A 71,527-nucleotide genomic window follows, 5' to 3' on the forward strand; every position below is an offset into this window, starting at 1 on the left:
AGAAAACTCCCCTGGCCATAAACCAGCGAGATCTGAGCAGTTCTCCCTGCAATGGACTCTTTCAAAGGAATCATGTTTCCGAGGGGATCTTTCCTTAATTCAGTTCTGTCCATTCTTAATAGCTCAGCCCCATCACAGCATTAGCACAAACCTTCTCTGATTTGAATGTGTCACGTCCACGCAGGGATCAGCGTGATTATCCGGCCTGGGGTCCTGCATAATGATCATCTCCTGTAGAAGTTTCCTCTGTTAAGTCCAGTATTCATGGCTGAGCTGTAACTGCCTGCAGAGAGAAATAAAATCGTGCTTTAAAGACATACAAATGACCTAATACAGCCCCTAGCAAGGTATTCCAGTACCTAAGCATTAAAAACATGTGCCTTATTTCTCCAAAACGCTGCTTATGTAATGTTTGACCGCATTAGGTAGAGACCATGATCAAAGCACAAATGAGCTTTACACCGCTACATGGTGTTCTGACTTGGCCTACAGAAGTTTCTTCATAAGAATATCAATTTTTCACTGAATCTCCTGTATCAGCATTCCTAGAATTGGCTTAGCTTTACATTTCTCTCCCAACCCCTTGCTATAAATAGCCGAGTCTCATATATCATTTAAGGAGAATAAAACATTACTCCTTGCATTCATTTATTTGATTTTACTGCCTTGCTTGTATGTTAATCAAACCCATAAAGTGCTGAGGTGCATAGGTGCCAAGTAAAAGTCAATATTTTACCGTGAACCTCATTTATCTACATTAGCCTGAAACAAGGTAGATCTGTAAATTTGGACATTATTGAATTTAATGACGAAGATCAATTACAACATCTCTGACATGACAGGGATTTGTCAGATGGGGAGGAAAATCATCACTTCTTCCTCAGGAAGCTTATAAATGCTGGCTGGTTGGGCCTGTCCATCTCTTCCAGTGGACTGATGTACATGAATGCTTAAATAATAACAGTTGTATTTGAAATACAGACCCGGCATTTAAAAGGAGTTTAAAACATGGCTAAGCTACAGCGAGCCCTCTGAGGGATTGCTTGGCAGGATTGGCTGAAGTACAATAAATTAAGAAGAAAAAAAAAAAAAAAAAAAAAAAAACAAGTCACTTCAAGGGAGAGATCCACAATTTGGCTGCAAACTGAAAGCAATTCTGAACTTGGACTGTGACTTTTCTGGTACACAAATACAAACCACAACCATTTTAGAGGCACTCTGATAGTACAGATTGTAAATTATAAAGCTCCCCAGAACCACAAGTGCTGCTTTTCTGAAGGACACTTGGGAACACATGGACAATAACCTCCTCTGATGGAAAGTGCTGTACGTCACTGAAGTAAATGTCTAGAGACTTGTAACACCTCCTACCCATCCTTCAGCCTTGTGTCCTTTCTCCAGCACTGGGTAGGAAGCACTACTTTTCAGGTTGCTAATGCACCATCCCCTTGGTGAGCTGGATTGGAGGTTGTGTACCTCAAAGGAAGAAGGATTTGTATTTTTCAGTGTTTTCTTAGACTTCCATCCAACAGCGGATGGGTACCATCAGAGCCTTTGATCTTACCAGAAAATGAGCTCAGCACATCTCAGGATTGGCCCTGTATCTCAATGTGTTTTCACCCTGATGGTCAGCTAAATTCTAACACAGTCATTCTCCCACTCCCCCTCCTCGAAGGAAGAAGGGAGAAAACATGATGGAAAAGGGCTCAAGGGTTGAGATGAGGACAGGAAGATCACTCACCAATTATTGAGACTTCGTCTCAGTCTTCACTAGTGATCAGGCTTCCCATATCTCTTGAGTCCCCAAACCTCTAAGTAGGGTCTGGGAGATCAGAGTCCCTCCCACTGTAAGCGAAGAGCAACTTCAAGACCTCCTGATGCAACTTAACAACTACAGATCTATGGGCCCTGGTGCCATGTATCCCAAGGCCCTGAGGGAATTGGCTGATGGAGTTGCCAAGCCTCTCTCCATCATATTTGAAAAATCATGGCAGTCAGATGAAGTCCCTGGTGATTGGAAGAAGGGAAACATCACTCCCATTTCAAAAAGGGTAGAAAGGAGGACCCAGGAAACTACAGACCAGTGAGCCTCACCTCTGTGCCTGAGAAGATCATGGAAAAAATCCTCCTGGAGGCAATGTTAAGACACATGCAGGACAAGGAGGTGATCTGAGACAGCCAGCATGGCTTCACCAAGGACAAATCATGCCTGACCAATCTGGTGGCCTTCTGTGATGGAGCGATTGCAACAGTCAACAAGGGAAGACCTTGTCATCTACTTGGACTTCTGTCAGGCCTTAGACATGGTCCCACATGACATCCTAATCTCTAAATTGGAAAGAAATGGATTTAAAGGGTGGACCATCTGGTGGATAAGGAATTGGCTCCTTTTGATCCCTTTACTCATTTCAGTACCTAAAGGGGTCTTATAAAATGATGGAGAAGAACTCTTCACTCAGGTAGATGATAGGATGAGGGGGAATTGTCTTAAACTAAAAGAGGATAGATTTAGATTGACATTAGGAAGAAATTCTTCACGGTGAGGGTGGTGAGGCACTGGCACAGGTTGCCCAGAGAAGCTGTGGATGCCCCATCCCTGGAGGTGTTCAAGGCCAGGCTGGATGGGGCCTTGGCCAACATGATCTAGTGGGTGGCATCTCTGTCTGTGGCATGGGAGCTGGAGTCAGATGATCTTTAAGGTCCCTTCCAACCCAAGTCATTCTATGATTCTATGATTCTATACAGTATTTTATCTGTTTAAAACTAATCCAATTTATTTTGCCCAAAACAGCTTTGGGAACACTTAGCAAGTAAACTGAAGAAGCAGAAACCTTTAACAGGTGGAGTGATGAACATCTTAGTCTGCGAAGAAGACACAAACCTGTGGAGTCAGCACAGCTGAACCTTGAAAAGTATGTTTGGACAATACCTTTGGTTGTTACCCGTCCAATAAATCCAGAGAATGTGACTTGCTTAACTGTGACTGAATTCAAATTTCTTCCTCAAACAGCTGCATGCTACTTTATTTTTATTCATGTATACAGGAAGGAGGCCATGCAATTTTAGATGAAATAGAAATAAACTGAGGCTAATAACTTCAGTAAAGTCAGACATAGCCACCTGAAGTGTTTAAGAAACACCCATGCTTGGAGAGCCCAGACGGTAAAGGTCTGAAATGAGGTTGTATAACTTAGAGGATTTTTTATAAACAAATAGAGATGCCTTAAAAAATAATAATCATTATACAGTGATTACAAAAAAGGATATTGTTGTGAAGCTGATTTTAAATTCTAATTGCAGATGAGGAGTTAAGAACTGGGATAACCCTCCAGAAAAGGGTGGCTTGCTTGTAACCCAAGGAGGGTGGCACAGGAATGACACAAATATCTCTGTGCCTGTGTGTGTAGCAAAGAGGGGGGCTCAAAGCTTCTTGGGATTAGTTGCAGAAAAGTGGCTGCAGCTTTGGTAACATTCTGCAAGGGTCTAGCACTGCAGTTTATCTGCTGCATTACCAGTTTTGATCTTGAGGGTATAGTTCACTGGTTGCCAGTTAATTACATCTCATTAATACATTTATGAACTTCTTCATCCCAGTTGTGGCTCAAACTGTTTAAACTGAGCAGTTTTACCCTGAGACAACAAGAGCCAGTCTCAACTTTTGTCATGAACAGCTGGTACTCAGTAGGCCAAATCGTGGTATTTTATCACCATCTGCTGGAGACAAAATGTCATTCACTTAAAAATGGCAATTTAATCTCAGCCTTATAACTTTTGACTTCGTGGACAAAATGTTCCATACCTGTCCATAAAGATTCAAAGATCTTAAAGGTAGCACAGACTAGTGTGGCCTCCACGGTACACAGGTCCCAAAAAGTCTTGTAAGGAACAGCCAGAAATTACAAGAGCTCCTATATTTTCCTGCAATTAATCCCTTTATCGTTGCTAAATCTTCCACCGATGTGTAGTTGAGTGCTGTCACATATCACTGTCATGGCAAAGGCTTCAAGGGCGTTGACAGGTGAAATAAAATTTGCAGTACAGACACTGGTTTCCTAGCACTGGAAAAAAGAAAATAAAAATAAATAAAAACATCATGCAAGGGCAGGAAGCCAGACAGTTTTTCACCACTATCAGAGAAGTGATCCTTTCTCTCACTTGCTCAGAGGGTCTTAAAATTGTTTCTTAAACCTGACAAAATACAGAACCCTTTCCAATGAATGACTAGAAAATAAATGTTATTCTCCTTCTCCTTTCTGCCCCTTGCTGCAACCTAATGTCCTTACAGCTTCCCTCCAGTCTCATCATAACTTCTTTCTCTTTCTTGTACCTCCTATCACACCTAAACAGCAGCACTGAGAGCTCAAGAAATGCCTGGACTTATCCTGCTTAACTTTCACCATACGTGTGGCTTCTCAATTGGAAGGCAGTACTATCAATGCGTCTTCTGTAGTTACTGGCAGCAAAGATGGCCTTGTACAGGACAATTTCTGTCTTAAAGGTGCCACTAGATCCAGAAAGATGGGAAAGAAACTATTCTTTTAATTCAGACACTTCGGGTTGTTGATTTAGGTGGGAAGGCCTCATACTCCCTTGGTTTGATGCTCAACATAGAGGCAACCCCTGGGGAAATTCTGCAGCCCCCCATGAGATCTGTTCAGGGGGGATGCAGCCTGCAGGGGACAGAGCCAGGACACTCTCTAAATTTCTCCTGAGTAAGTACAAACTGGGATTTGTCAAACACTTCACAAACAGATAGAAGGGAGCTTATTTTCACATCATTATTTCTGGCCCAAGGCTACCAAATTGCAAGTCTGTCTTTTTCAACACGTGGGAATTAGGGAGTTTTTAGAGTGCCACCAGTCATACCTCTAACTGCATTTGCTGCCTCTGGATTTTGATTGCATTGCACTGCTATTTTAATGGTCCCAAAAGAGCACAGCTAGTTTGCAGTTAAATTGGGCACTTTGTCTCTCTTTTTCCAGTCTCCAACTAAATATCCAACCTCTGTAGATATATCTGGTAATTCTTTCCTGATCACTACCCCTGTCAAAAAAATGCTCACTGGCTCCAAAAGGGCTAAGATTAGTATCACTTCACCAAGGGCACCAAGAAAGTAGCAACACAACTACTGCGGGCCATTCCCCAGCAGAAGGACAATTAAAATCTCTTTCTGGAATGACCTTAGAGTCACTGACCCCAAACCACTCAACATGGTGTTTCTGCGTGCTCCATTTAGTTTTGTTCCTCCTCCATGCTATGAGGCAGCCACTTCTTCTCCATTACATAACCACATCCCACCCACCACATATTTTCATGACCCCAAATGCCCTCAGCCCTATTACCTGCTGGCACCTGGGTGTCTCCACACAATCTCATTCAATCTCTCAAGAAGCAGAGCTCTGAGATATCTCAGCTACGTAGAAGAATCAATTCTGGAAACGTCCCAGGCCTGTCAAGTCAGGGGAAGAGGTCAAGGGCCCACTTTTCAGTATCATCTGATCTCACAGGGATGACAAAAAGAGCTTAGGTGTAGTGTAGCAGAAGGGGAAAAAATATTTGTCCCTGCAAAAAGAGATGCAAAGGTCTAGTGACAAGAGCAAAGAACTGGAATAACTGCAAAATGAATAACTCTGTAGGCTAGGATTCCTCGGGATCGAGAAGATGTTTTTACAGTCATGACTAATTTGAAGACACTGAGCCCATGGTACACAGAAATTACTCTTTATTCTGGAAAATGGTTCCTGCCCACAGCTCTTGCTCACCAACTCACTGCAACCCCATTCCAAAACCTGTAGATGCTGCAGGTCTGTGTGGTCAGAGGGATGTGCTTTGACACACCAGGCACCATCGTATGGGTCAATCAGGACCCAACGTGCCCAGGGTTTCTCTGCGCTGAAGTGTTGTTTCTTACATTGAGCTGCTATCTTAATACTGGCTGGAAAATACTTATTGCACGTGCTTGCTCTATACGATCTCATTTTGCCTCAACATCACAGGCTGAAGAGGAAATCAAATTGTTGCACAGAAAGTGCAACAAGTTTTAGGCAAGTACTGCAGAATTAAGTTTAAATTTAAAAAGAAAGTAAACTCCTGCCTCAGCAAGAGCACACGAGAGTCCTGCTGAGCTCAGGCCTGCAAGATGGGGCTGCCCTGTGCCTTTTAGACATGGTGTAATCTCAGAGGTCTGCAGTAAATTGGCAATGTGAGATGAGCTCTTGCCTAATTAGCAGATTTCTTCTTGTGCCTCAGTGACTGCACACCAGAGCTTGGCCACCCTCCACTAATTTGCAGCATCTCAAGCTTTAAAACACTTTCTTACATTCCAGATCAGCAGGGCCAGCTGGAGGAGCACCTGCCAAATGGAAGAATTCACTTGCAAAAGTTCACATCCAAAATGAGGCCTGGGACTGAGGCAGTTCTGCACCAGTGCCTCAACACCTCTCACACCTGGGCTTCTTGCTGAATCCAAGAGGTGAATCAGGCAGAAATATTTATTCCATTTTGCCCATAGAAATAACAGGGGGCTAGCACCAGGACTTTTAATAGATCTTGTGTTTGTAATTCCCATGCATAAACACGTCGCAAGGCACCCGTTGGTCACTCCATCTGGCAGCAGGCACCAAGGCTTTTTGATATTTCACATTTTTTATGTTTCTTGCATTTGAATGGCAACACAACCCTTTGCTAACAACCCTGCTGCTGCACAGAAGCTGTCTACCAGTGCTAAGCCTGGCTGCAGGAAGGACCCCAACATTTCCTTGAGGGTTGGGTCTAATCACAGATTTCCGAGACCAGAACAGCACACTGGCACAACAAAAAGGAGGAAGTTTTGTAGATACATAAATACTAAACCAGGTGTGATTAAGAATGACTTACAACAGAAATGCTAAAACAATTATGAGATTGACTTACAGCAGGAATACTAGAACAGGTATGATTCAGATTGAGGCATGAATGAGAATATCTGCATTAACACCAGAAGAAACCATAGAACAAGATTTAAAAGAACGGCTTCTACACAAAATGCAGAACATTTTTCCCAGTCAAACTAAAGAATGATTTGTTTCCATCCAGCCCAGACAAGCCTGTGCTCTGATGCCTGGGAGAGGGCAAGCAACAAAGCTTAAGAGCTTCTCTGGATGAAGAACGTGTTGCAGTTTAATAATTACTGCATTAATTTGGGAGAGAAGTGCCCCCATAATTGAAGTGCCCTGTGTCCTGATGTGTCCCTTCTCACCCCTCCAAAGCTTACACTCTGTTCATTCAATATTTAATTTCCTGTCAAGAGAATGTGGATATCAATCCAAAACTTGAAATATATTTTATTTAAACACAATTATCATGATAATCCTAAAGAAAATATGCCTAGACAAAAAATTAATTGTCAGTCAACAGTGATAAATAGTAATAAGGCATATTAGTGATCATATTAGTACAGCTTTACAAATTCAAAGAATGAGCTAATTTCCTTGCTAGGAAAAATATAAGAGGTGACAAGCAAGATCTAGGAGTGTATCTAGTGTCTGATGATATTCTTCACTTCAGTCTTGTTCATATCACATTTATGTAGCTTGCAATACCTATAGCATCTTGCTCTTGTCCTGTGGGCAAATCTTCTCCAGAGCACTGAAGAATGAAGACAGGTGTTGAGTGTTAGGTATTGGGAGAAAGGCAGAGAATTACCACATGCTAATTTCAACCCATACATTCTTGGTTCTGCTTAGGATGACGTGTCAGTGGTCTCTGTCACACAGTACAGGCCCCTCGTGTCCAAGCTAATGGTAAGGTAGAATTCATAGAATCACAGCATGGTTTGGGTTGGAAGGGACCTTAAAGCCCATCCAATTCCAACGCTTGATGAGTGTTTCTCAAGCATTTCTCAAGCATTTCTCAACACTTATCGAAACAGAGATTCACGTTAAGGCTGTAACCTATACAGGATAAAAGATGTGTATGCCTTAATCAGTGAAATGCTTTAAGCTGCTTAGCTGATACCCAACTTCCATGGTGCATGCCATGGGGTGAGCCACCATTTATACAGCACATATGGCAACAAAATAAATAAATAAATGAAATCACTTAGTCACATTACTCAAATGACTTCCCCTTGTCTGACACCACCCCACGACTCCAACCACTCTATCCAGGCCCTCGCTTTCCCCCTCCAAATGCAAAGAAACCCCTCTCCACCCAGATATGCCGCAGTCGCCCCACACACTCGTGGGGAACAGACTACAACTCCCAGCGTGCACCGCGCCACGAGGGCGGTGAGGCCGACGAGGCCTGAATGGGCGCCCTGAAGCGGGCGGAGCGAGGGCTGATGGGAGATGTAGTTCTCGGCGCCCAGGCTTCACCCAGTGTGGGCGGGTAAGGGGCAGGTCTCAGCGGCACTTGTTCGCTTTAAGCTGCAGTATTTGTTTCCTTCTGCCACTCCTCAAGAATTCTTAGTCATTCAATATTAAAATTAATTTTATAGAGCTTGAGTAGGCTGAGGAAAAAGTGCTCAGCTTTTAATTTCCCTGAAGGAACATGTCAGATGCAACCCTGAGGAAAATAGGCAATGATGATGCATGAAGCACTTGTTGCCACAGCTATTCAGTTGTTGTTTTACATAAATATGCCCTTTCAGTCACTTAGATGCTCATATCCATGACCGGTTGGCTTAAACTAGCCCGTCCTATTAAATATTCAGCATTATACCTGGTAACAACACAGGCAAAAATAAGATGCTGCACCTGCTGTCCCTGGAGCAGGCACACATAATTTTGGGAGACACCTTTCTCCTCTTCTCCAGGGCATCATCCACGCACTCACTTGCTGAGCTTTGTTTGTGGAAATGCTCAGTTCTTGCTGTAAAGGTGAGACTTGAGGAGAGATTAACCCCTTTTTGCTTCCAGGCACCAGATTTCTGCTGGTACATTGGCTTACAGGAGGAAGAACAGCTCTCTTGGATTCAGAACAGGGGCTTGCCTGTATTTATTGAGAGAGGCCTGAGAGGTGGGCCTGTGCAAACCTCATGAGGTTCAACAAGGCCAAGTGCAAGATCCTGCACCTTGAGCAATCCCAAGCACAAATCCAGGCTGGGTAGAGAATGGATTGAGAGCAGCCCTGAGGAGAAGCACCTGGGGGTGCTGGTGGATGAGAAGCTCAACATGAGCCAGAAATGTGTGCTTGCAACCCAGAAAGCCAGCCATATCCTGGGCTGCACCAAAAGCAGTGTGGCCAGTAGGGTGAGGGAGGGGATTGTCCCCCTCTGCTGTGCTCTTGTGAGACCCCACCTGGAGCCCTGCATTCAGCTCTGTGCCCTCCAACACAAGGAGGATGTGGAAATATTAGAACAAGTCCAGAGGAGGACCACGAGGATGATCAAGGGGCTGGAGCACCTCTCCTGAGAAGACAGGCTGAGGGAGTTGAGGTTGTTCAGCCTGGAGAAGAGAAGGCTCCAGGGGGACCTTACAGCAACCTTTCAGTACCTACAGGGGCCTACAGGAAAGCTGGGGAGGGACTCTGTCAAGGGGTGTAGTGATAGGACAAGGGGGAATGGCTTTAAGCTAAAAGAGGATAGGTTTAGATTAGATGTAAGGAAAAAATTCTTTACTCAGAGGGTGATTAGGCACTGGAAGACGTTGCCCAGAGAAGCTGTGGATGCCCCATCCCTGGAGGTGTTCAAGGCCATGCTGGAAGGGACTTTTAGCAACCTGGTCTGGTGGGAGGTGTCCCTGCCCATGGCAGGGGGTTGGAATTAGATGATCTTTAAGGTCCCTTCCAACCCAAACCATTCTGTGATTCTATCATCCACGATCTTGTCCATGGTGTGATCCATGCTCAAGTGAAGGTTCTGCTTAACCACAAGTTTAAAAATACACATATTAAAGAGCTCCCAAATTCTGGGGAGTACCTCTCTGCTTGAGTCTCAGCTGCCAACCTGGAGTTGCCAAAGTCATCTAAATCTTTCTGGAGTAAAATGTCCAGTGGTATTAGAGCTCATGAGTGCCCTTCTCCCAGGGCATCTAGTGAGGACAGTGCTGCAAGCAGTGGACATTCCTCAAAAGCTGAATAGCTGATGGGTTGCTTTCAGTGTTAACAAGACTTGAAGGTACAAAGCAAGTAGCAGGCATCTTTTACATAGAGAAAAAAAAATGCATTAGAGCAGTAATATCTCTTTGAAAAGCTTGTCATTAACAATTATTTGCAGTGATGCTGCTAATTTGGGCTTTTAAGCTTTGATGAATGGCTTACTTAAATGAAGGAGAAGGCTGTATGGCACTTCCTTTTTGTGGAGATTAGTCTCTGTGGATAGTGCTTTTGAAGTGCCCATGCACAATTGATTAGTTTGATGATTAGTGGACAAAGTTTTAAAGAATTATACTGAATGTTATGGACTGTTACTTCACATTAATTTCTTTTCTGGTATTCTGAAGTGACCAAGTCATTGCCAGCCATATTCTTGTGGGAGCTCTGGACTTCTCTGCTTCAATAAATCCTGTTCTGAAAAGAATGATAAAGTGCACAAACCAGAACTACAGGCTGTATTTTTTAGAAGTCCTCACCAGCATCTCCCCGTTGTATATTGTGACACAGCTACTGCAGGAGGGATGTTGAGAACCATACAGAATCACTTTGTGGTAGGGCCCTGTTCCTGGGGAATAGGAGGAATGGCTTCAAACCACGTCAGACTGAGAAGAGACAGGAAACTATATCTCCTACTTCTGCTGGACATTCTTTCTTCCCTTGCTCACTCCCTCCCTTCCTCAGTAAGGACCTTTAGCCTGAGAAGTGCCCTCAGCAAGTTGAATCCCATGCAGATAAAGGAATTAAAATTGCGTAGGGCCAATCAGACTCATCCTTGCAGATAGCATTTTTTGTTCATAAGGCTCAAGTCAGGGCATCAAATCCTCCTAGGAGGATTGTGTAAATACCAGCAGAGTCATTCACCTCTCTGTGCTGCCTAAAGAGCCTGGAGATCAGCTTCAGGCTCTGAATCACTGGTGGGCCAGATGCCTCCTACCTAAGCACTGTAAAACCAGGCCAGCTACCTACAGCAGGTGACTGCACCTTGCACCCAGCATTAACTTGTCTCTGCTCATTCTGTTTAGGCATTAGTATTTTTCTGCTAGGTTCCTTATGGATTACATGAATATTTCTCATATGCTTCAACCAGGAGGAGACACTATTTTAACTTCTATTTTCTTGGAGACTTTTCCCACTGGTGTGAAAATGAGGCCAGAGGACAGTGCTTAGATATAATAACCACCATTTCACCAGTTCCAGCTGATGCCCTACTTTAATGATATGCTGCTTAGTTTCAGTGTTTAGCCAAGGCGTTTATTAATTGGAAAATGTGCCAGGGGTGCCTTATTGCTGTGGATTACCTGCCTCTGTTCTGAGGGTAAGGGTAATGAATGACTACATGATATTGAAGAAATTTCAACACCTATTCTTCCAAGTACAAAGTTTTCAAAATATTTTCTGATTAAGAATAAATGTGTTTGCTATTTCTGGGATTTGCTCATTAACTCTGATAATACTGCATATTTTAAAGTGCAAAATCAAACCAAACCTAATGAAGAAATGAGACCTATGAAGACTTGCCTTCATTTTTCAGAACTGGGTGAAAGACCTGGGATAGAGGTGGTATACTTTTACCTTCTAAATTGAAGTTCACGTGAAAGTTGAGGAAAGATTGCTTTCAGATTATTTAAAGATGCATTAGCCTCCTTCAGTTAATTTTGTTAGATCTAGCTTTAATATTTTTTTTTTTTGTAACTGCTCTGTTTTCTGTTCTGTTCTGTTCTGTTCTGTTCTGTTCTGTTTCTCTGTTCTAAGTGAACAGAGAAACTGGAAATGGTTGTGGACAAACTGTAAGTGGTCTGAGACTTCTCAGGACTGCAGGCAGCTCCAAAAGGGGAACTTGGGACAGAATCAGAGGAGGGGACAGAGCCCAAGGGGAGTGAGCAGATGCTTCCACCCACAAGGAGGTCCTTTTATTTTGGCACAGAACTCGAGCTCTGTTGTTATCCTAGATATATAAATGTCTGTGAAAGGCAGACATAGCTTCCCTGTCCCTTCCTGCTGACACATGGCATTGAAGTTTATCCTATTGCTGTCGTGACCTTTCCCTTTTTTTTTCATACAGTTGAAAGACATTGAGAGGCATCAGCAAGAAGCAGGGGATGATGGAATAGCAAAGAGTCTTTGAATCTGCCCAGGGAGAACAAGAATTATTCATAACCATTCTACTGAGCTGATGCTTGATGTTAACCTTTTTTTTAACTCTCTTGCAGGTGTCTGTGGAAGGTTTCATACAGGCTTAGAAATTGCACTGGTGGAAGCTGAAACTGATGTCAAGGAGGGCTGTGCTCTGACCAAGTGCAGAATAACAGCAGGTTATTATGAAATGGCACCAAAGATCAGTATATACAGTAAATATATGCAGTGTTAACACTTCCTCAGTGCAAACTTCCAGCATCTGACCTGTATCTGTGAGGAAAAATTCAGTTTCGTGGCAATGCAGCACCATATGCTGCTCTGTGAGTAGTCTTGTGGTGCTTCTTGGAGTTTGTTGGCATGGTTAACCAGGTGTGTGTGTGTGTTTTGTTTTGTTTTGTTTTCTGAATAACTTTTCATTTTGTTCTCTTTATTTTTAACACTTTTTATTTGCTCCTAACTACTTTGGCCAGTTTTATCCAGATTAAACACCTTGGATATTGCCTTTTACTTCAACAGCAATGTTGACTTCAATCTCCAGATACAGAAACAACCTGCAAAGGTCCCTCAGCTCTTCACATTTTCACCCAGAAGCAAAAACAGGGTTCTTCGCTAACCCAAGCCCCTCATTGCTGGCCTGCAGAAGTTATGTGAAGGAGCAGAGGCACAGGGTGAGTGCTGTGTGATTTGGGGTGGCACCCTCAGAAGTTCCAGAGAACATGGTAGTGTTTGTGGGCAAGAAGTTGTGATTTTGGGTGTCTTCAAGATGCATTTTTCTTTGAATTTGTGTGACTTTCTTGAGCGTAGGTAATCGTGTAACTGGTTTTTGAGCACTGGGGCAGGTAACATCAAGGCGACGTGTAGAAATAATCCCCTTTTCCAACCCCAAAAATCCCCTTGGTGCAGCAGTGCGAACTACACCTCCCATCATGCCCCGCGCCGCCCTGCCTCGCGCCTTAGCGCCCTGCGCGCGCGGGGCACCCTGGGACTTGTAGTCCTCGCTCCGCCCCCCACACACCACCTCCGCCACCACCGCGCTCCGGAAGCGATCGGGGGCTGCTGAGGGGGCGCGGAGATTTCCGGGGGCAGCCGCCGATGGAGGCTGGGGAGCTGCCGAGAGCCTGAGGGGGGCCGGGGGCCGCCGCCGCCGCCATGTTCGGCTGCCTGGTGGCGGGCAGGCTGGTGAGGAGCTGCAGCCGGGCCCCGGGTTCCTCAGAGCCGAGTTGGGGGCGTGAAAGGAGTGTTTTAAGGCCAGGGAGAGCACTGGTCCCAAAGCTTGGGGCTCCTGGGGTGGGGATGAGGAGGGTGGGTGTTGTGCTCTGGCATTGAGCCAGCAGGGTGCTGAAGGTTTATTGTGTCTGAAAGGAAGTGTGGGGAGCTGGGGAGGGGGGGCGCTTCTCGCAGGTAATTAGGGATGGGGATAGAGGGAATGGCCTCAAGTTGTGCCAGGGGAGGTTCAGGTTGGAAATGAGGAGACATTTCTGCTCAGAATGAGCAGTCAAACACTGGGACGGGTTGCCCAGGGAGGTGGTGGAGTCACCGTCCCTGGGGGTGTTCAAGGAAAGGTTGGATGTGGTGCTTGGGGACATGGTTTAGTGGGTGACATTGGTGGTAGGGGGCTGGTCGGACCAGATGATCTGGGAGGGCTTTTCCAACCTTAATAATCCTATGGTTCTGTGATTCCTGTGTGAACAGGTTTCCGTGCTGCTGGGGTTGTGCCAGCCTGGTGCTCAGCAGCCACTGCTCATAGCCTTGGCAGCCTCTCCTGCACCCTATTTTCCGCCTACGCGCATGGGGAGCGAAGGTATTCGGATCCTGTAGGCCTGGGTAGGATTGTGTTCAGTGTAGGTGGAACGAGACTTGTCCCTTTTTAGTATTATTTTTTTTTTTCAGTTCTACTGATGTGTTTGACTTTTATCTGGCTATTTAGGTTAGTATGTTTCTCATTTTTTTTGTTGTATTCCACCCTAGGCATATTTCTGTAAAGGGAAATTCATAGTTACACTCAAAGATGGGAAACACAGCAATGCTAACAACAGTTTTGTTCCTTATAGGTACAAGCAGCTCCTCAACAAGTGGCCGAAGACAAATTTGTATTTGATTTACCAGACTATGAAAACATCAACCATGTAGTAGTGTTCATGCTGGGAACTATTCCTTTTCCGGAAGGCATGGGTGGATCTGTCTATTTTTGTTACCCGGACCAGAGTGGGATGGCAGTGTGGCAACTGCTGGGCTTTGTCACTAACGAGAAGCCAAGTGCAATCTTCAAAATTTCTGGCCTGAAGTCTGGTAAGTAGAGAGAAACAGCAGTCAGTGAAATGGGAGTGTTACTGCGTGCATGAGGGGGTAAATGTTAGGCTGTTTTTTATCAAAATGTTGCTTGAAAAGGCAGATCTGTTTCCAGGTAGTGTCTAGCAGATGTGGTACTAGAAGCATCGGATGAGTTTTGTGGAAGTCTGGCTGTACGTTTATGTTCCTAGTGAGATTTCTCACTTGTTTTATCTTGGATGCAATAGCCATGTCTTCCACTGCTTCTGCACAACCTGAATAAAAATGAGCCCGGACTTTCCTTAGCATGGTGTTTAGGCATTGGGCTAGATATTATTGGAATACTTTCTTTTTGCTACTACTGTTTAGCAGCCGTATTCTTTGTAGCACAGGGAAAGGAGCTGTAAAGAGCCAGGTGTGACATGGTGACTTCAGAAAGCTGGTTGCTTCAGGTGCTGTGTACCGCGTAATTGCCCAACAGAGGGTATCGGCGGTGGCAATTAGGCTCACAGATGTTTTAGTGGTTCTGAAATATAGCTGAGACACAGAAGTCTGACTCTTAAGAGTCAGAGAAGGCTGGTGCTACTTGAATTGTGTTTATATTATTTTTTTCCTAAATAAGAGTGGGATTATTGTCATGCATATTGTAGAAGTAATGAGGCACTCCCATGGCATAGCTTCCTCTCCCTAAAGGAAAGTTGGATGGCAGTCAAGCAGCTTAGAGCTTTTCAGTGGCAAAGCCCTACCCATCTTTTGTCAGTTCCATTGTAGTTCACAGCCTTAACATAAAGATGTTTCCAGATGCTCTTGCAGACCAGTGCCTTTTTGCCCTAATTTCCAAGAAAGAAGTATCTTGCTTTCTTTTGGGTGGTGGTGGGAACGGGAGACCTGTCTCCTTGTGACCTTGCTTGTTCTTTGAACTGTTTTTTCTCTGTCTCAGCATCTCAGTTGTATCAGTCAGCACAGGACCAGGCGTGAGGATGATCTCCATGGCATGGGGTGATGGTGGCTGTGCTTGCTGTGCCCGCCTGTCCTGGTGTTGCCTGCAGCTCATCTCGGACCACAGAGGCAGCCTGAGCTGCACAGCCGTAATTTCCGTGATAATGAAGGGTTGTGCAATGGACTGGAAAGGGGAAACCAGAGCGAGTGATTAGAGAGAGAGGAGTCAGAGAGGCATCCCTGCCTGCTGAAATCTGCATTTGGCTGTCTCAGGCAGACTTTCTGAGCCTGGTGGCGATAGCCAGCGTGTGTCTGTGAAATGGGGGAGGAGGCCAAATGTCAACGGCATGCCCTTCAGCACGCAGGCAGCGTGCCTGCACGTCTCCTGATTCAGAGTGCCTTTTTTTTACTGGTAGGTAGTGGAGCTGTTCCACAGAGAGGCTGAATAAAGAAGGTGAACTGGAGTTTTATCCTCTCCATAAGGCTTGTCAAGGGATTATGTTTGTAGCTTGGTTATTTGGGCTCCAACTTAATCCATTGTTGAGTGCGGGTGGAACAAATTTGTGTCTCTGATTGTGTCCCCAAATGGCCAGTACTGGGTCCAGCGTTGTTTGATCAACAATGTTGTTATTTCCTCACCGGGCATCTGCGTCTGTTCAGCCTGGAGAGCTTCAGTTTGAGCTGCAGCAGTAGTACTTTTTCACTCTCTAATGTCTCTGGCATTCCTAGTGAAATTGCTGTGAGCTTTATCACTTGACACAAGGAATTGTGCGCAGTTCTCAAGCTGTGACTAGAGAGAGCAAGCTTTTTTCTTGGGATCCTGCTGCCCTTGCACAGCATGCCTTCAGAGCCATTGTAGGTTCTGCTGGGTTTTGACTCAAAAGTTGTGTTCAGGTTGCTCTGGAAACCTGTTTGGGAATACCACTGCTGCTCGCTGGTTCTTTGTCACCTTGAACTTCTGGAAGTGTTGAGGTATAAAGAGCAAGAGCATCTCCAGCCTCTGCTGTGGATAAAATGCTTCCCCTTATACGGGAATTATATTAACAAGAGGGATAAATGTTCCAGGAAACCTTTCCTATTACAGACCTTATGTACTATGCATCATGTAGTGATGTATGCAGTTCTGTTTTCTGCTCACAGACGTGACATTTCACACAGTGTCTACATCTGAGGCATGCAGATGGGTGAGGTTTTTGACATCCTTGTGCTGAAAGGTATCAGGGGCTCAGCATCTTGACTCAAGCTCAGATAAAGGGAAATAAAGGATCAAAAAAATAATTTAACAGGTTGCAATTTCTCTGCTATGATGTAGTTTGTTGGGGAGTAGAGAATGTGAATGTGAAAACTGGGTTAGTATTTCAGTTCCCATTAACACGGTGTTCTCCGCATCTGTAAGGTTTGGAAGGCTAACTGCAAGGGCCAGGCATTCGAAATGTGGAGTGTAAGTGTAAGGGTGGCAGAGGATGCTTTTCTCTCCAAAATGGACAAAATATATGGATATATTGTATTATTTAGATCAGGGGTGTCTTTCTAAAGTAGTGATACATTCTGAGTGAGCTGCTTGTTACTTGAGCATATTATCTTTTTATTGTAACATCTTCAGCTGAGAAACTTACAAGATGTTAAATTTCTACCAGCTTTATTGCTGTGGGGATTCTTTAATAATGAACTTGAGCATGATGTTTGTTTATTTGATAGCTTTTCTATTATATTCTTGAAACTTCTATACCTTTTACAAGCAAGCAGCTGCCCACAGCAGGGGTTGAGCTCATACAGCAGTGGCATTTCCCAGAGGAGCAAATTAATAGCACTTAAGAAGACAATCTCTGTTCTTACCAGCCTTGTGTTAAAGTCACATTTGAAGAGAAGGGGGAGTGCTTTGTTTGTGAATATCGCGTTGGATCCCAGTCCTGGGGTCAGGGTGAGGAGTGACACACACCTGGCTCAGCTGAAAGAGGTGCTGGGCTCTGGCTGTGCTTTCTGCACAGGTTGGGCGCCAGCTTCTTCCTGGCAGTGCCTTGTGCTTCCACAGAGTAACGGGCAAGTATGAGATCTGTGGACAGCTCTTGGTTAGCTTCCTACTGCTGGTAGGAGAGCAGAGAGGGCTGCTGAAACACCACTTAGGTGTTAAAAGGATACTTTTCCCACTGGGGTTACTCTAACTGAGTGAAAATAGATGAATAAAAAATCAATACTCCACCTAATAGCATTGTGAGCCCCTAGACCTTTTCCCTGTATTTTCATGTACGGATGCTGCTGAAGAGGGATGGGTGATCAGAGCCCCTTGTCTCTAGCTGCCTGTCATTGTTTGCAGAGCCCCTAGGTGGAGCTGGGGCTGAAAGTGCTGATTAACAACAAGGTGAGAAGGGTCAGGAGTGATAGTAGGAGCTTGGATGGTGCTTGTGTGAGTGGAATGCAATTTGGGGGTGTTCTTCTACCTGGTTCATGTTTTTTTTATGTATCTTTTGCAAAGTCAGAGGTGTTCCGTGGTTATTTCTTTGAACTTTGCTGCCGTTGGTGGTCTGATGAGGCATGGGGCTGCCCAGCTCTCCACAGGGATAGCTCCAAGTCAGTGATGCTGAAGGTTTTTCAGTGCACGGGCAGGTTCACAAGCACCTGGTTTGAAGGAGTGAATCAAACAACTCTTCAGCACTGCTTTGTGTTCCTATTTTTCTGTAATCATTATGATGTGCATTAAAGGACTGGTTCCTGTAAAGAAAGGTGCTATTGTCTTTTACTCACAGATCATAATTTCTGTTTAAGCAATTTCCTTCACAAGTAGCTTTAAAAATATTTATTTTTTAGAGGCTTCCTTAAGATCTGCTGGTTTTTTACAAATGTACCTGTCACACCTTTTCATCTGTTGTGCATATATGTGCTTGTGCAAGTGTTTGGGCTGTGCTTTCTGTATTCCTGTGACAGGGAGATGGATCCCACACCTCCCACCAGAGACCTCGTACAGAAGAAACGTGGTGATTTAAGTAACACTGTCTTCAAATGCATGTCAAGTGTAACCCGTGCTGTTTGTGGCCCTTTCAGGGAAGGGAAGCCAACACCCCTTTGGTGCCATGAACCTCCCACAGACGCCAACTGTGGCCCAGATTGGAATCTCGGTGGAACTGCTGGAAAACCTGGCGCAGCAGACTCCTGTTGCAAGTGCTGCTGTGTCATCAGTAGACTCATTCACAGAGGTATGGTGGACATCCTGCTTTCAAAATCATCTGTGGTAGCAAAGCCTTCAAAATTGATCTTCTGAAGAAATAATTATTTAAAAATATAAAGCTGCCGTGGGTGGTTATGGGACTGCAACCCACCTAATTGTTGTCAGATCATCTGGAATTTTTGAGGTGACTTTTTCTTGTGCTAGAAGACATCTAGTACTCCTCTGCTGCAGAGAATCAGGTTTTGTATGTTCAGTGGAACTGGGCCAGCAGATTATAGTATACATGTACTATTCATCATAGAATCATAGAAGCCTTCCTGGTGGAAGCTGAAGGAAGTTTCCCTGTTGCTGAGTCTGGCAGTGAGTTGTAACGTAACGAGGCTGATTGTTAAACCACTTGAATAGCCTGCAGCAACCAGTGGCTTGCCATGAGCTGGACTTTCCAGCTTTAATGTGGTTTGCAGTTCTGATGGTTTAATTTGAAGGAGGGGGCCAGTACTGCATCACCTATTTGTCACAAAAAGAAAATGTTCCTCCTGGAGCTCCTTATCCAGCTGGATGAAATTGGCCAGGGGGGACTCTAGTGAAGACTTTCAAAATGATTTCTGAACACTAGGTGGATCTGAGGGCAAAACTGAGAGTTAGGATGTTGTGATCTTTTTAAAACTGACTTCCTGGCCTTCATGTATGGACCTTCCTGCTGCATTTTAGATAGCAATGCTAGTTCTGCTTCATGTGGAGTTGCATATCTGCTAAAATTTTGCACAAAAATACAAACTGAACAAAAAAACTTACTTAGGATGTCTATTTTCTGTTTCAGTTCACTCAGAAGATGTTGGATAACTTCTATAATTTTGCTTCCTCCTTTGCCGTTACTCAGGCACAGATGACGCCAAATCCTTCTGAAGCTTTCATTCCTGCAAATGTAGTTCTGAAATGGTATGGAAATGATCTGTAGTGTCCAGTGTTTTTGTTTTTTGTTTTTTGTTTTTTGTTTTTTTCTAGGCACCAAAAGAGCTGATTCCTAGGTATTACTGCCATGCCATCCAGGGAGATGATGCAGAAAAGTCTGTTACTGATTCACTGTTGGTTACCTAAAGTACACAGGCATTCTGTCCACTGTTTATATTTATTTGTCAGTGTCTTCATGTATCTTTTTAATTTTTTTTTTCCCCTGTGAGCTTAGTTGTTTCTAGAAATATCACCCTTGATGTATGTGGGGTCACAGGATGTTGCTGATTCTGCAAGTGCTTCTTGAGTCATGGAGAGACAGAACGCTGATGCCTGTCAGTTTGTTCTTTAGGGCTTTTTTTATGCTTGTTATCTTGGACGTAGCTCCAGCATAGTTATATTGCTTAAGAATATGGAAGGGATGGAGAAATCATATTCCTAGTTGACCTGCTTCTGCCACCAGGATGAAAAAGTTTCTGAGTTGTTTCCCAGGGACTGGGAAGAGAGGGTTTTTAGCAGGAATAGCCCACGTGGTCTGGAGGTAAACTGCGAACTGCAGACAGCCCTGTAGGATGTTTGAAAAATTCTAATATTTTATCCGTTAGCCCTCTTTAGCCTCAACAGTATTAACCCAAGCCCTTTTTCTAAACAGTATTTTTGGGCTTTCTGGACAGTTTGATCATTAGTACAGGTCAGTACGAGTTTGTGAGCAGTTACTGTAAGCATTACGTTTCCTTTGGGAGTGTAATTTGATGCAGATCTCTCCTAAATAGAAGGTAACTTGGCACTCCGTGAACATACGTGGGTGTAAGGTGGGAGAAACCACAGTGAAGAGAGGCTAAAGAAAGAGGGTTATGGCTAGTCGTGCCCTGGGTAACGCTGAATTTAGTTTTGTTTGTTCCAAACAGTGAAGTGAAGTGAGGCATAACTCTGATAAAGCAAACACATTTATCTGCTAACTTGATTACAACCAAGTGGGGAATTGGTTCTGTTCATATGTTTGTTGTCATAATGCATTTAATTATAGCTTCTAAAATGGAGAGCATCTTAGGTCTGCAGTGGACTGGCTGCAATGGAAATCAATTCATTTAGCTTAGAAATATATATTGATAAGCCTTTTTCTTTGTTTTTTTAATTTGAGTGGGTTTAAAACATTCCAGAGTTTCTTCTCTCATTTGAATTGGGTTAAGAATTTTCAGATGTAGAAGTTTTTGTTGTCTTTATTTCATTGGTTGTAGCTTGGGATATCTTTCGGCTTGCATTTGTGCAGATTGAAAGGGGTTTCTAGCTTTTGCAGCTCAAAGACTGCAGGTTGCTGTTTTTTTTGTTGTGTTTTTTTTTGTTTTGTTTTGAGGAAGTCACAAAAATTGTGTGCTTTCCATGTTTTTCACTGCTCTAAGTTAATTGTGGATTCGAACATCAGTTGTCATTTGCATGTTTTTCCTGGTAAGGAAAGCGAAATTTGGAAAGGATATGTGCATGACATAACCATGCGTTAGTTATTTTTCTTCGTTAGATTTTGCTCTACAGTTACTGTGTATAATGAATGTGGAAGCTGGAATTATTTGGCAAGAGGAAAAATAACGGGGACTACTTTCTCTCAAGATTTCTGTTAGAATTGTAAGGCAAATCAGTTACATTGTTTGTTATTTTTTGAAGGCATTTTAAAACACTTTGATTTTTTTTTCTAGGTATGAGAACTTCCAGAGACGCCTGACACAGAACCCCCTCTTCTGGAAAACATAAGCTTATAAATCATGTCATTTGAAGTACTCTCTAACCAGTGCTATTGGAAATATACAGCAGTTAACTTCACTGAAGAATTCTGAGGGGAGGAAAAAAAACGATTAGTCTGAATAGACGAACTTGTAACTTTTATATTACTCTTGAAAATTATTTAAAATTAAAATCTGTGAAAACTACTTGCCTGTGCATTTTTTAATGGAAGCACTGAGAGGAAAATGTAGAACATATTTCTTCCTCCACACAACTGTCAAGGTGTGAGAGAGGGGACACTGGTGTTTACTACAAAAGAAGACATAGGGCTTTTGAAATGACCAAGTACAATTGGTGGGTGACTGGAGATGGTCATAATTCCTTACAGTGGGTTCCGGGTACTGCCTTTGTGTGCATCATCACATTCTCTGCTGCTGGCTTGTCCCACTTCCTCGAGGAGAAGCCACTGTAGAGCTCTCTGAGGGAAACATTTGTACTGCTGAGCTGGAGCTCACAGTCTTGTTCCAGGCTTGCAGCTGAGTCTCACAGCCTACACAAGTTCCACAAATGCTTTATTGTATGGAAATATCATAGTGCAGAGGTGTGGAATTCAATTTTCCAATACCCTGTTATAGGTTTCTACCTTACTATGAGACCCTCGGGTAGTGGATGTTTGTGATGGACTCGCATACCAGTCCTTGGAGATACCAATGGTGAATGAAGTAAATGTGTCTGTGGGTGAGAGGAAGCCTCTGCTCATTGAGCAGTCTGTGTTCTTTCTCCAGGCTCTGAGGAAGGGAATTACTGATTCACAGAATGCTTTGGGTTGGAAGGGACCTTAAAGATCATCTAATTCCAACCCCCTGCCATGGGCAGGGACACCTCCCACCAGACCAGGTTGCCCAAAGCCCCATCCAGCCTGGCCTTGAACACCTCCAGGGATGGGGCATCCACAGCTTCTCTGGGCAGCCTGGGCCAGGGCCTCACCAAATAATGCTCCCCATGGCCCAAAGTGCTCCTTGGAGGGGGCTTTGGGGATAGAGCGGCTCTCAAAAATGGCCAGTTCAAGTCAAAGCCAGCCAGAGCTGGCAGGGGAGGTGGCAGCCCTCTTATGACAGGTGACAGCGGGGGTGGTTGTGACCTCAGGGTTTGTGCTGCCCAACCCTGCTGCTCTTGTGAGAGCTTTTGTCTTGGTCTGCTTTGTGGCCTGAAGAAGGAGGGAGGCAGTGGAGTAGCATCAAATGGCTGTTCTCTCTAGGGTGTAACAGCACAAGAGAAATATCTTTGAGTTTTCAGGTCCAGGTGTTAACCTGAACTAAGGGTATGGCAGCCATGGCTTTGTTTTCCTGGTCCTGGAAAGGGGAGAAGGCATCTGACTGGAAGGCATCTGAAAGAGCCTTGTTTCCAACGCTGTCGTGTCTCACAACCAAAGGTAGGAGCATCTGGAGCTGTTCCCTAAGAGTTTTTATAGCAATGTTCAAGTACAACAACTGTGGTCAGCCTCGGGGCTGAGTGGTGTGCAGGCCTGGTGGCAGATCTCACCACCATGTGGACACCAGGGCAGCCCTGGTGTCTGCCTTCTGCCCTGAGCTCTGGGCCTGGTCTCTAGCAGGCTTCGAAGATGCTGGGCACAGGTTCTGGCTGACCTGGGCTCCTGTTTGGTTAAAGGAATCAGAGCTTTGTGGGTGGAAGCCTAGGGGCTCTCTGACAAGAGATCAAAAGTGGCCATAGCACATGAGAAACCTGTGTGTGCGTGTCCCCAAGTGCCAAGCACTTGCTGTTTTATTTTAACACCAGGCCTGCCTTTGGGGCCTCCAGGAGTTTTCTGGGCTTAAATCTTGGCTTTCATTTTCTCTGCAGAGATCGTGCAAATTTGGGATCAGGCATCTCTTGACGTTCAGCGGCAGCTGGCAGCGGGCAAGGTGATCTTTATGCCTGCTCTCTCCCCTCATACTCTGATAATTTTTGTAGCCTGATTTCCCCTCCCCTGCCAAAGTCACTGAATGCCATTAATGTTACCTAATTGCACTCCCTTTAACTTCTTTGATGTTGTTTTTCTGCTTTAAAATGCAGCTCACAATTTTGCCCCAAAATCAATTTTTTCTGTATATTTACAGGAAAAATAAAGTCCAGCAGATTCAACTGATCCGTACTGTCAGTCTCTGCTCCACACTGCTGGAGTGGAAAGACCACCTTGATCACCCAATCCATTCAGGATTTACCAGAAATGTCAGAAACCCTTGCTCAAGGGTTGGAAACCCTCTAACTGAATGATGTTCACACTACTTTTGCTTCAAATCCTTATGTCTTCTTTTTTTTTCTTTTTTTTTTTTTTTCCCTCTTTTGCTTTTTAGCGTGTCAGGATAGTTGACTGGGGACATTTGCTGTTCTTATGCAAGAGCTGCGTGTGGGAAGGAATGACTGTTTGCTCGTTCGCAGGCCTGTATTTCAGCTGTCCAGCACTGCCAGAAAGATTCTTAATCTGACCTATGCCAACAGAATTATTCCTGGTAAGAAGATCAGGTAAAATCTTCTTTCCCTCTGAAATAGATGTGGGGTGTCCTCCAATGCAATGGCTGATAGCCCCAAAACCTGCCACACTTGCTCATAAATCTATGCTATTTTAGGGTAATCTGATTAATTTTCAGAACATCTGAGCAGCTTTTCTGTTTTTCTTCTTCACTGGAAGCATTTGATGGGCATGGCAACTGAGGGTGGGCAGGGTCAGTGGCCTTAGTATGGCACCTGAAGCCCACCGCATTGCCTGAGGGCCTGGGAGCTGATTGCAATTAGCATCCTAGCTCTACATGATCATGTTCCTCTTGTGTTGCACAGCAGATTCTGCACCAGTTTTCCTATTGGACTACACCATGATAGCCCTGGAGACATCAAAACCCCCGGACACTGTGAGGAACTGTCTAAACGAGACCGTGATGTATCTGTCTCGCTGCATCGCGAGTGAACTGAATATTGATTTTGTTTTCCGGGACATGGGCATCCTTTCTGTCAAGCACATGGAAGTCCAAATGAGGTTTTATGAAAAATTTCTTCTCAGCCTGGACACAACGGGAAACATTAAGGAAGTTCTTGGCAACGTAAGTCTTACTGTTCTGGCAGTGCTACGTGTGGGATTTCAGGCTGAGACTCAAGGCCCTGTCAAACTGATGTCCCCTGGTGTGCCATGAGCTGTCTGGCCACTTGGCTTAGACATTGTGTACAACATAAAAGGTGCTCTTCAGATTTCTTCTTATATAATCAGTTGTCTTGATGAAATATAAGGCACAAAAGATGGCTGTGTTGGATCACACCAAGGTGGCTGAGGTTGGAAGGGACCTCTGGAGGTCATCTGGTCCAAGCTCCCTGCTCAAGCAGGAGCACCTAGAGCAGGTTGCCCAGAACCACGTCCAGGTGGCTCCATGTCCCATCCCTGAAGGCTTAGGGGAAAGGGTACGAGAACATGGCAAGTTAATGGTGGTAGCTGTGGCTAGCAACATGTTCATCACCTTGGAATCATCTCACCTCTCTCTGTCCCTGTTGCAGAGGAAGAAAGGGATAACGAGTTGGGTCATTTCCCAGGAAGAACCTGGAGTTCTTGACATCCTCACCAAACCCGACATCCTGTTTCCCAGGTGAGGGTTTTCTGTCACCTTTGACTGATGATGTGAGCAGCCTCTCGACTCATGACAGGCAGCACTGCATTACTAGGATTTTGCTGCTGCTCATGAGGTTATTGAGAAGGAGTAACTCAGCACACTCTGTGCTTATTGCTGGTTGGGTTGAAAGACGTATGTCTTCACTTGAAGTAATGTAGAGAAGTGATTGCTTTTTACATTGCCATCAGTCATGCAAAATAATCAGTCATTAGACAGAATTTGTGGAGCATAGCAAAGAGTGTAGGCAAACTTTAAAATGTTTCATGCATTCTACACTCTATAGGATTCTACATGATGGAAGTCAGCATTCAAACATGTTTGCAAAGTTCCCGTGCCTTTTGTGAGATTTAAGCAAGCAAAGTATATCTTAAATGCCTTTTGCAAGTGTATAGAAGTTATTTTTGGCAAACAGCAAGGCAGCGGGATGTGTCTGAGTTTAATGCTGCACAGTAGCTCTAATCATGACCCAAGCACTGGAGTCCTGTCTTTGCAGATGCTACGATGTTAGTCAGGAAGGGTACCCAAGTGAATGGGAGGGTAAAATTAAAAATCAGAATGCTCTGAGTAGGTTGGAGAGCAAGAGACCTGCATGTCTTCCACATCTACTTTGGATAAGAGATGAGATATGGTCTCCCCTTGGAGCAAGAGTGGTTTCCATTAATCCTTACTGTTAGTAAATCGACTCGAACAAGACCTTAGAAGACATGGACAGGGTCCTCCTTTCTCTCCAGGCACTGGAATCGCTTCCCATGTAGCTTGGTTTCTTACTGAAGTCTTTGAGGGTGCTGCATTTTAAAAATGACGGTCTGCAGGTGGGCTACTTGTAAGATATCTCTCTGGCAGAATGGGATCATCCATGAAAGCTGCAGAGGAAAGTGGTGCCCTTCATGCACTGCATACACATGCTCTTGTTTGCAGCCTGCAGGGCAAGACTGAATATGGAGAATTCTTTCTTAAATCCCTCTGTGAAAGACCCACTAAACCCCTGCAGGAGAAGAAGATGAAAGATTTTTTTAAGAAAAAGCCTAACAGAAAAGGTAATGTCAGAGCAGATTCGTGATAGCACTCTGTGTGTTCTTCTTCTGTCTTGCTTTCCAGGTGCTCAATGTGAATGGTGAAAGGTTGGCGTGGCTTTACTGTGCCTTTCTGGTGAATGCCAGGTGCAAAATGTCCTGTCCTTTCCTAAACTGGTTTGTGCACTAAGGAGTAAACATTTAGGGAGGCCTCCCAGGTTTCTGAATGCCAAGTTCTGTCTCAAACTGGCCATAGTCATGGTGTTTCTCATGGAGCTTGTTATCTTCTGAGGAAAAACATTTGGAGATGATTACAGAAGGCTCCTTACCTGTGCCAAAACAGATCTTCACTTTGCTTAATATTAACTTTCCGAGAAGGTCTGTGGGCTGGATGTGCAGACAGGGCCAATACAAAGCCCCTAGATTATAAAACAAAGTGGCTCCAAAAGAGTCTGTTAGGTCTCTGGCATCTCCCAGCCAACCTTTCACAACAGAGAAAAGATAAAGAAGTGGGAAAAATATTATCCAGGAGCAATACTGATCTGCAGGAAGTGTTGGACAAGTTCCAGTGTTCAAAAGAGCCTAGGACTAGAGGAAAGAGGAATTAATGGCATCAGTGGTGTTTATGGCCTGGGTGACGTTCCTGTGTGACTCCTCACCAAGGTGCTGTTTTACGAGTGGTGGTGTTTTGTGCCCACAGGGGTTCTGTCAGCTCCTCCTCACAATTGCCCTGTGAAAGTGAAGGCAGTCGGCCTGAAGGAAGGACCGGGGCAGAAGGTGAAGAGAAGAGAGTCCTCGGTGAGGTGAGCCTCTGTAGGAAATGGTGGGAGGGGAGTTTCCCTTGGCCATAATGTGTGTGTGAGCTCTGAGGCGTTATGCCCGTCTCACAAGAAGCGACCGGAGGATGTGCATGTAGCAGACTTCCTTTAAAACCCTTGGGATCTGCTTCATTTTACTCTGAGCCTTCTTCCAGTGCACAGCTCTGTTTAGTAACTGAACGGAAAAAAAATGTTCCAGAAGTCGAGGATTACTTTCTTACTCCCTTTTATTTAAATGAACTTACTCTTTTTGTCTTGTGAGAGCAATGTTCAGGATCTAGCAATGTTTTGTGAGAGGGAGGAGAGGTCCAAATGCCCTCTGAACCACTTCTTCATGGTCTCTGTGTGTCTCAGCTCTATTGGATTGTGCTTAGAGGCCAGCAAAGCTCAGAGGTGACAAACCAAGAAGGAGCTTTTGCTTCAGTTGAAAGAGCATTACTTGACATAAAAATAATCTGTCAGCCCATGCTCCCCAGAACCACAGCTGGCCTCATTTTCTGGGGTCACTTTGGTACTGAAGGGGCCTAGGTCTGGGCCTCCTGACCTCGACTTGGAGTCTGGAACCAGAGCTGCCTCGTACAGCTCCAGCTTTCTGCCCTCTCTTTGTTAGAGAGAAGAGACAACACATAGGGCAGGAGATCTTCCATGTGTGGCAGAATTGTGTCCTCTGCCATGAACACCAGCTGTAGGACTAACTAGGCCTCACTCAGGCTCCTCCTGGCATGCATTTTCAGGAGGCTGTCTGGAGCTTGGGGAAGCTCCCAGGAGGAAGCAGGAAGCAAAGAGACGCTCGAAGCCAAAGCCCAAACTGCCCGCCCTGTTCCTGACCGTTACATCGAAGCACTAGAGGTATGCTGTATGGGATCTTTGTCCTTATAGTGTCACCTTTAATTGTGAAAACATTTAGTAAGGTGGATGTCGGTCCTTTACAAATTCTTTATAGCCGTGTTCACTTGTGTATGGGTCCATGAGAACGCACAAGAGCTAAAAGTCACTGTTTTTACGCTGTGTTCATGGCCATGCACTCATGAAATACATGCAATCTGTACCCAGATAACTGTTAAGCTGTTATGGGGGAGAAATGCATTTTTTTGCAATCAGTTGTACCACAGGAGGGCTTTTCCTTTCTGCCGGTTGAGCTAAACAGCACTGACAGAAAGGACAGAGGTGAGGGGAAGTGAAATGTTTCCCCCACCTCCCCAAAGAGGAGGGCAATCCTGTGGGCTGCTGCCTTTCTGTGCTCCCCCCAGGAGATGGAGAAGCTCGCTGTGGTGTGGCATTCACAAAGAGTCCTGACAGCTTCTGCCCCGGGGAAGGAGAAGAAAGCAGAGGCAGAGAATAATACACACAGGACCCAGGTACTGCAGGCATTTCAAAATGTGTTGGAAAGTAGCCTGTCTTTGCAGGGAAGCTGAATTTTGATGCTATCAGTTACCACTGGTGCCTAGGAGGTGACCGTTGTCTCTCAGCTTGGCAACTCCCAACCAGGAGAGAGAAGTTCTCAACCCAAACTAGGGGATGGAAAGAGCACCTTGCTGGGCTGAGGACATGCTGATCATCCTGGATTAAATGGGATGTCTTTATCAGGAACATAAATTCTGCCCCAGAGATGGCTTCAGCCAGTTGTGCCCAGCCATCCTGTAGGGGGAGAGCTCCGGGTCACGTTCACCAGATCTAGATTAGCTTGGTGAGAAATGCTGCTGTGCAGCCTGCCATGTTTTTCCAAATTCATTTACATAACTAAGAATTAGGACTTGATCCCCAATGAAAATAAAAATGAAAATAAAAGTTTATTTTGGCTTCAGTGGCTGAGGAAAAGCCTTTAAGGACTTCTTTATCAAGTAAAGTCAACCTTAGGGCTGACTCTTCTAAGAACAGTGTTAACGCCAATGAGAATGCTCAATGATATTTCCTGTGTTCATCTCACCTGAAATGGGCTCTTTCTTTCCATAATAGCTGAAAACCCAACCAGAGACTCACAAGAAAGGGCATGAGCTGAACCTGGGGGCCACAAGAGGAAGACAGAAGACAGACAAGTCCCAGGAAGGCAGTGGAAGAGCTGCTTTTGAGAAGTAAAACCAATTCCATCCCAGGTAACCTAGCTGGCAAAGCTCAGAGCTGTTTCCCAAAAGCCTTGTGAGAGACCCAAACCCTCAGATACGTCTCTGCTCAACCAGAGAGGTAGTTTGAAGATTCATTTCTAGGCTGCCCATCTGGGAAGCAGCAATGAGGGCAGTTAACGAGGCCCAGGCTGAGCTGTCTGTCAGAGTGGGTCAGCTGGGCAACCCACTAAATCCTGCTGTAGGATTTGGCAGGCTTTGTTGTGCAGATGCCACACGTAGCTGACAATGTCACGGGCAGTTTTGGAAGATGGAGAGGCCAAATGGGAACTGGAGCGTCATTAAGTTGTGACAGCACTGAAAGCTGCATGGTGCTGGCTTCTCAGGTTCTCACCTTACAGGGAAGTGTCTGCCTGGTGTGGAAGTAAAATAATTAACACCTCACAGGCTTCTGCAGGCCTCACTAGTTAAGAAATGCATGCCAGCATGACCTAACAGACCTCTGGCCCAGCACAATTTAATTAACAAAAGCATGAGAGAATTTGTGTGGAGGATTTCTGTGTTTTTTTCAAGGGAAAAAACACAGAACTTCCTCCAGCTGATTGTCCAGAGCCTTCCTATATGTTGTACTCTGTGTTACTGCTCCCTCATATAATTTTCTATAGTCCTACTCATGTGGTTTAGTGAAGAATGAGTTGTGGAACCTAATGGAACACCAACTGGAGCAGCCTCATTTTGGCAGTTTGTAGTATCAGAGGAGATCACGGTGGTGTTCTGTCTTCTCCTGCAGCTGGAGTAACAAGCTGCTTCTGTTCTGACCAGGTCAGTGCTGCTTTCTGGTCTCTCCATGACGGGGGGGGCTTTTTATCATTTGGGCTTTGGAAAGCCAGGCTAGACCAAGTGGGCAGGATGGCCAAATCCATCCCTCATGAGCTTTATGACCGCTGTAGTTTCCAAGTATACTTCTCTTGCCCTGGCTCCAGTCTTCAAGGCTGTAAATGAACCTGTGGGCATTTTGGATAATGCACTCTCGCCCTCGTACATTCAGCCAGATCTCATCTCTGAGCTTAGAGAATGCAGTACACACATGAGACCATCACTGTAAATTACTTTTCTTTCCAAACTGCTGAAGAATAGAAACTTGCAGAAGAAATATTCCACCCCCTTTCAAGCTGTATCACAGAGGTGGCCTTCAAAACACCTGTGGAAGTACAAACTCACTTGCAGCTAAGGGTTGCTTATTTGGACTGCCAAGCTGCTGAAGCATAAATGCTTTTTCTTGCTTACCTGTGATGAGTATGAGTAGGGAGAGGTACTCCTGCATTTCACTGGCTGTCCAAGATCTGAAGCTATGACCAGTTTAGGATGCTCAGGGAATCTTTATCATTCTCGTTCCTGCTGAAAGCCTGTGTATGCATCCTAAGTTTGGCATGAACACTGCAGGTGAGTAAAAAAGGACTCTTGTCCTCCTTTGAAGTCCGATGGGGGTGTGGGACACTCACAGCCCCGTCCCCTTTTGTGGGGGCTCTCTGTTCTTTGAAGTACAGTGTCAGAAACTATCCCAACAGATTTGCATCTTGTTTTCAAGAGAGATAATAAGGTAGGGTTTACAGTACAACAGAGACATATTTCTTCAGCCTAAATGAGGAACAGAATAAACCTCTTACTGCATTTTCCCCTGTCAGGCTGAATTGTTGTGGTGTCTTCTTTGTGCCTTTCAGAGGAAGGAAGATCCTGTAGATGGAATTAGACTTTGTACTGTCTTCATGATAAACAGTCAAACGCTTGTTCAATACAAACTATATCTATACTGTATGTATCTGTAGATTAGATGCTCATCTCCCAACAATACTTTTTTTTGACCTCAACACAGTGTTTTTACATGAGAGAACAGAGTATATAGAAATAGTTTGGGGACAAGCCACAGGAGAAATCGATACAATACATGTACAAATCTATTTTGCCACTAGGAGTTCAGGCCCACTACACAGAAAACCTTTTAAAACAAAGAAAGTCTGCTATCATTATACATTGAGGCTAAACATACCCCTTTCATCCCTTCATAAAAGAAAAAAAAATCTCTTCAGAGATGCTCAGTGTGCAGCAGTTGAAGAAAACATTAGCTTCCAAACTTCACTGTACTTTTTAGAAAGAAAAGACCTCTCTGACCCTTGCAGCCTCCTGAAACAGGTTCCTAGCTACACAGAACCTGCCACAGAGGCAGGCAGCCCAGGCAGAGTCTGACTTAACAAAATGCAGATGAGAGAAGTAAAGACAGGAAGTAGAAGGAGCTGATGACAGAATTTGACAAAGAACAGACTAAAAGTTTTTATTAAGAGATTAAAGGCTTTAGAGCTTAAACTCTTCTGTAATTCTTAAAGACTCCAACTCTTCTTAACTTCTTTTTCAATTACTATCATTCTACTAGCTCTGTACCTTTCAGAAGAGGTATTTTGTTGTCAGAAACAATGATTATCTGCATTCTGACTCTAGAAATAGAAAAGTCCAGAAAGAAAAGAACAAATCAAACACATCACTTCTCTGCATTCAGATGCATAAAGCACAAGTGAACATAAAAGGGAAGAGTTTGTTCCCTTATGGTGTGTATTCAAGTTACTATTTTGATTTATATCCTCAAAGCAGATGGGACTGACTGGGTAAAGCAGAATTTCTTCCCCAGGTCTTGCTCCAGATCTGCATTTGCCCGTTTTCCAGTTCTTCCCCATGTTAACAGTATCCACACCTTGAATGTGATTTCATCTTCCATGTTCTCAGGGCAAACCAGTTGGAATATTTCTCTACAGTTTAATAGAACAATGGTCATGGTATTCACAAGTTAATACAGAAATTAAAGCTGACCCTAATTGTGTTAGGCCTCTAGGCAGCCACCACCCTTCCTTCCTCTCAGAAGCAGAGCAGCTCAGTTTTGAGAACTTGGCATTTACAACCTAAAAAACAACCTTGGCTGAAAATCCTTATTGCTTTTGTGTCCCATTTCACTCTCAGCCCTGAACACGGAAAAACAAAGCCGACTAGTCTAGCAGCATACTACTGCAAAGCACTTCCCAAGGTGAAATGGTATCAGTCTCCAGCCCACGTGTTCTGGACGTACTTTAGCTCATCCAAACAAAACTCTAGCACTCTCACTGCCTTTTCAGTGCTCTCCCAATCACTTCTCCACCCCAACAACTTTTCAGACTCTGCCAGCTCCCCATCCATGAGATAACAGAGGCCTGTTGCAGTTGCATGTTAGGTTATACTGTGCTTGCAATTTAAAGTAGAGGCTAAAAACTCCAGCCTCAACTACCTTCCTCTCCCTCTTCAGCTAACTTGTGTTCAACCCTGCAGGTATTTCATCCACCTCCCTTCAGTTGTTCATCTTCAGTCAATATCCCTCCTCTTCACGTGTACACACAGCTGCATCTAGGACCACTTACACAGAACACAGACTAACACTTCAACTATACCTGCAGCATAAGTGTTTCAGCTACAGATTATAACTGTTAATGTTATCTGCTGTCATACTAATTATTCCCCTTTCATTTTTGTTAGCTGTACGTATTTTAAACCCATAAGAAATAATATATTCATTTTAGAATCAGTTATTCCTAGAGCGAGTAGAGCATTGATGATGCTATTTGGAAAATCTGACAACATCAATATTTTTAATTGCCTAACCTTGATATAAAGTAATCCCAGTAACCAAACAGACAAAATCCAGAGTACAGCAATGTGAACCACAAAAAAAAAGTTGGTAGAGTTTTTCCCCAAATCAGTAACAGAAATGGTGAAAAGCACATCCCAGTTTGAGATTATTAAAACTTAAAGTGCAATGAATTTAAGGAGTTCAAAATATTTCTAGTAGCGATTTAACATTTATTTATGCTATATTCCTAAGTGTAGTACTTCCTTTGTCTGGTGCCTGGATAATATTCAGTAGCTTCATTAAGTTTTTAGCATAAAAAGGGATGAATACAGCTACAAGCCAAATAGGTATTTCATAAGCCATACCTGAAAATTCATTGTGGGAAATAATTAAAATGGACAATTCAGAAAACTTTACAAAAATACTTCTTTTTATTAAAAGCAGCAAAGTTCAAGCAGAACAATACACAGAATGTAAACATCACTAAGTTCAGCTCCAGCCTGCTGAACCTTCGAGGAAGTCTACACTAAATGCGTCTACCACACTAGCGAGTTAACAGACTATATTATAATTTGAAAATATATTTTCTACTTTGAATTAAGAAAAAGTTACTTATCGTAGTCTGTCCCAGCGCCAGATACTGGCATCATCACACACAGCTATAAGGATACTACTATCCCTGCTAAAACTGGTTTGTCGAATGGCAGCAACACATTTAGGATGAGTAAGAGTCGTACACCTATAAATAAAAGAAAATTATTCAGCTGCAATGTTAAATCTGCACTTGCTACTACAAGTGCTGTTTCACCACCATCTGACTTATGTGACCTAGGAAGAATTTGTAGGGCAACGGGATTGCACCCTCTGTGATGTATTTTGTATTCTGAACCTGGAGATAGGAAAGCAGCAATTTCCTCTCTACCCATTGCCATTTCTTATCAATTTTCATGGAAGCGTGGACTGAATCACATACTGAATCACATTATTTACAACTTTGTAATCAGCGTTCTTTTCCAATTGTTAGGAATAATATATGGTAATTGGGTGATTCAAGACTGCAGCATTTTTGAGAAATTTGTGTAGGCATTCATATATATGTATTTTTACATATATATGCATGCAAACATGCAGTTATGTGTGTATAAATTTCATGTTTGTGTGCATACACACACAAAAACATGCAATAAAATCACCTGGTCACACAGGCAAGGAACTGAAAAGTCATACTGTTTTCTTCACATCACACTCATAGCTAACCTTTGTATTCTCACCACTTTAGTCCTTTCATCTATTTCTTTGTCATGAGCTACACCCTCCTACCATCTCCTAATTGCTTCATAAATTTTCTACCTAATTAGTGTGTGAGCTCTTTGAGGAAAACACATTCTTTCACTGTATCTTCACACAGTGCCCTGCACAATTTGATTGGGACCTCTTGGCACTGCCATAATGTAAGTAACAAAATAGTTTAAATAAATGAATAACATTAACCTTCAGGGACTCGGAACCTTTATTTACCTAGTAGTTAGAATGGAAAGTGGTTACCACTGTTTAAGAATTTCTGTAATTATCAGTAAAGGAAAAAGGAAAGTGCCTCAACTCCCTTTCTCAGCAAAACTACAATTAAACATGAAGTACTCACTTGGCTTTATGAGGATCCTCTATTTCTAAATCCCAAACGTAAAGTTTGCCAACCTGATTGCCCAGAGCAAGCATCTGTGAAAGAAAGCAGAGAACATACAAGTTTTACAATGTTATCTCAAAGAACTGAAAGTCAGAATTTTATAAAGGATCTTAAGGATTTATAAAGGATTTTATAAATTTTACAAAGTGGTATCCAAGTATTTGAACATGAATGGCTTAATGAATTTATTGAAGGAATTAGAACTGCTACATAATTTGCCTTCTTTCTCCCATTTTATTACCCCTCTCTGCAGATGGGATGAGAAGATACCAGTTTCATATAAAGCCACCTGCAGCAGACAAACTATCTCCTCAAATAGCACATCACATAAGCCAGGATTTGTGCCATACACATAAATATGGAATCAGTGAAAAGCTACACACCTTCAGATGCAGCAAGGTCAAAGCTCACACATACCTTTTGCCAGAAATCCATCGAAAACCTCATGTACCATATATCACACTGGCTGTAATCAAATCTCCCAAGTATGGTCACATTTGACTCACTGGGCTTGATTTTATCTATATCATCTTCCATTTTGCCAGGTTTCCAGCACACAATGGCATTTTCACATGACTAGAAGGGAAACAGTGAACACAAAAAAGTTACCTATATTTACAATTTATATTGTAAAACATTCAGTCTAGTTATAATTAAATCTAACATTTCCTGTCATAGCTTCCCCAACAACACTAAAAAAAGTAAAACCAAAAAATCTCACCTCTGCCCTTAGATCACAGCTAAATAAATCACTAACAATATATCACTGCCCTTTGCTGGGAGCCCGCTGCCCTCACAGCTCTGCCAGAAAACCAGATTGCAGGAGCCCTCCCTCACCCACTTCAGAAGAAATCAACCACAGGTACTCAAACACACTTTCACGAGCAGCTTAAATTAACCTAGATTTGAGGTTTGTTCACCCAGTCCCTTCAACCAACAGGACTGTGCCTGCACCAATTTCTGGCAGAGAGGCAGTGCCACCACCGAGTTTAATACCTACAAGCAAACCTTACTAGTGCTACCATACAGATCAAAGGAACTCCATTACATGAACCCTCATTTCTCCCTTTAGCTGCAGGATCCCTCACTTTTGTAGCTGCATAGCCTCCCTCTGGACACTCCATACAGATCCTGGTTAGTTGGTACCACTGTACTTTTAGCAGATCTAATTCTACTTTTGAGGTAAAAGTTACTTATCCACACATCCCAACAGTTGACAAAATTCACAGTACACTCCATAAAATCATTTAACACAGCACAGCGAGTTCACCTACAACCCAAATCCCAGTAAAACTTCTACTGTTTAAAAACCTCAGAATAAGCAAACAGGAGTACGATAGCTGGAAAAGCTGCTACTTTACCTTGGAAAGGATTAGATCTCCCAACCATCGTACACAGTCAACATAGTTCCTATGTATGTCTCTCGTAGAAAAGTCAGGAAAGTGAATTTTCTGAGAAATAAAAGGCCTATGGAGAAAATAGCCAAGTGAGGTTCAGGGAAATACAAGTCCAACTTGTAATTGCCAGTTTTAACACATCTCAATGTAAAAAGGACAAGTCTTGTCTTTTTGTTGTTTTAAAAATTTTCTAACAAAGTAGATTTTGTATGCTTATTTTTTTTAATAAAATTGGAACAGTCCATTTTCATCCTCATTCCTATTGAAACAAATTGTTCCCCAAAATGTTTAACTGTAAAAGACTGTACAGAGACAGTGCTAAGCAAAAGCTTCAGATGCTGCACACAGCTCCCATTGCTAAATACCTCAAGAACTGGTTAAATCCCAGTTTTCCTGATGCTTCTTCTGCAACATCTAAATCGTCAAATAGAACAACACACTAAAAAAAAAGCATTTTTTTAAAGCATCATTTAATATTTGGTAACATTACCAAAAAAAGCGAGAGCATTTTCACAGCTAGTCTCATTGCTGAACATGTTCAGTGTGTTTTAGACTCTTCAATTCTCTCAATGGTTTAACTGGAAGTTAAGATTAAAAAATTGATGAACTTCATAAAGGAGGCTTTATCTATCATGTAACTAGTAGTTATGTTTACTTGACAATTTGCTCAGATTTGAGGTCAGATAAGAAAAAGTGATGAAAATTAAAGGTATTACTACATAAATAGTTTTGTCCCAGCCCCAAAGTCAGATAACAGATACAATAATTAACAATAAATACACAATATGAATTATTCACTATGCTTAATTACAGATTTGATTCCCTCCTAGAAATTTTGAGGCAAAAGGAAGAAAAGCCATTGACATGCCTTAAAACAAAATGAACTACAAGCTTTAATTAAGAATGATGATGATAATCCCACACATTTCCTAGTCAAGCAGATAATTAAAAAATAATTAAGATATTTAAAAATAAGTGTCAGAACTTTGAATCCAATAAAATTCTACTGAAGCAAGCACCAGAAAGACATCTTCCATGGAGACTCAGTATCCCCCACAATCCCCAGGTCACTCACTATCTCCAAGAACTCCCAATTTCTACAGGAATTAATCTGGGCTGTTGATGAGTATGTTTATTTTGCAAAGACAGCCAAGAAGATGAAGACTACGTACCTGTTAGTTTTATTTGGATTGTACTCATAAGACTCTTTGATGGCATTTATCATTCTCTTGGAATTGATTCTCCAGAGTTTTAGAGAGTGATCCATCCCACAGGACATGATTTTTTCACCCAGAAGATCATAATCCTACATATATGAAATAATTTTGAGCACCCCCAGCCTAAGCTGCATTATATCAACTCAGATTTTATTCCATCATTTCCATCAAAACAGCATCTTCTGTGTAGAGAATGCAATAAAACTGCATAATTCAAATAGAAAAAAATACTAATAACTTAATCCTGCTCACTGCACAGAAGCATAGTAGCTTACTAGCTATAGTTACTCTCCCTCAATGAAAAAGAGGCATATTCAACAGCACTGACAGACAATGAATGAACCTACTGCTCGTGCTCTCCCTCGCTAAATTCCCTAGGTTTCATTTCATGGAGCAACCTTGGCAGAACTCCAGGGCTACTACTTGGGTGATGAGTATTTACAACTCCCAGAGAACACAGCATCAGGTTTCACGTAGGTACACACCTCACCTTTCGGGTCACACAACAGCAAAGGAAACAGTTGTTAATAAGAGTATTAAAAGTCAAAGATTCTATTCGGTATTTGCTGGGTAGCAGCATCTGTCTGCAGCTGCTGGAAAGCAGCATAACTCACCTGAAATAACTTCTTTCCTTCACTACCATGAAGGTTTATTTGCTGCTTTGGCTTGATAAGACCTCAAGAACTTTAAAAGTGGGACCATAATGAAAATTTATTACTCCTTCTAGCCCCACTGAGCTCTACTTCGTTTACATCTAGGCTGCACTGAATGAATTGGCTACTGAAATAAATACAGCAAGTGAACACCTGTCCTGCTTATTGAGAGGTGGCCAGATCAAACCACCAGATTTAAACTTATCTACCCCTTAAAAAGCATTGATGCACTTCAGGGTTTTTGTTTTCCAGCAGGTATAGTATGAAAACAGTGCACAGGAGGATAAAGAGTTGCATATTACAGGCTTACTACCCTTTGTAAATCTAAATCACTGCCCCACAGTCTTCCACTTACTGCACTTAACACCTCATCCCTGTGCCCTTCTACTCCTCCAAATATTGCAACCAGCGTGTCTGTCTGGATGTTCCACAGTCTCAATGCATGATCTATAAAGAACAAATAAAATTACATGCTGCTTTTTACATGTACACATGAATAATATATTTCAGCTTCACCACTTTCAATAAAAGGTGTTCAAGTAAACATTTAAAAGGCACTTAATTCTTCTTCAGTTGTTAGAAGCAATGGAACTGCATTAACTAAATTGCCATTAAAACTAAGCTACTGTTTGAGTAATTCTGTAATTGAGAACGCGTGCCCTTCCCCCTCCCCTAGGGATACCTTCAACCAGAATATACTTAGGTCTTTAGGTCTTCTGAAAGAGTCTGATCTTGGACAAGTATGCCTTTATTTAGTCTTATTTCAAAAGCAATTTTGTATTTCAAAAAAGAAAATGTTAATTTTCTTTTAAGTCATTCTTACATCAGCATTCATAAAGCTTTTATTTTCCCTTTTTTTTTTTTTTTTTTAAATCTTTAAACAGTTATTCTTTATGAATCACAGACTGTAGGGATGGGAGTTACTGTTTCCATAAACAATACACATTTCAAAGTCAGACTAATCCACTTGCTTAAAGGAAGTTTAAACAATTTCTAATGAAGAACCTCTACCGTATTTCCCATTTGGTACCACAAGTACACTGCACTGAATTACAATAATGCCAACTGGAAGGCCACACAGGCCCAAACATCGTCCCCTTTTTCTACTCATCTCTCGGCCAAGCAGTTCTGAGACCCCAGGACTCTCTCACCTCACACCCAATTGTAGGTAGCACCCTGTCCAAGATTACACATTACATTTCACAGCACTACAGCTGATGTCAAAATGGCATCAAGAAGACAATATAAAGCACTCGAGAAATTCAGAAACACAAACTTGAGGTTCCCAACCCTAATTCTCAATAACACTGAAGTCAAAAGTCCCCTTATGTTACCAGCCCCAGTGTTCCTGAAGGCTTAACTCGAGGCAGATCAAGTATCCCCTAACAAAACAGTCAAGATTAGGAAGCTGTGACTGTTTAGACTGGTCAAGCCCATGAGAAACCATACCAAAAAACACTTCTCCCTTCCCTAATATCCTTTTTACACAAATCCCAATTAAAGTCAGAGCTGCTCTCAAGAGGGAATCAAAGTTTTTTGCCCACGAGTACAGTGGTGAATGCCATCTGCAACTTTACAACATTCCCACTAGATGGCAACATGCTTCAACAGTTGAAAACAAACCAAGAAAGGAAAGAGCAACTCCAATTCTCACATTTCTTCTCTAAAAAAGCAGCGCTATTCACAACCCTGCTGCACCACAGGTGGAGTTATTTTTAGTGCAGGCCATGGATTTAAATATGTGCATGATGTACAGCCATGAAGAGCTCTAGACTTCTGAGGTAAACTTGTTCAGTGCCATCAACAAAATTCTCAGAGACTCGAGAAATTTTGGCCATTTTCAAGACCAAAAATCCAATCCAAAGTATCCTGATTTATACAGAAAAAGAGGTTGTTGTTTTTTTTCCTCACCTTTGCTTACAGATAAAAGGAGATTTGGATCTCTTGGATGGAATTTCAGTTCATTGATTGCATTTCCATGGCCCACGTAGTGCTGGGATAGAATTCAGAGACCAAGTTATCATTTCCTTTCATGTTTAGACATACTTAGAAGACATACGTTTCATGCCTTACTGAAACACAAGCTATATCCCAAAGTTCTGCGCACTCACCTTTATGCACTGCATTGTAATAGGGTTAATTATCCTAATAATACCCCTGGACCCCGCCACAGCAAGAAGAGGATGGCTTGTATTGCTATCGTACGTCCATGCACAGGTATAGAAATTTTCATCTGCCTACAACACCTCTCGTTAAGGAACACAGAAGAACACAGACTTTTGGTTGGTTTTGAGCCAAAGAAACTTTCTTTTAAAAACAATTGACTTTTTAAAAGAAACTTGTTGCTATTTTATGAAAGTGCCAAGGAGTCTGTGCTGGTCCAATAACAAAAAGATAAATATTTGATTATACATCTGCAAATATCAGCAACATTGACTCTTCTCCAGATGTTTCCTCACTTCTGTTCCATAACACACAAGGAATACCTCTCTCTTGGCATCACTTTTCAATCTCTTTGTCCAAACCACTGAAAGACTGGGAATAAAAATGAGGATGAATCAAGACCAAACTGACCAACACACATTATTACTCCGAGCATGAAATATCATTCTTAGGCTTTAAATCCAGTTCCAGTCAAGAGAGAAGCCGAGACCATGGTAAAACAGTGAATGTGAGACACAGCGCAAACATTAAGAGTTAGGAAGATTAAACCAACTAAGAATTGTTTTTCAAATATTTTAATACAGCACGTTCCGTGAGCCTGCATTTCTAATATTATTTCAATAGGAGGGACTCTAGGATGTGGAAAAGAACTAAGACAACTTGGACCTAACATGAGGAATGTGCCACATGAGTGAAGTATGAAATCACAGACGAAACTTTTGTGTTATTTTTCCTACAAAGCCTCTTCATCTGATAAAGAGGAACCAAACTAGTGCCTTTTTAACTTGAAAGGATACATCAGCATCCACGTAGGACTGCAACAGACGGATTTCTCCTTGGGAATGACATTCATATAAGGTAACCTGTTAAAAAAAAAAAAAAGAGAGAAATTGATGCTTTCTTGTGGTATTTCAAGAGGAAATCACATGCACCCTTATATTAACTTCCTTACTGAGAGAGGTAGAGCATTTTTATGGCTTAGCTCTCATCTATTACCTGTTTGCTCCTCACAGGTGGGAATTGTTTGATACAAGATGCTCACAGCAGTTTCAGTTTAACACCACTCCCAGAAACTTCTTGACTTGTCTTCGTAAGGTTAAGCTCTCTTTGTAACTAGTTACACTGCAACAACCTCCAACCGGAGGCAGTCTTTTACAGGAGTATTTGATACACAGCTTAATCTTAGTTTAGCACTTTTGGTAACTATCAGGTGGAAGAAAGCAGGAAATGAAAGGCTTGTTTATGCACAACACTTCCATAGAACGCACTTCAGGAGTTATTTTCAAGACTGAAATGACAGATCCTTCTCCATAAAAAGCCCATAAAGATGCTCCCCACAGGCCATTAATTTAGCTACTGAGCTACCTGGCATCCTCACAGACACTTCTCATCCCATTTTAGAGTATGCAACTGTTTGGAAACAGTAACACATACAAAGAGTAATTTTAGTGACAAGATACATTTATGCACCTGTCTTCCTTCCTCTCTGTTTACCTTGCCAGAAGAATTTCCATTACCACACAGAGGCTCACTCCCAAATAGCTAGAGCATGACCTCACACAACAAGTCAGAGGCTGCACCTCTCCCAGATAACAGACGCTATGTACCTCAGAAGCAAAGCTTGCTATGCGAAGGATCTTGTGTCAGTGCTAAACACAGGTAAAGGGTTTGGTTGAAACCAGGAAAGCAAACAAAAGCACACGGAAGGGCTTATGCTTAAGAACAGATTACTCACTCTGTTGCTGCCCACAGTGGCAAAAACGAGAGGATCACCTTCTTTACTGTGCCAGTTAAACTGGACTCCAAACAAAGGCTGACCATGGTCCTCCTGTAGATGCAAAGTAAGATTAGAGACAAAATAAATAAAACCCACAGACACATTAATTTCATGAAACTCAGCTGTGGTGGTAAACAGTATAATTGTTATGTTTTCCTCCAACTACTAGCTTTGTATCCAGGATAATTTCAGATAGCAAACAGTTAAAAAGAACAGTTTTGTAGTGTCACATTTTTACTGGGCTCTCTTATGGTAGGCTAAAGAAATACTTCTCCTCTGTCTGCCCCCAAAGAAATGTTTTAAACAGTGAAGGGGAAGAAGTGTTGTCTCACAGTTACGGCCAGAAGTTGCCAGAACTCCTGAGTTACATTTGCAGCTCTACTGTTTGTTTTACCGCTACCAACAAGGAAAGCTCTGCATATAAGGCCAGGTCTACATGCATTTTATATTACTTTCACACACGGATTTACAACTTCACAGAGGAGACCTACAAGGACTAAGAAGAATTACGCTGGTGTAACAGTGGAGAAGAGTTACATTTAGCTATTACAGCACAGTTAAGTCTCGCAGCTCTCTCACAGATTTGATGAACTAACTCCAGCATGTCACAAAGCTGCTGCAAAGTTCATGTCTACAAAGTGTTTTCAGATCTCCTTCAAGAACAGTCACCAGAAGAATTGAAAACTTATTTTTAAAGAGCTTACATCAATTTAAGAGAAGAAACAAAGCAGATATATTTATAAATCGTGATGAATATGGTGGTGCTTGTTATTAATTGATAACAGTATTTTGGCCTGTCCTGACAGGATGTTTTCAGTAAGAATAATGTTCATTAGAGTGCCTCCCCACAGGGGACTGTCTGGGACAGTACAGGCAGGAAGGAAGTGTCTCATGATGGCTGTTAAGCAGCCTTCAAATGGTAGGGCTTCAGAGAAATATTAGCCCTGGCAGCTCTGACCTATGCAAGAACCAAAGAATGAATTTGAGGAGGGGGTGGGGAGTTCAACGCTCCTCAGAAAGAGCTTACTAAGAAGGAGGGCCGGAAGAATTTAAAGTAGGCAGTATTTACTGAGAAAGGCAGCATCTGTTATTACCTCGACAGGCAAAGCTAGAAAGAGACAGAAGAAAACCTCTGAGTGAAGGCCCTCCTGCATGTCTTAAAGAAAGGCTGTAATTTTCAAAGCTGAATACAGATTAAGAAGAATTGTTCACGGTTCAACTCAAAGTACTACCCATCATAACATGAAAGGCCAAACTAGTGGGTTTGTGGGATGGGGGAACAGGGGAAAAGCAGCAAGGTCATTAGTGACCCCAGGACAGAAGAAAAAAGCAGGTATTTGGCACTAATAAAGCATTACAGCTTAATTAGAGATGTAGAATGAGGAAAGCACTGGGGTATCTATCTGAAGAAGTTCTACTTTCCTCGTCTAACCTACCATCATCCTCACTGGTCAGAGAGAGCACATACTGTTTTGATAATATTTATCTGCTCTAATCTTTGTTCCAGCTGCTAACGATGAGCCAGGTTTTTAAGAAATTACCCTGTTACATGCTGCACATTCTGGTTATCACGAGATAACCAGAGAGGAGGGTTTGACCTACATGCTGGTTCAAGAGAGGAATTGAGAAATGCCATCTTGACCCCGATATAAATAAAGGGCACAAAACCCAAAGTACGCAGGTTCTTCGTGCACCAGACAGAAGGCGCAGAAACAAACAGACCTCCAGCTGCTACAAAAGCAGATAATCAGTGGTTAGTTCTGCCTTTACTCACCCAACGCCAACACAGGTTCAGGCAGACAAAGTAAGCCTAGAGCTGCCTTTAGACAGAAGGCAGGGAAATAACCACCAGGCCAACGCAGCCAAAAATAACCACCTGCAACTACACAAGCACATTGTCCAGCGCTGTCACCACGGTGCTAGTGAGGCACCAACGGACCACACGCGCACTCCCAGTTCCTTCAAGTGGAAGCAAACCTTTCTGGCAGTGGTTTGAGTTAGCTTTCCCTATCAAGGTAACAAACCAGGACCCTGCGTGTGGCTGGTTCCTTATTCCCAGCTCAGGGGACAGTGAGTAGAGGCTGAGAGACATCAACCTGCTAAGAGCTACTGAGGCACACCCCAAACAAGAGCAAAGGGTCGGGCAGATGATGGCATTGTTCTGAAGGGAGCACATCAAAGCAGAATTCTTTGCTAGAAGATCTATAAAAAACTACACATGGATGTATGTGAGGATATCCTTCTGCTCGCTGTATATGCTCATTTATAAACTACCATTTCCACTTAGAGAGCAATTATTTTTTTTTCAGGATGTACCACAGTAACTCAGTACTGTAAAAAGCAATAAAAATAAAACACTTTCTGATTTCCTGTCATTTTCCAAGTTATATATTTGTTTTCCTGATGCTTAAATTTCAGCCAAAATAACTTTCACACTAGTGTTTAAAAAAGCATATTTAGCCAGCAGTGTGTTTTTCAGGCTGAATCATAACCATTTAACATTCAAAGCAGTGGGCAACAGCCATGTTTTCCTAAGGGGGGGGAAAGAGGAAAAAATAAGAGTAGGAAATTGAAAAAAGCAAACAAACCATAAATTGTACACCTCTAAAGAACATTACAATAAATTTCCATGTCTTTAAGTCATGTTGACTCCTCATTAATTTCAGCACATACATCTTACAGCATAGTTCAAAGGCAGAATGGGACATATATATGACATGATATCCCAAGAGCCATGTATTTCTGAACCCATATACAACATCCAATCGCTACATTTTATCTTCACAGTATTTCCAAGATTAGTACGGAGGAACAGGGAAAAGAAAAGAAGAGAGGCTTCCCCAAAAATAAAGTAAAAAAGACTGACCAAATTTGACTGCTACCTGGTCTTTAAACCAGTTCAAAGAGAAATGGGAAGACAAAAAGATACCCTGCTTAGAGTGAATGCAGCATTTCAGCTATGTTTGATTCCACTTGCACAGGAAGCTGGGGATTGCTTAACCACACGGGGTGGTCCTTTGGGTCACCCCAGAGCAGGGAGGAGGGGATGCTCTGTTTTGCCAAAAGAACTCGGTAAATACTAACCACTTTGGGATATCTGGTCCATGGAAAAAAAAAAAAAAACAAACACACTCAGCAAAACTCAGGACTTGCTAAATGTCTGGGTGCTGGAAGGCCCACGCCAGTGGCTGAAGCAAGACTTTTAAGCCACAGAAAGCACCGTCTGCGGGGGCGATGCCTGTGAATCACAGGAGCAGCTGCCTACCTAGCTCAAAGTGAAAGAACTACTCTTCCTCCGCTGCCCTGAAAGAGAAAACATGGTTTTTGAAGCATAAAAGTTAAGACTGACTTGCTTCCCAGACACTTTGTCAGCTTAATGTTGTACCAGAACTTCTCCAGTGGCAAAGCTCATTTAGGAGGTTTCCTGGCTCCAAACGTCTCAGCCCCTCCTGCTCAGCTACCCAGTTATTTCCGTGAGGCAGTCTGAAACCTAAGTTCAGAAACAGCGTCCTCAGCAAAGCTCAACAGTTGTTGAGAATGTGGGAGAATGATAAACCTCCTACAGGAATTCTGCAGAAAACACAGATGCGTTTACGTGAACTTCTTGTTAGCCAAATATAAGGTTTAACAGAACTCCCATCTTCTGCCAGGTCCAACTTCCCTTTATTTCAAAGTTTTAGAAAAACTGGATCAGACAGTGTATAACACAGATATCCCCCACAAGGCTGGGGAAGGAAAGAATGCCTTGACAGCGCACAAGAATCCAAATGAAAACAATCGATTCAGTTCACCATAGTCTGTGACCAGTGCAGAAGAAAATACCCTAAAACACATGAATAAGGAGTAAAGATCATGAATCCCTGTCTCTTAATGCCTCTAGATTATGTAGGAATAGAAATGTGACCAGGTGTGACCACACAGCCACAACACTCCTGATAAATTAACCACAGCACACAGCAGACCTTTTATGTCAATTCCCTGATGACAGAAAGAAATTGTATCAGAAGTGTGCGAAGAATGCTGAAATTTAAGACGAATGTCATGATTTATTTTTTAAGAATGTTTTAATTTCTTTTTAAAATACATCAGGTAGAAAACTCTGCATGAATTCTGTGCTCTGCATCAAGTTGTCACATTTTGCTTGATATCAACCTGTTTATCCAGCATCTTAACTCAATAACTACAGCTTTGATGAAATAATTATAAAATATCATATATACGTCTTTGCAAAAACATAAAAAATTGGATTAATTGCAGCATTACCTACTGATTCCTATTTGCCAGTATTCTTTTTCTTCAGAACTTTGGGTATTCCAAATAAGGAAGGTACATTCATCAGATAAGCATGGAACATAGATATTTTGAAATAGTCTCTGCTCTGTGTGTAATTATTTTGATGCTGTCACATAGTTTATGTCACTGCCAGCAAACAGTACCAGCATCCCCACGCTGAAGCTTACACACACCTACCTTTAGGCTATTTACACATTTGAAGGAGTATTTGCACTTCTTTGACTTCCATTTTCCTTTCCCCCAGCTTTTTCTTCCCGGGGCGTTAGGAGTGTTTGTTGGGGTGTCCGGGCGCTCCGTGTTAGTACCACTTTCGATGCTAACAGCATCATCCTGAAAACATTCCAATTATACAGGATATAATGAGGGCTTCTTATTTATTTATTCATTTAGATTCACGTACTTAAATCCATCCCTAACGTAATGGCATTTCTCTCCAGATACGGAGCGTGAGTCACCCGAGGGCTGATCCAAACGGGACATTCGTGCACTGTGATCTAGTGAAGCTTCCTTGGAATACAGGCAACTGCCCTTAGGAAAGGTCTCAAGATACAGTGGTTTGTTTCCCTGGAAAGCATCTCTGACGTAGATGGAATAAGTGCTTCTGAAGTAAGGAATGAAGAGGGTGTTTGTGGAAAAACATTAGGTTATGCCACGTCAGGAATTTAGCCCTTCTGGGAGATTTCTGGACACCCTCAGCAGCTACAGGCAAAGCGCAGCCCTGCAGTAAGTTAGCACCGCCACTAGAAGAGGAAGTCTAACCCCTCCCTCCTGCTCTTTTCTACAGATTCCTGCTTCAACTTAAAGTTACATTAAGAAAAAAAAAAAAAAAAGGCATCACAACATAAAAAAAATAGTTTCCTGTCTGATTCAACCATCCCTCCAACAATCAGCAGGCAGAGCCAAGGTAAGAAGGGGGAAAGCTGAAATAAGGGGTGGGCAAAACCACCCTTAAAGTTACTTGGGAGTTTTAGATCAATTTGGGACAATTAACAGAAAACACTGTTTGCCCTGGCAGCCAAAAGGGCCTATCATATCCTGGGGTGCACCAAGCATGGCACTGTTAGTGGCTGAGGGAAGGGATTGTCCTGCTCTGCTCTGGTGTGGCCTCACCTCCAGCACTGGGTGCAGGTTTGGGCACCACAGCATAAGAAACACATAAAGCTATTAGAGAGTGTCCAAAGAAGAACTATGAAGATGGTGAAGGGTCTAGATGGGTAGGTGTATGAGGAGTGGCTGAGGTCCCTGGGTTCATTCAACCCAGAGCAGAGCAGGCTGAGGGGAGGCCTCATGGCAGCCTGCAGCTCCCTCAAAAGGGGAGCAGAGGGGCAGGCGCTGAGCTCTGCTCTCTGGGGACAGCAACAGGACCCGAGGGAACGGCATGGAGCTGGGACAGGGGAGGGTCGGGCTGGGGGTTAGGGGAAGGTTCTGCACCCAGAGGGAGGTTGGGCACTGGGACAGGCTCCCCAGGGCAGCGGTCATGGCACTGAGCCTGCTGAAGCTCAAGAAGGGTTTGGACAGCGCTCTCAGACATAGCGTCTGATTTTTGGGTGGTGATGTGTGGAGCCAGGAGTTGGACTTGGCGATCCTTGTGTGTCCCTTCCAACTCGAGCTATCCTGTGATTTTACAATTCCACATACAGCCCAACTGCAGGACATCACTCACAAACACTTCCCCATTCCCTGCATCACCCATTTCCACACACTCCACCTGCACCACAACCACAACAAGCAGTCCCTGCAGGTCCACACAAGAAACTTCATCTTGTTCAAAAAACAACCCCCCTCCCTTTTTTTTTTCCCTTGGCAAGTTAGCTTGGTCATCTACCGCGAGAAATTTGGGAGAAAACATCTCAAATGAAGCCATATGACAAGTACAGCTGAGCTTGGAGAGACAGAGGCAGCCTTCCACTGGAAGATGTTCATTGTAACACCAAGCTGCACCAAGAACTCCACTAGGAATGTGGAGGAAGGGCAGCTGTAAACATTAGCACATCGATTCCCACCAAATGTTTATGCTCTGTCCCAGTTTCACACCTGTACCATCAGCCAGAAGAGGCACAGACGTACGGGTCTTTGGTTGCCCAACAACTTTGAAAACCTGGACATCAACATGACAAAAAGGAGGGAAGACAACACACCGTGAAGGCAGTAAGGGAACTGCCCAAGCCTGGAGCCAACCCTCTCCCAACAAGCATAGCTGGGTCTTCCAATTTCTTCTCTTCTGCCCTAAGAAACTTCTGAGCTGTCCAAACTCTAGTCTCCCAAGAGTACTCACTAGCAAAAGCCACAGCTCCTCACAGAACCTGTAACTACATCACCAACAAGCTTGCCTTTAGGATGCCTGTGGAACAAAAAGGCAGATTTCCTCCAAATCAGTTCTGTTACAACGTGAGCAGAATCCAGACCTTTCTGGACTAATGGGGTTCAGTAACAAACCCTTGGAAACAGACTGCTTTCCCTTTTGAGACTGGCCACATCTTCAGTACCCATACAGCCCACATGCTAACCTACAACGAACGCTAACGCAAGCCCGAAATCTGTCATCATGTCTCACTCAGATTCACAAACGCATGTGTCTGTAGGGCAAACAGATGTTTGCAGGTCTGCACGACCAGCTGCCAGATGGTGATGAGCAGCTAAAGAGGCTCAGCAGCAGCAGGACACAGCACCTCGGAACTGTTCCCCCACAAACAGCACTTCCACAGGGCACTGGGGACGTGGCGTAGATCCCTCACTTTCTGGATAAGTGATCTAACCAAGAGAAGGGTTGTGCAGGGATAACACCGGAGTAACTTCCCCACTTCAGCAGCTGCATGAGTGCTAAATACCTGAGATTGCCTTTTGGGTACAGAGCTATCCTGTAACAAACCCTGCTACCTCAAGTCCTGAGCACTGGATTTTAGCACAGCTTAAAATCCTAGAATCATTAAGGTTCAAAAAGACCATCAAGCTCATCAGCTCCAACCATCTCCCTACCACCAATGTCACCCACTAAACCACATCCCCAAGCACCACGTCCAACCTTTCCTTGAACACCCCCAGGGACGGTGACACCACCACCTCCCTGGGCAACTCATCCCAATGCCTGACTGCTCTTTCTGAGAACAAATGTCACGAAGAAAATCCTGGAGCTCACATCCTCACCCCTCACAGCTGCCTTCTGCTGCCAGCGCCTGAGCACTATCCCCTACTCCTCCTCCACCGCGGGGCCGCACGCGTACACTTACACCAACTTTTACTCTACAACGTGGTCATGAAGTCAAACGACACAGGGAGAAAGACCACTGGCTCTTTTTGCTGTTTCACATGTAAAAAGACACATCAAAAGCGACATTTTAACGCAGCCCCTGAGCACCACTCGGGGCCTGAGCCCACTTTGGTCGGGGCCGGAGCCCACCGTGGGCCCCCAGTTCCCCCTCACCCACGTGGAGGCAAAGCAGGAGCACTCCCTCAGCCCCACAGGGCTCCCCACAGCCGGGGATCTCCTTCAACAGCCCCCACAGGGGATCCCCGACCCTGTGAGGGCCCGGCCGGGGGGTCCGAGGCCGGGGCCCAGCCTCAGGAACGATCGCGGCGCTGCCCCCTCAGAGAGGGGCCGGGCCTGGCCGCGGCCCCTTCGCCTCAACCCCAGCGCTTGTTCCCAGCTCGGGGCTCACGTTCTCATCTCCGGACAGGTCCCCGGGGTTGCTGTTCTCGTCGCTGCTCAGCTTCTGCTTCTTGGCCGGCATCTCGGGCCCGACTCCCGCCGCCGCCGCCGGGGCTTCTCCCCGCTCAGACATCTTCCCCGCCCCCGCCGCGCTGCCGTAAAGCGCGCCCGGGGAAGGTCGGCGGGACGCTGCCGTAAAGCGGCGACGCGCCCGGCTCCGTAGGGAAAGCTGGGGAGGGTGCCACACTGCCGTAAAAGGGCCTTTCCCGCGCGGCGCTGAAGGGATGGGGGAGTTGGTGGAGGTCGGGGTTAATAAAGGCGGTTTTAACTGTACAGAGGCGTGCTGGTGTTTTATATTGTTGCTAGTCAGATGGTGTAAGTGTGCTGTTAGGCCCCGTGGCAAGCTTGGCCGTCTGAGTGTGTGTGTGAGCGTGTTTGTGTGTGTGAGGTGTTCTCCTACAGTCCCTCTGTCACACAATCCTAGAATCATTAGGGTTGGAAAGCCCTCCAAGATCATCTGGTCCAACCAGACCCCTACCACCAATGTCACCCACTAAACCATGTCCCTAAACACCACGTCCAACCTTTCCTTGAACACCCCCAGGGACGGAGACCCCACCACCTCCCTGGGCAACCTGTCCCAGTGTCTGACTGCTCTTTCTGAGCAGAAATGTCTCCTCATTTCCAACCTGAACCTCCCCTGATGCAACTTGAGGCCATTTCCTCTGGTCCTATCACAGTTACCTGTGAGAAGAGGCCGACCCCCAGCTCCCCACACCTTATTTTCAGGCAGTTGCAGAAAGCAATGTTGTCTGCCCTGAGCCTCCTCTTCTCCAGACCAAACACCCCCAGTTCCCTCAGCCACTTCTCACAGGACTTGTGTCCCAGGTCAGCGATCCCTCTGTCCATCCTTGTGCTGCCCTTGAGTGCCTTTTAATGTGCATGAAGCATGGGATTTTTGCTTCTTTTGCTCTCCAAAGAACCCCACAAAGTGAGCAGATGAGGCAGCTGGCAAGCCCTAGCACCTGCCTTGTCACCTCAGGCAGAGCTGAAATACATCAATAAAATCCTGTCCAAAACCCACCCGGCCCTCTGCTCTCCAGCAAACTTCTACCGCTTCTGTGGCTGTAGATAAAATGCTGCAGTTGCCAGATTTTAATGTATTCATCTCTAAAACCGCAGGTCCCAGAGTCATGATAATTATGAACAGTAAATAAATAAATAAATAAATAAATAAATAAAAAATCTCTGCCAAAGGGGGAAAGTATTCTGCCCACAGGCACAAAGTCTTATCTGCTTTTCTTGTGTGGGCAGAAACAAGTCTTTCCTCCCTGGGGGAGACATTCCGGTCTCGCAAAGTGGTTTCTTGGAGGGCAGTGACAGAGGTGAGCCTGCCTTATCTAAACTTTAATCTGGCATAAACTTCAGAGATAAGAAGGAAGAGAGGAAGCTTAAACTGATGTGTGTGCTATGCTGTTTTTAGCAATAGCCTCTCTTTTCTGCTGCAGAACCGTAGGCTCTGCTGAAGCAGTGCATAATATATAGCAAAAGGTTGTAGATCACAACTAATAAAAGCTCTGGGAGCTCACAACTGCTCAGATTTGTGCTCCGAGATCAAGGTTGTGATAAAAGTGGTTTATACCTTTGTGGGGACATAAACAAAGAATGAGCAGACTTGAGATGCCAATCTAAAAATATCCTGCCATAATTAAAAAAAAAAAAAATATGACAGGATATTTTTAGATTGGCATCTTAATTAAGACTAAATCACGACTGTGCTGCAGACCTGTGGAAAAAAGGCACGAAGTTTTCAGCAGTGGAGGGTTTCAGCTTCTCACCATGGGTGCCCTTGAGCTAATGGAGAGAAGACAACTCCTCCGCATTTTGCAGCTGTCAACCGACATCCTCCAGATGGCCACACACCCAGCTCCGCCACCTTTCAGTGGCTCATCCAAAACATAAGGGGAGCGAAAGCCCCAGCCAACCTATGATTCTTGGTCTGCACACAGGAAACTTCTCCACCCACACCCAGAATCAGCCAGTAAAACCATTCCGTCTCCATCGCCAACTCGCTGGGCCGAAACTGGTCTCTGCCTTCTCCCATCTGGGTGCTAGAGGACTTCTTTTACTAGTTACAGTCCTGCTGGCCTCTCCACCTGGTTCTTAGCCCAAACCACTTGCCTTTTTTTTCTGTTTTTACTATTTCAGAAGGCATGAAGAGCCAGTACACCAGGGGAGATGTTTCCAAAAGTCATAGTACACTTCATCAGGCATCTATTTAAAGAATTATCTTGTGGTTAAACACTGGCTTGAAAGCTCACAGAATATGCTTAAATGTGTGCTCTGATAGGATTCTCTTTGGAAATCCTCTGAGCTTTTCTGTACCTCAGTTTCTCAGCTGTGTGGTGGAAGTAGACTTTCTCATATCATGGCAAGTGATGGGGGGGATTATGAAAATATATGCACTATGTTTCTTGATTTGTTTAATTACTGTGGTACTATGACTCTTTTATATAACATACATAGATTAACTAAGAAGTAATAGGGCCCTTGAAATAGTGTATAGAGGAAAATGGGAGAACAATTATATTAAAAAGAAATCTGCAGTCAGTTTCAATTAATGATGATTTAGTGGTGTTTTATGAGCACACAGTGTGTACTGGGGAGGAATAGATTTGATATATATAAGAAGATTTTGCCAAATGTGACTTCTAAAAGGACTGCAATAGTAAATGTTAAAAAAAAAAATCTTAGTCATGGGGTGTTCAACAGATTGGAAGGTGGTGGTTTTTTTCAACATACTAGAATATTTCTGGATCATACAGGGACACTGAAATACTTTCTATATGTGTGGGAGAAAGTAAATCAGACTCACTCCTTTCATTCATCCTCTTCAAGCCGTATTTCTTCACAGAATCACAGGACCATGTGGATCAGCAGGGACCTCCAAAGGTCATGTAGTCCAGCCCTTGGTCAGAGTGGGGCCAATTAAGCAGGTTGCTGAAGGCTTCAACGAGTCCATTTACAAATTCCCATATCCCAGTTTGTGTCTCTTGCCTCTTCCTTTTCCTGTGCACGTCTATTTTCTTTGTGTCATTGTGTTAGCTGTAGGAAGCAATAAGCTGTCTCTTTACCTTTGTTTTAAGGCTGAACAGACCCAGTTCTTTCAGTTTCTCTACATACATCATGATCTCCAGTCCCCTAACCAGCTTGGTGGATCTCCACAGGGCTCAATCCAGTATATCAGTGTCTTTCTTGTACTCAAGCTCTTGCTAGGGAGCTCAACACTGGGTATTTCTAAGATGTGGTCTCCAAATACCAAACACAGAAGAACCACTTCCTTCAACTTGCTGGCTCCACTTTTGCTAATAACAGGTTTTGGTTAACCTTCTCTGCTGCAAGGGCACGCTGCTGACTCACATTGCACTTGCTGTCCACCAGGACCTCCCAGTCTTCCTCTGCTGAGCTCCTTTGATGGCCCCTAACCTTTACTCTTGCATAAGGCTATTCCTCCCCTAGTGCAGAATATTATTGGGGTGCCTTTGATGAACTTCATTAGATTCCTGTGAATCCATTTCTCCAACTTGTCTAGGACCCTCTTCAGAGAAGCCCTGACCTCAAGCCCTGACCTCAAGTCATTCATCCCCAGTTTAGTACTGCCCACAAATTTACTGTTATTGTCCCCCATCACTTGGGGTGTTCAAAGAAAGATTGGACACGGTGCTTAGGGACGTTAGTAATAGGGTGATAGTTGGACCAGATGATCCTGAAGGTCTTTTCCAACCTTAATGATTTTAGGATTCTATGATCCCATTATCCAGGTCATCAATAAAAGACATTAAATGGTCTTCTATTTATCATCCCATCTTAGAAAGCAATCAATTTGCCCTGGTAAATCCATTTTGGCTGCTCACAATTACCTTCTTGTCCTTCCTGGGCTTGGGCATGGCATCCAGGAGGATTTGCTCCACCACCTTCCCAGGGACTAAAGTTAGGCAGACTGGCCTATTGCTCCATGAGTATTTCTTCTTGCCCTCCTTAAAGATAGGAGTGATCCTTAACCATCTCATCATCAACCCAGATCACTCTAACCTTTCAAAGATGATAGGGAGTGGCCTTGCAACGATGCTGGCCAGCTCCTCCAGCAGCTTTGTTGCATCCCATCTGATCTTGTGGACTTCTGTACATCCAGTTTGCTTTTGTGCTCCCTGTGCTGGGTACAGCTTTGCTCCCACAGACTGCAATTAGTCTTGGGGAACTGGGAAGCCTAAGGGCAGAACATATCTGTGAAAACCATGGTAGAAAAACATGGACTACTTCAGCCTTTTCCATGTCCTTTATCACTTATCAGTTGGGCCATATTTTCCTTTGGTGCCAGCGCACCTACAGAAGCCTTTCTTGTTAACCTTCACCTCCCTGCCTGATTGTAAGTCCATACTGAGACTGAGATTTTCCTACTTTCCTGATGTCCAGGGCTGTGTTTCTACTAATTTTCTTGCTCGTGCCTCTTGTGGAGGTATTTTCCCCAGGCAATACCTGGCCTCCAAACCTCCACCATTGCTCAGTGGAGCAGCTGTGGGCCTGGCTTTTTGGAGCTCTGGAATTGACAGTGGGCCCTGGCCTTTGTGCTGCCACAAATATTGTGCTGCCCTCGGTCACAGTTACTTTACCTATGTGCAGAGATAACCTTGCTTCTGAATTGTCCATCTGCTGTGCAAAAGTGTTCCTTCTTTCTGATATTAACAGGTTTTCATGGGCTTATTGGTAAGAATGGCCGAATTAACTGGCAAAAGTAAATTTTTAATTTTGTTAGCTCGATGGGAAAACATAGCCATGGCAACTGAGGTGGATTCTGTTCTGCCTCACGTATTGTCAAGAGTCCTGTCAGTTAAGCTCCAATTACAGAGGTCGTTTTACTGCTATTTTTTTGTTAAGAATCTGAAAACACAGCTGGATTTTCAAACACCAGTGGAGTTTGTACATCTGACAGCTAAAGTCATATTTCATGCCTTATGAAAACAGCATATTTGGAGAGCAATGAAAACACATTCGCCCAGAAACCCATAGCGTCCCCTTTGCATAATGGAAACGCAACAGCCAGCAAAGGCTGCGGTGTTTTTCCCCTCTCACTTCTGAAAGATTAATGGGTCAAACCTTCAGCTGACTCATGCTCTGCAAGCAGGGAACAGCTCACACGCTTAAATCTTGCGGCAGAAGTTTCGGATGGTATGGATAGAAGCCATGTATTTTGTTCTTCTGCTCGAGCTAACGACCTGCGTGAAAGTGGAAGGTGTATCTGAATCAGACGATGAGACAGCCGACTTGATCTAACAGCTCAGCGCCGCTAAAAGAAGGCTGTCTCACCCACCCCCATTTCTAAACCGTCTCTGTGCTCCTAGCTCTGGTTTTCCACCATTTTTCTTCCCTGGTATTTGCTTTTTCAAAAGGCTTTCAATGAGGCAGTTCAGCTTGCTAACCCAGGAGAAAACTGCTCAAGCACGAAGTAACTCGATCTTTCTGCTTAGCTAATGAAGATCAGACTTGTGCAAAGCCTCTGCTGACCACCTGAAGTGGTGCAAGGGAAGGCTGGAAGCTGCAGGCAGGGATGAAAGACAGCAGAGAAAGAAGATCCCCTCCTGATGGTGGTGGGGAGCTACAGCTCAGCAGTCTCCTGAAACCTCGCTGTGTGCTCGTGGTTTGCTCGAGGCTGAAAGGTTTGACCCAAGACTATCTGTGCTACTTTAACAACTCTGCTGCCATGCTGGCAGTAAATCCAGCAAGCAGTAAGCAACAGTAAATCCTAAACAATCTGTGGTTTCACCACCAGCACTGGTGCTGCTCAGGCACTGAGCATCTCAGAGCACTGAGCATCCCATCTCTGCCCACCCAGCAAATTTCTTCTGCTTCCACCTGCCCTCCTTGTCTGCGCCACTGAGCAATCTGTGTAGTTGTGCAATGAATCACACAGGCCGAGCAGTCTGGCTCAAGAAAACAAAGAGTATTTCTCCATTTTGTCTAATTGCATTGGATCGGTCCCCTTGTTTTTTCACCGTGTAGCTAAACAAACAGTTCTGCTGGCACAGCGCGGGGAGTGGCACAAGGATGACTGGTGGGAAGAGAGGGAAACGGGAGGAAAAAAGCCAGGATTGCTTAAGCCAGTATCGTCACCAAATAAATCCTCACGGACCCACAGCTCATGTGACCAGAGCCTTTAGTCTAGTTTAAAATAAGCTTTCTTCCAGAATAACTTGTTCTCTGTGTGAAGGAGCTCTCACTCAGACAGCAAGGCACTTCTGAACTGTATGAAGAGTATTTATAAAGGGATTTGAGACCCCAGTTTGTGGAAGGAATGGGGGGGGGGGGGGAGGATCTACAGCCCGCACTGGCTCCATGTCAAGGTCCAGTAGCAATACAACATCCAGCAACAGGAATTCAGCTGCTGGTTTGGCATGGTACTTTTGTATCAGAATTTAAAATGTCCTAAATGCTACAAGCTAGCGTCCATCCTTTTGGCCATCCAAGAACTTGTTCCTATCAGCATGAATGGTAAGATACTAAAACTAACACCAAGGCACCAAAAAATCTGAAAGGTCAATATAGGAAACAGTTTAGATAAACTGCATTTCACTTTCGCTGTCTACATAGTGAACATATGTGGAGCTACCTCCCTAAAATTTTCTCCACATCTTCCCAAAAAAACACTACAAGGATGCTCCCCACCAAGATTTCCACTCAACTTGGGAAAGACGCAACAGGTCACAACCATCCAGGGAAGCCCCATGTTTCCATTCCCTCCTGGTGCCTTTTGGGTTGGGTACTCATCGCCTGGCTCTGTCCATAACACCAAGGAATTGTCCTAAATAAGCATCCCCATTACACAGCCGGTCCATGGGAAGGCAGTACAGACCCGGGGTTTGTGCCGCACTATCTGTTCTGTGTAAGCCACACTTGGCAAAGGAGCAGCTGATGTGAAAAATATCAGGATAATTGAAGAAAATTTTGCAAAATGTGACTTTTGCCTTTTCCCATTAATACGTAACTTTTGCCTTTTTCTCCCATGCCCCACCCTGTTTGTTGGTGCACTTTACCATGACAATCCACTTTCCCTTAAATATTTTTCTATTGAGATAGCCACGCCCAAAACTTAACCCAAATTATTTTCCACTGAAACGCACTCAGTCATGATGACTGTGTTGGCATCATCCTCAGGAGCTACTTGCAGTGCTAAAATATCCACGCAATGCTCAGCTGCAACAAAACCGGGCGATTTAGAAATGCCTCAGAGGCACATTTATTATTCTTTCTACATCAGGCTTTCTTTAGCCGCATGGGGCAGGGATTGTTTGCTTGGAGAAAGTGGCCTGACACCTAAGGTTAATCTGTATGTAACGAAATGAGTTATTCTCTCAGCTCGTATTTCAATTTAATTTTTCAGTAGTTGCACTGGAAAAACTCCAAAGTAACCACGAAGCCTTGTAACAGGTCACAAGCACAGATTTACCAGCAGTGTGAAGGACATGCAGGCCATAGCAGCAGCTGCTGGGGCAGCACCTGTATCCTATCACCTCGTGGCTTTGTTCTTGCTCCTTCTTCTCCCCAAAACCCCATCCCACAGGCCAGGGATCTACTTGGCAGCTTTCTGTTCCTGAACCCTTCCTCTGGTCACACCAGTAAGATCAAGAGTAATCTGCTCATTCCAGTTCATGTAAACTCTTAACTCTTCACAAAGTCTTGGGTATTAGTGGTTTTTCTTCCCACTTGGAGTATGGCTTCACCCTATTCCAACCCAATGCAGATGCAGACTGCTACCAGAAAACACATTCCCATTCCACTGTCACTCCCCATCCTGATTCTGCAAACCTAATTTCTGTTCATTTAAACTGCCTGCACCTGTAGGATGCACAAAGCCAGTCTAAGACAGTGTTGCTGCTAAAGCGAGAAGGCTCTTGGGGAATTCCTGCCCTCTCTGCCATTCCCCTGTTGCACATAGGATGTGGATGCACAAAGATTTGGTAGCAGTGCATACATTGAATCTAACAGTGAAAATAAATGGGAGAGAGAGAGGAAGAGAAGGGAAAGGAGAGCTCTTCCAAGTGGGCAGCTGGGAAAAAAAGGGTGGGGAGAGTCCTCAGATCAGTGTCCTCTCCTGGACTCCTTTCTACACTGCCCCCTGCCCAGCATAATGCTTTTCCCATAATAACTGAGTTGTTTTAATCAGGACCCACTCAAACCCTATTGCTTGTAGCTGCTCATATCTCAGGAGATGCATTCTGGTGGGTTGTGAAGCTTTGTGCCCATATAATGTAAACTAAAAGCTGTAACCAAAGGCTAGGAAAAGGGAGGAAAGGGAGGAAAGGGGGTGATTCTCATGCTGGTGGCACTTGCTTCCCATGAGAACCTGCAAAGGCAACTATCGAGGTTTGCAGGTGCAAGGTCATGAGAATCAGAGCATGAGAACAACAGCACGAGAAAAACAAGGAAAAGAGCCCCAGAGGCTCTGGGAAACATTGCCAAGATATCTTGGGTGAGCAGATAGAGAGCTGGGGGTGGAAAGCAGGGCTGCAGGTGGAAGGCCCTTAGCGATATAGCTGGCTAAGGGAGGCAAGGCGCTGGGGTAACATCCCCGTAACCGCTCCTGGTGTGTCGTTTTTATCAGTCACACAGCAGCACAGCAAGGTGATGGAAGGCCTGGAAAAGGAGACACTTTTCTGGGACAAAACATCGTTCTAGGTAGATGAAAACCAATCTTGAAAACACTTTTTAGGACCCTTCATATCCAATACTGGTCTTGAGCCAATATCAGTGACCACTTAGATATGTGATCAGCCAGATCCGATCAGATCAAGAGCTAACCAAGCCAAAAAGAACAAAGTAGCGTTAAGCACTACAGCCAGCATCAGAGAGAAAATGAGCAGAAATGCGCATGGGGTCATTCCTCTGAGCAGCAGCAAGGGCTTAATTTTTCTTAAACACTCCCAGCCATATGTTCCTGTTCTTTTCCTCATGTCAGCACAAGCTCACGCTGTGAACCAGCACAGAGCATGCACCTAGCCTTGGACTACACTTCTCTGTGCTCTTTTAGTGTTCCCCAAACCTGGTTTACCACTTCACTACACAAATAGTTGTGTTGGGCTGAGGCTGTGCAGGATATGGGCAGGTGTCAAATGGAAAATACTACATTAACTGATTCTTTCAAAAATAGTGGGTTAAACCATGGCCCAACATTGATTCGTACCATTTTTCTACATGAAGACCTTAAAAGGTATGGAGATGACAAATTCAGTGCATCTCTGTGCAGAGTACTACCAGACTAGTGCTGTCACAGTTGCTTTGTACCATTCCTTGCTCACTGGACTCCCCATGCTTGAAGTCCTTTTTAATCTATTCGTTAATAACTTAGCTGCTAGAATGGAAGATGGGCACATTCCACATGGAAATGACAGAGGTAGGAGGGGACCAAAAATACATTAGGGCATAGGATTAGGATTCCAAAAGCTTTTCACATATTTCTAAAAGGGTCTGAAAATAGAGTTTTACTGAAGATAAATTCGAGATAATACACTTAAGCAGAAATGTTCAACTGTGCAAACACAGGACAGAGAATACACATATAAAGACAAGGTTTCAGGAAGGACATCAAAGGCTATAAAACAGATAAAAAGTTGAATAATGTCATCTGCTGCAGCATCTGTCTCATCTGTGTATCCAGTTTCAGGCAATACAGCTCAAGAACAATATGAGTCAATCGGAGAGCGCCCAGAGAAGCACCAGCAGAAATGGTGAGAGGGTTGAAACCATGACCTGCAATGGAAAAATGGAACAAACTGGAACTTCTCAGCCTCAACAACAGGAAACTGAGAAGAACGTAGTAATAGACACGAAAGAAATGAAAGACCTTTGAAAAGAACAATTTTAGTTTTTCTATGGGACAAAAAGCAATGGACTTTACAGTAAAGAAGATTTAGTGTACATATAGGAAAATAGAAATAGATAATGAATAGGAAAAGATTGCTGGGAAGGATTGTGTATGGAGACCTTTAAGGCTAGAGAAAAGTCAGTCAGGAACATTTGAGGCAGAACCGATCCTACATAGGACCAATGAGGCCAATGGCACTTTGAATTCCCTTCTACACAAGTGTGTTACAGGTGCAGGGCAGACAACATGGGGGAAGCACAGAATTAACCAGGATTGGTTAAGAGTAAAATACAGTAATCTAGTAGATTACATAGCATCAGAATTAGGGGAAAGTCTCATTGGTCTGTTTCCTTTACCTTCATAGCCAAGGTAAGACCTGGGCTCTGGGTAGCTACATATTTCTGATAAATCTTTGAGAAACTGAAGAATTACTGTGAGTATGCCGGCTTGCTGCTGGGTAGTGGTTTACAGAGTTGACTGGCAGAAAACAATAATATATATTGAAACTGTGGAGCCTTCACGTCCTGTCCATGAGCTATGGGTTACGCTTGGCTGTTTGCTGTGGCTCTTTCTTGAATGAAAACAGTGTTGTAATCTTGTAAAGTAATGATAGGTATAGCCTTTTTTTTTTTTTTTTTTTTTAAATTCAGCCTCAAAATGAAGGCCTTCTTTTAAGTTGCGTAGCCGAGTGCACAAACAGTCTGAATTCATACACACTAACTCTTCCAAATGATGGTCTCATGCAAATACTCAGATTGCACACAGGAATCGGGCTCTGTGCATGCATTTTAGAGACTCAGAAAGCTTTTGACATGGCTTGCTGAGCAAATTGCAGGTTGAAGACTGCATGAAAAGCTTCTTACTCAGCCTTCATTCACACGTAGCATCTGTTGCATCTAAGTAAATGTACTTCTTTCTACTTTCCTTCTACTTGGTACTAAAGTATACCTTTTTTTTTCCCCCTAATTTGTAGTTCTGCTTTTATATAGCACAGTCAGAATTAGACACAAAGATTGTTGAGTTGGAGGTAACTATAGCTGAGGGGCTTCAGACAGACAAACTGACCCCAAAGGAGGGCTCAGCAGGAGTGGAATGATGGCCTGGATATTGGGTCATCAGCAGCTGCAGTATTCCAAAACACTGCCATGAGACACCGACAAGGAAAGAGTACGAATGCATCCCCTAAACATTTCCATAGTGGAGCTCAATAGCTGTTTCATCTACTTCAGGGATTTTTAAGATGAGGAGAGGTTTTATATCATCTAGCTTGACCTCCTGTTTAACAAGCACAACAGCATTTTACTTTGCTAGTTAGTGCTGAGCCCAAAATCTCATGTTTATTGGAAGGATTTTCCACAAAGGCGTCCAGTCCTGAGCTGAAGACTTGAAGAAATGGAAAAACTGCTGCTTCCCCTGCTCGTCTGTTCCACTGGTTAATCACTGTCACAGCTCAACACTTGTGCCTTATTTCTCCTGTGCATTTTGCCTGGCTCCAGCTCTTAGCCATCTCTTCTTGTTATGTCTCTCCACTAGACTTAAGAGACTTGTTATTTCTTCCCTGCAAGAATAATTTTTATCAAGCAACCTAGCAGTCTGTCTCTTTATTTATTTATTTATTTATTTATTTATTTATTTATTTATTTATTTATTTAATGTTAAAATATACACCTTCTTTAAGGGTACAAACTAGTGTGCATACTGTAAGCAGCTGTGACTGAGGAGTTCTTGCTATGTGTACCCTGTGCACCCAGCCCATCAAACCTCTTGCCCTGTCCTTCCTCTGGAGTTTACTGTCCTGTCTGCTGGTAGAGCTGTCTCCCAGCCCACTTCAGTCCCAAATAGCTTGGTTAGCTTATTCTTTTTAACAGTAACTTGTCTCACCGCTTTTGAACAACACAGATCTGCTGGCAGCTTTTGGGCAACATTACCCGATTTAACCATTCTGTAATTCTGTGAACATCCCCATTAGGTGGGAAGAGGAGGTCGGAAGAAGCAGTTGGCAGAGCTGAGCCAAGGGTGTCCATCCACAACCCACGTAGCTCTGACCCACAGTGGCAGTCCAACTTCCTGCTCCCTGTTCTGTGACAATTGAAGCCAGTCAGGTTAATACAGCCCTGATCAATCCCTGGCGTCATGATGCCACCCTGTTCCTGATGCCAGCTCTCATGCTCATATGACCCTCAATCACCCAGTCCGTGTCACTAACTCAGCAAAACCTTTCACTTCCTTTATTTTATTTTATTTTTTCCTGGAGTAGTTTCCTGCCACTTCGGTGTCCTGAACCAACTCATCAAGGGGCTGGACAAGTTCCGGTGTCAGCACAAAGGACAACGAAATCTGTGTCCATATTGTAGGTGTCAGCCCCTACAGCCATTCCTAATCTGCCTGTGACCATGAGTCACAACCCTCAATTTCTCTGAGCTCACAGCAAAATGCCACAGTTCAACACTATTCTCACCACTCATCCATAGAGCTAAAACCACCGCTAAAGTGACCTTTTTAGTTATAAAGTCAAGTTTCAGGACAACACAGACACATGGAAGAGGTAATATTAGGACTGTATTTTCATATTTCTCTCGGAGGAGTGCTACATCTTGGACAGCAAACTAGAAAGGAAAACAGGAGATCAGCATATTCCAGAGATCCCTGAAGAAACCTACTGGAATGCAGCCATTTTGTTAAAGAAGTGGAGGCCAGAGTTTTCGGGAGAAGGTCCCAGTTAGCAACCTTGACTTCAGCTGCTGCATATCAGGACAATGTAAAAGCTTCAGCAGAACAGCCTTCTTCTACTCTTGGCTCAACAATGAGATGTTTAAGTACTGGAAAAGCAGAGAGAGACTGCTTTGCTTTGGCTTAAGATTTGAAAAGATGGTGATCGCTTGATCTAGCTTTTGCTTTGTTTTATCCAGGGAATGGCACTTCACGGTAAAAGCAGATATAATTTCTTAATGATGCTCATGCTCATGTGCAGTCCCACAGCAGCTAAACAGGCACTGGCTGTCAGGCTGCTGGGCATGACTGTCTTTCTTCCCCTTTCGCATGTTCAGTTCACATGCACTGTAGCACTGATTCATAGCAATTTTTAAAGTAATAAATTCCTTACCAAAAGCTTGTGACACATCCTGCAGAAGTCTTAAAAGCTTCTGAGTAAAGAAGACAACTTGAATATCTCTGCCTTTGATATGATCCCAAGAATTATTATGCCTCATGTTGGCCTGGCTTTATCCCTTATGTTGGAATAGAGCCAGCTGCCACCAACAATCAGACCAGTTATCTACCTTTCTCAATCTAGACTGAGAAATAAGAGATGGGTGGGCAGTACTAAAACCATCCATCACATTCTGCCTTAAGTGCGAGCCTTTTTTCTTTTTTTCATTGAACGTGTACAATTTCAGAGACATCTGAGGACAAAACTTTTACTACAGCATCTTCCCATGTAATACCCACTCACTAGCACGAGATGCTTTGAGTGTCACTTAGTGTGAGGGAGTATCTGAAGGAGTTCTTTTACAAAGGATTTGCAGACATCGTGTCACGACTGAGCAGATCTTGCTACCTCATGCTGTTGGCACTCAATGCCAAACAAGGTGATTCAACATAGATGTCTAAATTTTTCTGGCAATGATGTCACCGTCTTTAATCAGGATGCCCACCAAAGTCTTGGTGCTTGCATAGGAATGATCTTACTGGATCTGAATTGTAATCTGTTTAGTTAAATATCCTGTCCTTGGTAATGACCAGATCCTAAACTAGGTGCATTAATACTTGGGGTAAGTGGTTTCTCCCTAACAATATCATTATAGTTTGGCTACATGAATGCCACAGAATTTTAGGGTTTATCTCTCTCCCATACATGTTTGATCTCAATTCACATTTTTCATGAAAATACTTGGTCCTTTCTTTAGCCCAGCTAATCTCTTATCCAGCACCCCATAAATCAGTGGAGGTTGTGTAGGGTTTGAAATATTTTCCTCCATCCCTTTCATGCTGACCACTATTCTATTTCAGTGAATATTTTCTTGTGAAAAGCACATGCATGGAAGATTCCCAATGTGCCTCTTTTGAGCATTTATTTTACGCACTTCATCATAGTCTCCCTTCCTTGTTCTGTTTCTAAAATTAACGATTTCAGCATTTTTCCTCTAATACTCACAGTTTTCCATTCTTACACGATTTTTACTGCCCATCTTTCAAACTTTTTCTTTCAGCTATATTCTTTTTCAGACACAGTAGCCAAGCTGAGCACATTAGTCCAGCATAAAACCTTCAGAAAATCTTTGCAGGCTCTCCAGGAGTCTCCTTCCTTAAGTAATATTGACTAGTCTGCAGGTTTTCCTCATTTTTCATCTCTTTCCCAGTTTATGAATGCTCACAAATGAATCCATGGACACCACTCCAAAGAAGGAATATAATTTGAGTAGCCCCCAGGTGGCACTTGGAGGGATAATAACAGAAGTTGGTTTTCTTATTATGCAAGCAAGAGTTTAGTTTGGGTAGAAAATGTTTTATTGGTGTCTGTTTTATGATGCTTTTCCTTTAGAACAGTCATGACAAGTAGAAAGAGTATTTGTTCTCTCATTTAGTCTCTCGCTCCAGAATAGGCCCTGGGACTGCTTTTGGCATTTGTGACAGAGGAGGTGACAGTCTATGAGCCTGTCACCACCATCACTCCCAAGCCCGTGCAACATATATGTTAGTACAGCAAAAGCTGCACCAAGACACCAGGCTGGGAGGCCCATGACGTTTTCTGATGTTCAGCTGAGTGGCGAGACCTTGACAAGACTTGTGGCCTACTTGGTGTTAATGCTTGGCCATGATGGATGTGGGTGGAGGAGCTACTGATTTCTCCACTCTCTGGCCTGTGGTGGCATCTTGTGTCTCTCAGACAGCTTAGTTCCCTTGTGATTCCTTGTAAAGAACTTATTCTGAGGCTCCTTCAAGTCCAACTCTCTTGTCACCTGGCACAGGTTGCCCAGAGAAGCTGTGGATGCCCCATCCCTGGAGGTGTTCAAGGTCAGGCTGGAAGGGGCTTTGAGCAACCTGGTGTGGTGGGAGGTGTCCCTGCCCATGGCAGGGGGTTGGAACTGGGTGGGCTTTAAGGTCCCTTCCAACCCAAATCATCCTGTGACTCTATTCTATGATTCTTCACTTCCTATTTTATTGATGGATTCGGAGTGCTATAATGTAAAGGTGAGACATAAGTTTCCATTTTAAAATGTGTGATGATCTGTCCTATTTTATCATCTTTTTAGTTTATCTTTCTGTTTTTAATTGCAGCCCAGTCACTACCCTAGGCAAAAAAAAAGCATGGCTTTGCTACTAGCTGCGTACATCAGCTGCCCACGTCCTTCCTGAGCAGCAGGCACTTTCAGTCTGTGACCTGCCATCTCCCTCTGTGTTCAGCTGTGACACTGGAAGGAGTTATCACTCCCAAATGTTCTTCATTGCCACTCTTCCACAGATGCCTGACCTCTCGTATCTGTCAGCTGAGTTGTTCATGTAAACACTTCTAAACCCATCCCAATCAAAGTGACCTAGATTGTGAAAATGATTTAAAGTCTCTAAGCTAAGTTGTCTGTTTGTCACTCAAATTGTTTAGGAGGCATTCCCATTGCTTCACAAGAAGTAAGCTATGGAACTGGCATTTTAAAAGGGTGTAAAAACTTATGGGGTAGGGGCATCAGGCAGAAGTGGTTATATGTCTTCCACCTCGCTCTGGAATAGGAATCTGTCTACAGACTGTCTAGTGGTTGACTAGAGTTAACTGTAGGTTTACAGGACCCAAGGTCAGTGGCCCTTGGGTCATTATGAGCAGCAATTCAGCTGGAGGTTTATTTTTTGGGGCAGTGAAAAACTTCAGAAATTTCAGAGAAATGGTTCAGGGGCTTTGAGCCCTTTGATAAGCTGCTCCATTTGTTGTTAACAGGAATGATCTAGGGGAGACACTGTTTTTGGATTGCCTTACTGGTCAGGCACAAGGACGGTTCTCAGCTGGGAGGATGTAGCCTGGCAGAACATCCACAACTGGGCAAGAGAAATGCTAATTTTGCACATTACTGGGTTGAACACTTATAGCCACATCAAATCACTGTGGCCAGTAGTTAAAGATGATTTCATGAAAAATTTGACTTGTACATGCGTTCCAGGGTTATCAGTACTTACCATGGGCAAGGACAAAAGTCTTGGGAAAGAATGTAAAACATCACACTTCAATTTTAAACCTCATAATGGGTCTATCAATATGACTTTCATATCAGGCACATTTTCCTACACTTGCTTTCTGCAAGGAATCCTCTTCTGAATCACCAGGAAAAGGCAATTGTCATAAACAACAGTGTATAAGATCAGGAACATCTCTACTAAATGGATTTGCAAGTATGGGCCAGCACTTACTGGGGGATACTCTGCACTGTGCTTGTCTGCACAATATAGACAAACATTCAGGAGGAGGCTGTAATTGGCCCAAGTCCATCCAGGAGGCCTGGAGCAACCATGGAGCTGGCAGTGCCTCTGGTCTACACCTAAGAATGCACTGGAAGGTCAGATAAAACACATATTGATGATGTTACTTTCTAGGGACCAGTATCAGAGTTCCCAGAGAGAAAATTAGCATGAGTTCCCTTGTCTCAGCAGTAAATCACTGAATGATCTTTTGCAAGCTTGCTCTATAGTTTTATTGGCATTTCATTGAATCTTAAGCTCTTTCAAAGCTCTGCATTGAGTATCTCCAATTTTTGAGTCATGTTACAATTTATGTTACACTGCCATTACGTTCTTCCTCAATCTTTGCTAATAACCTCATTTCTTTCTCCCATTCTTGGCACTTTCCTAGTATCATTTGTGATGCTAAGAAATAACCTAATTTCTCTGCACTGTCTTCTCCTTTATTGTTCCCCTTAAACCCTGACTACACTATGAACAGCATTCACAGGCAGTACTCCATTACATTTTCTATATAGCCTATGCAAAACATCATGTATATAGGTTGGAAAGCTAAGCAGATGCCAGATGGAAGGTTGTCCTAAATCTCTCCTCCTGTGAAATCATTCTGTGCCCTGTTTCTGTGGGACAAAACAGCATGTGGTTATGTAGATAAGGGTGAAGTCCTAACATAGATACTCTATGGGAACAATTAATACTATTTTTTCCTCAGTTGTTGGGAATTGGAGAAAGAAACAAATATTGCAGATGTAGAACCATGAATGTTGATCCATGGACTTGATTGCTCAGGCTACTTTATACAGTTGTATTATATATAAATATGATATATTTATATTGCTTTATTAGTACAAAAAAATACAAAAAGGTAAGTGTCCCATAGCAATGACCAGCATATGTAATCTGTGCTGGAACACAGAGTTTCACTCACATATACAAAAAAAAAGTCGTGTGTTTAACAATGTGGGATTTTCAGGCCATTTAGGTGGGATTCATTTCCCCCATTGTCCAGTGTCGATAGCAGAGATGACTGCCTCAGATGATCATCTTGCTGTCTAAGTGCAGTCAGTGGAGGAGGCAGCACCATTCATCTCCTCTACTTTGGACATTTACTTTAGGGTGGGGTGATTCTGCCCTATGTGTCTCTCTAAGAGCGTAGTACAGGGATGTAATGCAATGAAAGACTAAAATGCTATTAATCTTACAGTTTTTTAAAAAGGGTAGGTTAACTCATGGCTTAGTATTACAGCCTTTAGTTCCTCTTAGACCACATTCAGACCTGAGTTGAGTAGGGTCTTGTTGAGTGGCTCCTACTGAGTAAGGTCTGAAATTTTCAAGCATAAATTTAAAAAGATTTGGGTTTTGGACAAGTGCTGTGTTATATAAAAGTGACCAATTTCAAAGTGCTGCTCAGACACTGCATCATCATACCAAAACATTAGTGAAGAGAAGGGAAGCAACAGTGCCTGGAACAGTAATAAAGGAGGCCTTATGCAGATGTTACCAGAACGGCAGGATCAACAGATCTGAAGCAGGAGCAATCGCTGCAATGAAAAGATTACCGATCCGATAAAAGTTGGTTGTGTGGATGGTAAAACACCAAGCTGAAGATGAGGTCTTCCTCCATGGAAAAAAATATTGGGTACAGCACAATTTGCTGCTGCATAGCAGTAGAGAAAGTTAGAAAAACTGTCGCTCACATCCTCTGTCCTCGAGAAAAGGATGGCTATTTCTATTCCAAAATGTATTCCCCTCCCTTTTTTCTTTTAGCGCTGAGAACTGACATTCTTACATCTGGAGTCCTTTCTTAATCAGAATAAAACATTCCCGACCATCTGCAACAGCTTTCGGGCGTCATGCCAGACCAACAGCATTCCCCAGCGGAGAGCAGAGAGCAGTTATCCAGAGGAACTGGGCGCGCAAGAGCTGTTGAGGCAGCGCTGTTGGGGTGGCCTCCAAAAGGCTTGGCAGGGGCCAGCGGGAACACTGACTGATTTCACTTCGCTGGAGATGCAGACTGTAAGGATTTCTGTTCCTGAGGAAACCTCTACAGCCATCTATATTCACTTTTGAGCAGCCCTGTTCAGTCACGGCCTCCTTCTGTCTGCACTGACAGATGCTTTAACCCTAGAGCAGGTCCAGATAGGCGTTTAATGGTGACAGGCACCTGAGCTGGTTCCTTGATCGACTGTTTTGCCTCCTAACCATGTTCATTTTTCAAACATTTGGGGAAGAGCAAGCTCTTAGATGGTGCCTCTCAAACAAAGCTATTTCACAGTCACAGAATTGAAGGGGTTGGAAAAGACCTTGAGAGATCATTGGGTCCAATATCCCTGCCAAAGCAGGTTCCTTAGAGCAGGCTGCCCAGGTAGGCATCCAGATGGGCCTTGAATATCTCCAGAGAAGGAGATCCCACAACCTCCCTGGGCAGCCTGTCCCAGTGCTCTGTCACCCTCACCGTGAAGAAGTTCTTTCGCATGTTGGTGCAGAACTTCCTGTGTTCTAACTTGCAGCCATTGCCCCTTGTCCTATCCCCACAAACCACTGAAAAGAGGTTCGCCAAATCCCTCTGTCTGCCACACTTCAGGTATTTGTAAACATTGATGAGATCCCCTCTCAGTCTTCTCTACTCAAGGCTAAGCAGACCCAGGTCTCTCAGCCTTTCCTCATAGGGAAGATGCTCCAGGCCCTTTATCATCTTTGTGGCCTTAAAATTTGCATTATTATTAATTACTGCCTTGCAGAGGTTTGAGTCTTACACCTATAATGCCCTCACCTAGATTTCACCGGAGATAAAAACAGAAGACACCAGACAAAACAGAAGACCTGAAGAAACTGCATCACTGTAGAGATCACCCTAACTTCAAACGAAGACAAGTGGAGGTTTGTTTTGGGGTAGGATAAGAGGTCTCTAAGAATTTCTTCAAACTAGAATATTTATTTAGGCTGTAATTATAGCTGTAACTGCTCTGCATGGCTTCCAGGCTAGGATTCTCACTAATCCATAATCAGAGGAGTTTTTCCTTCTGATTTGAATCAATTCCTTAGGAGAAGTTTAAATACCTATTCAAATAGCTTTATCTACTTTAGTAGAAGAGCATCTTTTGGTAAAAATAATCCTTAGATTATTGATGTAGCATTCACTGACTGTGTTCTTTCTAGATCTAATGTATCTCAGGGTTTGGCTGTATATGTCTTCTTTTTGGTGTATTTCATCTGTTGGAGTTTTTTGGGGGTTGTTTTGTGTTTTTTGTTTGTTTGTTTGTATGTTTGCTTATTAATGCAGCATAAGCTATATTAGACTATGCATTTTATATACATTCTGTTTTGGACATATTTGGGACATAAGAAGGGCTTATATTTTGGAAAGCTGCTTAATTTTTCAAGCTATACCAGCTGGTCTAATAAAAGACCTTACCAGTAAACCTCGTCTCACCAATACCTGCTTGCAGTATAACCCATTCAGTCAGAGCAACAGATGGTAGAAACCTGTTACAGCCTGGAAGTTTTCTGCCTCCCCTGAGCACAATTTAAAAGGTGGTGACCTTTTTTTCCCTAAAACGTGGCCATTTACTGACACAAAGAAAATGAAAGAATTTTAAAAAGAAAAGCACATGCTTGCAACCGTATGTTGGCTTCAGAACCTAGCTGAAGTTTTTCAACTTGAAGCATGAAGGAATCAAAACCAGAAGAATGAAGAATGTGTAACAAAAGGAGCACAGTGTTAGTGCTCATGAAAAAGGATGGGGGAAAGCTCCGCTGGAAAGATTTTTGTGAAAAGTTACTTACCCCTGTGTTTTCAAAATCTGTGTATCTAAGGCTTTTGACACCGTCTCCCACAGCATTCTCCTCAAGAAACTGGCTGCTCTTGGCTTGGACTGGCGCACGCTTCATTGGGTTAGAAACTGGCTGGATAGCAGGGCCCAAAGAGTCGTGGTGAATGGAGCCAAGTCCAGTTGGAGGCCAGTCACTAGTGGCATCCCCCAGGGCTCGGTGCTGGGGCCGGTCCTCTTTAATATCTTCATCGATGATCTGGACGAGGGCATCGAGTGCACCCTCAGTAAGTTTGCAGATGACACCAAGTTAGGTGCGTGTGTCGATCTGCTTGAGGGTAGGAAGGCTCTGCAGGAGGATCTGGATAGGCTGCACCGATGGGCTGAGGTCAACTGCATGAAGTTCAACAAGGCCAAGTGCCGGGTCCTGCACCTGGGGCGCAATAACCCCAAGCAGAGCTACAGGCTGGGAGAGGAATGGTTGGAGAGCTGCCAGGCAGAGAAGGACCTGGGAGTGATGGTGGATAGTCGGCTGAATATGAGCCAGCAGTGTGCTCAGGTGGCCAAGAAGGCCAACGGCATCCTGGCTTGTATCAGGAACAGTGTGACCAGCAGGGCTAGGGAGGTGATCGTCCCCCTGTACTCAGCTCTGGTGAGGCCGCACCTCGAGTACTGTGTTCAGTTTTGGGCCCCTCGCTACAAGAAGGACATGGAGGTGCTTGAGCGGGTGCAGAGAAGGGCAACGAAGCTGGTGAGGGGCCTGGAGAACAAGTCCTACGAGGAGCGGCTGAGGGAGCTGGGCTTGTTCAGCCTGGAGAAAAGGAGGCTCAGGGGCAACCTTATCGCTCTCTATAGGTACCTTAAAGGAGGCTGTAGCGAGGTGGGGGTTGGCCTGTTCTCCCACGTGCCTGGTGACAGGACGAGGGGGAATGGGCTTAAGTTGCACCAGGGGAGTTTTAGGTTAGATGTTAGGAAGAACTTCTTCACTGAAAGGGTTGTGAGGCACTGGAACAGGCTGCCCAGGGAAGTGGTGGAGTCACCATCCCTGGAAGTCTTCAAAAGACGTTTAGATGTAGAGCTTAGGGATATGGTTTAGTGGGGACTGTTAGCGTTAGGTTGGAGGTTGGACTCGATGATCTTGAGGTCTCTTCCAACCTAGAAAATTCTGTGATTCTGTGATTCTGTAATCGTTATTTACTCATTGTACTATGGTGGCTCAGGAGCAGTTGAGGTTGGTGCTATGTATACATGGATAAATAGTTTTCCAACCTAAATCCAAGGCAGAAGACAACAGACCTATATGAAGAGAGAGGAAACAATGCAACTGCATTAGTCAGCAAGGCAGCGTGTATTGCCAAGTATTTCTAGGCATCAGGGCCAAGACGAGCTTAGAGGAGGAATCTGAAGGAGAACAATGAACTTGGCTGATAGATATTTAATGGGAAGAGTTCTTCTGAAAATGTGGCAGAAGGGGTGAGAGACAGAAGCAAGAACTGCTCTCTCAAGGCGGATGATAGGAAGAGATGGGAAAGAAAAGCTGTGGACATCAGTGAAGGTGAAGGAATACAGCTGAGGTTTGAGGAACACCGAAGGGGAAGACAGTAAAATAGTGTAGGTGTGGCCATACACATATGGATTGTACATAACTGTGTAATCAAGCACCCATATTCTGGTTAAAGTCATCAATGAGTTTTCTATTCATTAGTAGTTTGACTGTAGACAATTTCTGCAGCTTGCTTTCAGAAAAGGCCTAAGCCTTGCACAGAATTTATCTGTGGAGATGCATAGGAAAAGCTTTATCCTAGAGGAACCTAAACAGTTGTGACAGTCTGTATTTAAATGAATTCAAAAGAGGTCAGAGAGGTCAAAACTGGTGCCTAGCATATGGGTCTGACTGACAAGCATGATCTTGGTGCAGGACACAGTGACTGAGAAAGGGATAAGCAGGTTTGAGTGAGGGCTGACATGTCTCCCTTAGCCTGATGGAGTATAAACCCACTGCACATCCAGAGAGGATGTCAAACCAGGCTGAGATTTTACTTAGCAGGGACAGGATTTGGACATCCCTATAGCATATATGTCATATATCTGAGCCAGTCACCCAAGCTCCTTTGTAGACAATTGAGATCTATT

General features: G+C 43.7%; 2 protein-coding genes across 2 annotated transcripts; one reads left to right on the top strand and one right to left on the bottom strand.

The window, feature by feature from the left end:
- The first annotated feature begins 13,234 nt into the window (after nucleotides 1-13,234).
- HIKESHI (heat shock protein nuclear import factor hikeshi) lies at nucleotides 13,235-21,453 on the top strand. Its single transcript, XM_084288030.1, has 5 exons — nucleotides 13,235-13,389; nucleotides 14,262-14,499; nucleotides 18,457-18,608; nucleotides 19,401-19,519; nucleotides 21,223-21,453. The coding sequence occupies exons 1-5, from the start codon at nucleotides 13,360-13,362 to the stop codon at nucleotides 21,275-21,277; spliced, it is 594 nt and encodes a 197-aa protein (XP_084144156.1). The 5' UTR covers nucleotides 13,235-13,359; the 3' UTR covers nucleotides 21,278-21,453.
- Nucleotides 21,454-32,846: 11,393 nt separating this feature from the next.
- Nucleotides 32,847-49,406, bottom strand: EED (embryonic ectoderm development). Its single transcript, XM_084296899.1, has 12 exons — nucleotides 49,278-49,406; nucleotides 45,799-45,951; nucleotides 41,287-41,379; nucleotides 40,349-40,414; nucleotides 39,500-39,625; nucleotides 39,300-39,381; nucleotides 37,744-37,835; nucleotides 36,691-36,824; nucleotides 35,483-35,588; nucleotides 34,539-34,697; nucleotides 34,080-34,153; nucleotides 32,847-33,176 (listed from the first exon to the last, which is right to left on the bottom strand). Exons 1-12 carry the CDS (start codon nucleotides 49,398-49,400, stop codon nucleotides 33,050-33,052), a joined length of 1,335 nt encoding a protein of 444 aa, XP_084153025.1. The 5' UTR covers nucleotides 49,401-49,406; the 3' UTR covers nucleotides 32,847-33,049.
- Between the last annotated feature and the right edge of the window lie 22,121 nt (nucleotides 49,407-71,527).

This window comes from Netta rufina (genome assembly GCF_964035555.1).
Source record: "Netta rufina genome assembly, chromosome: 1".
In the NCBI taxonomy this organism is placed as follows: domain Eukaryota; kingdom Metazoa; phylum Chordata; class Aves; order Anseriformes; family Anatidae; genus Netta; species Netta rufina.

What these genes read in the sequence shown, in the direction of transcription:
- EED (XM_084296899.1), bottom strand. Translation starts at nt 49,400, where the DNA reads ATGTCTGAGCGGGGAGAAGCCCCGGCGGCGGCGGCGGGAGTCGGGCCC. An exon ending in ACCTGTCCGGAGATGAGAAC is followed by an intron (nt 45,952 to 49,277) that starts GTGAGCCCCGAG and finishes GAATGTTTTCAG; the next exon opens with GATGATGCTGTTAGCATCGA. An exon ending in CGATGGATTTCTGGCAAAAG is followed by an intron (nt 34,154 to 34,538) that starts GTATGTGTGAGC and finishes TTTCTTTCACAG; the next exon opens with ATGCTTGCTCTGGGCAATCA.
- HIKESHI (XM_084288030.1), top strand. Translation starts at nt 13,360, where the DNA reads ATGTTCGGCTGCCTGGTGGCGGGCAGGCTG. An exon ending in GCCTGGTGGCGGGCAGGCTG is followed by an intron (nt 13,390 to 14,261) that starts GTGAGGAGCTGC and finishes TGTTCCTTATAG; the next exon opens with GTACAAGCAGCTCCTCAACA. An exon ending in CAGTAGACTCATTCACAGAG is followed by an intron (nt 18,609 to 19,400) that starts GTATGGTGGACA and finishes TTTCTGTTTCAG; the next exon opens with TTCACTCAGAAGATGTTGGA.